At 34.9% G+C, this 72,089-nt stretch overlaps 1 protein-coding gene and 1 non-coding gene across 5 annotated transcripts; both read left to right on the top strand.

Annotated features, from left to right (window-relative positions):
- Positions 1-26,018: 26,018 nt before the first annotated feature.
- LOC121217511 (small nucleolar RNA R71) lies at positions 26,019-26,125 on the top strand. The gene has a single exon (XR_005913600.1). It is a non-coding gene; the product is annotated as a small nucleolar RNA R71 (small nucleolar RNA).
- A 19,573-nt stretch (positions 26,126-45,698) lies between these two features.
- Positions 45,699-48,954, top strand: LOC107951632 (guanylate kinase 2). 4 transcript variants are annotated; one of them, XM_041087260.1, is made up of 11 exons: positions 45,699-45,999; positions 46,471-46,505; positions 46,677-46,784; positions 46,910-46,986; positions 47,069-47,198; positions 47,332-47,694; positions 47,866-47,987; positions 48,068-48,203; positions 48,307-48,352; positions 48,462-48,531; positions 48,621-48,954. In XM_041087260.1, the coding sequence occupies exons 2-11, from the start codon at positions 46,503-46,505 to the stop codon at positions 48,658-48,660; spliced, it is 1,095 nt and encodes a 364-aa protein (XP_040943194.1). In that variant the 5' UTR covers positions 45,699-45,999; positions 46,471-46,502; the 3' UTR covers positions 48,661-48,954. The 4 variants fall into 4 exon arrangements, with proteins under 4 accessions (XP_040943194.1, XP_040943188.1, XP_016742235.1 ...); XM_041087254.1 differs by having other exon boundaries at positions 45,700-45,999; positions 48,634-48,954; XM_016886746.2 differs by having other exon boundaries at positions 45,700-45,999; positions 48,426-48,531.
- The last annotated feature ends 23,135 nt before the right edge of the window (positions 48,955-72,089 follow it).

The raw sequence follows: 72,089 nt of genomic DNA, 5'->3' as shown, positions 1-72,089 counted from the left end.
TCAGGCTTAATCTCAATCTCAGACAGACTAATCACATGTGAGGGATTAGATCAATATCTGTAAAGCATCGAAACATAGAATACATTGTGGATCTTTTCTAACTCAGGTGGCAATTACAATCTATAAGCAACTGGTCCGATACGCCCTATAATATCATACAGCCCAATAAATCTAGGACTCAATTTGCCATTTTGACTGAATCTAAGTATTTTCTTCCACGGTGAGACTTTCAAAAAGACTTTTTCTCTGATCTGAAACTCTATATCTTTTCGTTTCAAATCCGCATATGACTTATGATGATCTGATGCTGCTTTCAGACTTTCATGGATCACTTTCACTTTCTGTTCAGTTTCTCTGATCAAATCGACCCCGTGTATCTTGTTTTCACTGAGCTTAGTCCAATACAATGGTGTATGACATTTACGACCATACAAAGCCTCATAAGATGCCATTTTGATACTCGATTGGAAGCTATTATTGTACACAAATTCAATCAAAGGTAGGTATCGTTCCAACGTACCTTCGAACTCGAGAATGCAACATCTTAACATATCTTCAAGTATTTGAATGATTTTTTCTGACTGACCATCTGTTTGTAGATGAAAAGCTGTGCTGAAATGTAATTTCGTACCTAGTGCATCTTGCAGTTTCTTCAAAAACCGCAATGTAAACCTCAGATCTCTATCCGAAACAATAGAAATAGGCACATTGTGTAATCTCACAATCTGAGAAACATATAAATCAGCAAGCTTATCAAGTGAATAATCTGTACGAATCGAAATAAAATGAGCTGATTTAGTCAATCTATCCACAATAACCTAGATTGTATCTTTTTTGCTTAGTGTCCTTAGTAAACCGGATACAAAATCCATTGTGATTCTATCCTATTTTCACTCAGGTATCATAATAGGCTGAAGCAATCCAGAAGGTACCTGATGCTCGGCTTTTACTTGCTGACAGACTAAGCATTTCGAAACAAAGTCAGAAATGTCTCGTTTCATACCATGCCACCAATAAAGTTGTTTCAGATCATTATACATCTTTGTATTACCTAGGTGAACAAATAACCGACTATTGTGAGCTTTATTCAAAATCATCTGAATCAACTCTGAATTTCTCGGGACACATATTCTGTTTCTCAATCTCAGACAATCCTCAACATCCACTCTGAATTCTGAATCAACATTTGAATCACATTAAGCTCGTTTTTCTATGAAATCATCATCAACTTTCTGAGCATCACAAATTTCTTGAATAAATAATGATCTTGCTTTCAATTCAGCTATTTTCGAACCATCATCGACATAGCCATATGCGCATTTATTGCACGCAAAGCTGTAACAGCCCGATTTTGGGGCTAGTCAGAATAGTGGTCTCGGGACCACAAATTTGAAGTTAGAGAAATTATTTTATTTTCAAAATAGAGTCATAGCATGGTTATTATAGTGCATGAAAATTTTGGTGGATTAATTTTGGCGTTTATGAGCCCAATTGTGAAAAATGACTAAATCGCATAAAGTGCAAAAGTCTTAAATTGATAGCTAAAGGTGTTAAATAGTTAGAGAACCAAAATTTGGGGTCTTTAAAAGGCATATAAACCCTTGGAAGAAGGCATAGTCGGACATAGAGTCAATGAGGAGGTAAAATTATCAATATTAGGTGAGTTGGTGACCAATTTTGACTAGATTAAAAATAAAATAAAGGGAAAAGATATCATCTTTTTCTCATCTTCTTCTCCACCAAATTTTCAGAAAAAATTAGGGGTTTGAGAGCTTAAAATTTTCAAAAACTTGAAGAATTCACAAGGGATTTCCACACCCTTTGTTGATGATTTTTGTATTTTTGAGACCCTTATAGCATGAGCTTTCAAATGAGGGGTATATCTTGCAAAATGGTTGAAGGTCTAGGGTTTTTCCATGAGAGCATTTAGGGTGTTTTCTAAAATTTTATGGAAGAATTTGAGTCTTAGTTGTGTAATAGACAACTTTTGTGAAAGGTGTTACCATGAAAACACCTAAAGGGACTATTTTGCACAGGTTGTAACATGAATGATAAATGTGTGAAATAGAGAGAATTTGGGGTTGCCATAAGAGTAAAAAGAGTTCAGCTAGGCTTAAGATGCAAACAAATTCGATAAAAATCAATTTTCAAGCATAGCGGCAAAATGGTCATTATGCCAAAGTCTAGGGGCAAAATGGTCATTTTACCAAAGATGTGAATTTTTAATTGCTTAAATTTATTTCGTGATTAAATGAGTGTGTTTTGCTATTATAGATAAAGAAATACTGAATTCAAGCCTAGATCAGGGAAAGCCAAGCAAATCGACTAAGGCTCTGTTTGTTTGCCAATAAAATGTTTTCCGGAAAATGATTTCTGAAAAATGATTTACTTTTCTGGTGTTTGGATAAAACTGTGTAAAATATTTTCTGCTGTTTGGCAGATTTCTTGAAAATATTTTCCGGAAAAGCTGTTTTTATATATATTAATAATTTTTATAATTTCTAGACATGTTGTTCGCTTTCATCTTTCACTGGTTCATCTACCTGCTTCATTCTTTAGGTTGAACTTCTTCCTCTCAAGCCTTTGTTTGTTTCAATTAAACTGAAATTCGACTTGTTTCTTTAAGTTGGACTTTTTTGAATATGGAGATCCTTAAAAAAAAGTTGATCAAAGATAAGATTGAGACAATTAATAGATAGGATTGAAGATCAAAGCTGAAAGGGATCTTGTTTATTGAATCTATATCTTTAATTCCACTCATGGAAGATTATTTTCATTTAATAAAATATGATTAATAGCTTTTTTCACTTAAAATTTAATCATTTTATTATTAAAATGATATTTTAATTAAGATTATTTTTATTTAATAAATGATAACTAACAGACTTACTTATATGAAATAGCTATAATTTTACTTAAAAAATTAGACTATATGTTGTTACAAAGAACTAATTTAATAAAGAACGTACCCTGTAACTATGGATGTTGTTATAATTGAAAAGTTGTCATAGCCAAATGATGTTATAGCGGGTGGCTGTTATAGAGACGGCGGATTCTATATACATATATATCTCAATTATATCCATATAAATATATATATTTATGTAAATGTAAAAATTATAAGAATTTAATTTAACAACTATTAATCTTAAATTTAATTATAGAAAATTTAAAATGTTTAAGATAAAAAATTTAAAAGTTAGTTTAAACCAGTACAGGTTGGTACATATCGGTATTGATTTAAACAAATCAAAACATACCAAAATGACCGAAAAGGACCAAAATTTTTACCGAAGCAGAACATAAACTATTTGGTACCAATTTAGGACCGTACTGGCCAGTACGATACTGACTACCAACTCCATATAGCTACTCCCCATACCATAGACAACGCATCAACACACTGGTTTCATTAAAAGCACGCTTTATTATTGTTTGTTGGAATTCCCTGAATATCGAAGAAAACAAATGGTTACTTAGAGACTTGTTCTCAATATTCTCAGTAAGACAAATAACATTAGTAGCATTATGTTGAATTTCCATATTAACAATATCAAGAGATCTTGCAAAATTGAGGGCATCCTTTAGGGCCCATAGCTCCATATGTCTCACTGAGCCCCTAACCCAATGTCCCTCATGGCTTCGTATTGAACTCTTAGCTCCATCCTTGTCCAAGTCCCCCACCGAAGAATATCTGGTATTAAGCTTGTGCCAACCAAGAAACCTGCACAATGGTGGAGATTGGCTTTCGTTTGATTATGTGGAGAAAGCATAGAACTCTCGTCTCCTGCTTTAGCCAAAATTGTATCAACTACATTAGCAAAATGAGAATCAGCAAAAAAAAACAACAAAATTGCTAGTTGACCAAACCTTTCTCATAAAGAAACAAAAAAATTTCCATGGAACTTTAAGGACTTGCATCCACTTTTTAGAAGTAATATTAATAGAAATCCAATCCTTTCGGTCCAAATTCCCCAAATTATTATGAGGGATTGGTGGGTTAATTTCCATGGAATTTTAACAATTAATCGAATCAATATTGCTCAATTATCCTTTAACCAGATCATAAGCACTAGAGAGGCTAAATCGGCCATTTGGGGAAGGACCTCAGGTGAGTGTATCCACCTCATTAGAGTAGACGGATGCTAGACTATTAAGCAGAGTTATTAACAACGGCTGAGACTAGTAAGGGACCATTGTCCCAGCCTCGCCCAACTTGTTCGAAAGTTAAAAGCTCTTCACCTCGATTCAACAAGTTCTCTAATTGTCCCATACCATACTAATTCTCATGCCAAAAACCAATGGATGGTACCAGGAAGTAAGTTGCATTACATAAAATAGTTGCGGATAACAACCATGGATGGTAGCTTGTATAACCCTGAACCTTCAATTATTTATATTCAAAGCCGATTTCATATTCAAATTAAAAATATAAGCTTATTTTTATATATACACATATACATCATAGCAAATATTTAGAATTTCTAGACCATTTTCATAAGATTCTTGAAACTTTAGTCTGCCAAATTACTTACTAACAACTCTAACTCAACTCACTGAATCTACATTCGCTATGGCACATATCTAAACCATTCCATTGAAACTCAACTCAACTCAATTAAACACACTACTGAGGACGAAGCTTCCGTAACAGCCACTTCTTCCTCAGTTTAACATCCAGTGCCATAAAAAGTTTTTGCTTTTATTTCATCTTCCAGCAAGTCACATGCATCCAATATAAGGTCTTCGTCCATGTCAGGTAGCACCTGTACTGTTGTAATTACATTCTCTATTGGAATAGAGTTGGTGTTCTCGTCATCCTTCTTCTCTGATAAAGATGAAACAGCGCTTGCCATCTCTTAGAGAGCGCTGGCCATGCCATCACCTTCTCCCCGTGATTTCTTTGTATGTGTAGAATTTAACCTATTTTCTAGTTAACATTTGCACTTCAGGTTAGATCTAGTTGTGTTTGAATCCAGATGTGCTGGCTCCAGCACGGCACCAATTTCATCTTCACTTGAAACAGATGTTACAGGAGACTGAGAACACTTTGTTGCCTGCCTCGGCTTCACTTCTTGAACCCCATTTTCTGGTTCCGTACATTGAAGGGAAAAGCAATCACTTTCAGTAGGATATGAGTTGCATATCAAACACAGGTATTTATAGTATGGCACCGGTCAAGTCATGAATTGTCGTGTATCCTTATATCCCTGTATGTTAGTACATAAAAACTTTTTCAAATCCCATGAAACCATTATTATAATGATATGCATCAAAAGTCTCTCTATTACTTCTCAAAGGGCTTTTAATAGTATACCAAACAAATCGATGAACAAAATGAAATGAAGGCAGTATCATCTTCCTTGTAATATCGTTACCCTTAAACTGCATCACTCAAACTCTTCATTTTAATTGAGGAACCCATGTCCAACACATATTCCAATACAAGCATGGAAAATGACCCTTCAAATACATGAAAAACTTAGAAAAAGTTTAGCAAACTCGTGTCACATACATACCGAAAAATAATAATAAATGAAAAACACTTGTCTTGGCCCAACCAGACCTAATTAAGCTTTTGGTTTCAAACTGATGCATGGAGTGATTAGATAAGTAGACAGCACAACTCTATGTCATCATCTTCTTTGAGTTGTAAGGCTTCTGCCTTTATCACCCATTCCATGCTTCCTTTATTTTTTTTAAAAAGGTTGATTCATTATGAAATAGAATATGGTGACTGACAACTTTCTTTATTTATGTAATTAACCAAGATGAATGGTCATAAGGAATAAAATGGTAGCCAAAAGGCATTACTATCAATCTCTTTACATATTATGATAAATAAAAATACTCTACAATGACTCTGTAAATAAAAATACTCTACAATGACAGCAATGGGTATTATGAGAAATACTAATTAGCCAAAACAAGAGACAGATAGGCAGGCAATTGGGAAACACTTTGTTGAAAATAGGCAAGGAACTATATCCATGTCAAAGAGTGATTGTATTAGAGGTAAAAAAATTAACAGCAGAGTTTTTAGTATTTTAGGGCTCATGAAATGCATACCTTTAAGGCCAGGGAAGCCTTGCTTCTTGACACCAACGATATTAGTCGACTGATATCAATTCCTGCACCAAAATCACAACCCCACATCACAAAACCCATCACCAAAACAAAATGAAAAAGTAGAATTAAAGAAGAGATTTGAAGAATGGAAGAAGAAGAAGATTACTTGGATGAAGAAGGAGATGGAAAAAGTTAAAGAATGGAAGAAGAAGAAAGCTTAAAGTTGAAGAACGGAAGAAAAAAAAGGCTTATCTGGATGAAGAGAAAATGGAAAATGTCTTGCAGAAATGAAATCAGTAAGACATTTTCCCCAAATTGAAGCCATTTTACCCATGTCTGGTAAAATATTTTCTCTTTGGAAAATGTTTTCCAGCTTTCAAACACCGTAAAACTAGGAAAACATTTTTTGAAAAATGTTTTCCTAGCTTCCAAACGGACCCTAAATTGACTAGTTGCCACATTTTGTAATTCGAGTTAATTTGTATGTAAATAATACAACTACATTGTTAATGTATGTATTGAATTGTATTGAGTTAATATAGCATGAATTGTTGGTTGTGAAATTGAGAATGTATAATGATAATTCAAATAGTGGAAATTCTGTTGTATCATTAAGAAGTAAATCGGATATTCATGCCATGACGTTTGGGTCATTTGTTTGTGGGCTAGTGTAAGACATGTCTGGGACATGCATCGGCCACATTATGAGAGCCAGTGTAAGACCATGTCTGGGACACGGCATCAGCAATGAGACAAGAGCTAGTGTAAGACATGTCTGGGACATGCATCGGCCTCGAGACGTAAGCCAGTGTAAGACATGTCTGGGACATGCATCGGCTACGAGATGATAGTCAGTGTAAGACCATATCTGAGACATGGCATCAAGCCAGTGTAAGACCATGTCTGGGACATGGCATCGGCACCTTACCCACGTTTGAGGCTTAATAAATATCCGGTGGTGTTCTAAATGGTTCAATGGTGAACGTTATGTTCTTAAGCTAATGAGGAAAGTATAACCGTGTGGTGAATGGTATAGGTACCTAATTGGTACGTATGAGATATGAGATCAGTATATATAATAGGTGACTTGTATGGATGGTATTGAGTAAGTTACACTTATGCCTAATTTGGTATTATGAGCATGTTGAATATGGATAAATTGTTGTTGTATACTTATTTATATACAACTTACTACGCTTTATGCTTACTCCGTTTCCTTTCCATTTCCTTACAGTGCTGCCTAACTAGCTCAAAGATTCCAGAAGTCAGAGATATCACTCACACTATCAACCGAAGCATTTGGTATAGTTAGATTTATATTTTTGAATATGGCATGTATAGGACTTAAACTTTATTACTTTGTGTCTTTGAGAATTGGCCAAATGTGTTGGCTTGGGTTGGAAACCCTCTAACTTGTAATAAGCTTTAAATGATAGTTAATATTCATTTTGAATTTATAAAAGATGCATTACCATGGTTAAATGAATGCCTATTGTGGTTGAATTGGTTATATGAATTGTGCTTGTGTTGGTATTGGTTGGTATGTGTATGAAACTAGGTATGTAAGAGGGGTAATGAGGCTTGGTAAATAGCCCTATGGGTGTGTGGTCTGGTCGTGTGTCCCCTGTATGTAAAAATTTTAAGTCAATATGCATGGTAATAAACACACAGGCAAACACACGGTCGTGTGTCTCAGACATATGGAGGGCACAGCCTAGCACATGGGCATGTGCTTGGGCCGTGTGACATTATAAGCATGCTGACATCAGAAACAGGATGTCCATGTTTTTGCACACGAGCTAGGACACAGGCGTGTCGTGGCCGTGTGAAGGACACGGGCCAATGACACAGGCGTGTGTCTGGCCTTGTGAAAACCCTTATAGGTGTGAATTAGAAATTAATTTTACACGGGTGTGGGACACGGGCGTGTCCCAGAGTGCTTCGGCCATGTGAGTCACACGGGCCATCAGCACGACCATGTCAAAATGGCCACACGGGCGTGTTACCCTCCCACACAATCGTGTGTCCCTATGTTAAGTGACATTTTTCTATAGTTGGAAAAAAGGCCCGAAATGGTCTCGAATGATTTATGATGTGTGTTTTGGGCCTCGTAAGCCCATATTCAGGTTATATTGATAAGTTTTAAAATTGAATAGAGTTTCGATAGCTCGGAATGAATGGAAGCTTGAGTTTAACGTTGGGTAACACCTCGTATTTTGTCACGGTATGGGATACGGGTATGGGGTGTTACACTTAGTGGTATCAGAGCTATGGTTTGTCAGTTCTAAGACTAACCTGGCGAGTGTACAAGTCTAGCTATAATGTCATAACTATTTATTGATAGAGTGACGATTTCTGACGATTATAAATTATGTTTTTTATATAGTAAATGGATCCTAATAGAACCACGGTGTATGATGTGGAAAGTAATACGCCAGCTCCAGCTAAAGGGACCGCGTTAGTAAAGAGTGAGCTCATAACTATGGGTCAAGGCAAAGGGGCTAGAGAAGCCTACCTCTGGATGATGGACGCTTGGTATACGGAGTTTATTTGTGCGAACCCGAACACTCCACCTCCCCCACCTCCTCCAATTCCTCGATATGCCCCAGTAGCTCCGCAAGGCGCGAGCATGTTTAGAAGAGAGAAACCTTCGGTAGATAAGATCTGGAAATAAGGGGCCGAGGAATTTCGGGCTAGCATAGATGATGACCTAGAGAGGGTAGAGTTTTGGCCAGAAAAAATCATTAGGGTATTTGATGAACTATTATGCACACCTGAAGAGTGCGTGAAATGGGCAATGTCGCTTCTATAGGATTCGGCTTATCAGTGGTGGAACACTCTCGTATCCGTCGCACTGAGAGAGAGGATCACGTGGGAATTCTTCTAGGAGGAATTCCAGAAAAAGTATATTAGCCAAAGATTCATAGACCAAAAGAGGAAGGAATTTCTAAAGTTAAAGCAAGGTCGAATGTCAGTGACGAAATATGGACGTGAGTTTGTGAGGCTTAGAAAGTATGCGCGAGAGTGTGTATCGGTAAGAGGTTTGAGAACAGCCTCAATGAAGATATTTGAGTGTTTGTTGGCATCTTAGAGCTGCGGGAATTTGTAGCACTTGTTGAAAGAGCCTGTAAGGCCGAAGAGTTGATTAAAGAAAGGAGGAAAGCGACTTTAGAGTCACGGGATTCAAAGAAGAGACAGATAGGGAAATCACATCATACCTCATATAAAAGATCAAGAGAGTTCACTACTAGATCGAATGCTTCAGTGGGGTATTCGAATAGGAACAAGAATCGGTAGAACACAACTTCTAAAGCCCAGACCACTTTGGTAGCGAGTGTTGGTAACAATCGGCCAAATAGACCAGAATGCCCACAATGTGGTAGGCGTCATTTTGGCGAGTGCCGAGGGAATGAAAGGGGTTGTTTCAAGTGTGGATCATTTGAACACTTCATCCATGATTGTCCTGAATTGGATGAGAGAGAGAGAGAGAAAACAAGATGTGAAAGTGAGTAGTGCTCCTTTGAGGGATAGGCCACAGAAGAACCCTAAAAGTGGGGCTAGCAGTAAAAGCATTCCAAGAGATGCTGTGGTGAGGTCCGAGGGTAGAACGCCTGCAAAGACTTATACTATACAACCTCGGGAAGAGGCAGAGTCTCCCGACATGATCACGGGTACCTTTTCTATCCATGAAATATCTGTTGTTGCTTTAATTGACCCGGGATCTACCCATTCTTATATTTGTATGGAATTGATACCTCGTATGAGTATGCTAGTGGACCCACTGAGTTTGTAATAAAAGTGTCCAATCCTTTAGGCAGACATTTACTAGTGGATCAAGTATGTAGGAATTGCCCTTTGACAATTAGAGGTCATTGTTTTCCGGCTAACTTGATGTTATTGCCATTTAATGAGTTTGATGCAATCCTTGGGATGGACTGGTTGACTTCTCATAGTGTTGTAGTGGATTGTGGGAGAAAATTTATTAAGCTGAAATGTGAAGATGGTAATATTCTTCGAGTTGACCAGATAAGTCAGATAATCTACCTGTAGTAATATCGTCTTTGACTATCGAAAAATATGTGAGGAAAGGATACAAGGCTTATCTAACTTATGTGTTGATACTCAAGTGTCTGAATTGAAGATTGAATCGGTACCAGTGGTTTGTGAGTTTACAGACGTATTTTCGGAAAAATTACCCGGATTGCCTCCGGTGAGGGAAATAGAATTCAGAATTGAGTTAGTCCCCGGTACGACACCCATTTCTATTGCTCCATATAAAATGGCCCCGATAGAGTTGAAAGAGTTGAAAGTACAGCTACAAGAGTTAACAGATAAAGGTTTTGCGAGACCTAGTTATTCACAGTGGGGTGCACCAGTGTTGTTTGTGAAAAAGAAAGACGGGTCGATGAGGCTATGTATCGACTGTAGACAACTCAATAAGGTAACTATGAAGAATAAGTATCCTTTCCCAAGGATAGATGATTTATTCGATCAATTGAAGAGAGCCACGGTGTTCTCCAAGATAGACTTGAGGTCTGGTTATTATCAGTTGAAAGTCAAAGAGCAAAATGAATCGAAAACTGCTTTTCGGACAACATACGGGCATTATGAGTTCCTCGTCATGCCTTTTGGTTTGACTAATGCCCCGGCGGTGTCTATGGATTTTTTGGCCATATTTGGACAAGTTCGTGGTGGTTTTTATTGATGACATACTGATTTACTCGCGAGATAAGAATGAACATGCGGAGCATTTGAGAACTGTGTTACAGACTTTGAGAGATAAGTAGCTTTACGCCATGTTCAGTAAGAGTAAATTTTGGCTTAAAGAGGTCAAATTTTTAAGGCACATTGTTTCGGGTGACGTGATTAGAGTTGACCCAAGCAAGATCTCGGCTATTTTTGAGTGGAAATCACCGAGGAATGTAACTGAGGTTCGAAGCTTTTTGGGTTTAGCCGGATATTATAGACAGTTTGTAAACAGATTTTCCATGATAGCTACGCCGATGATAAGGCTGCTGGAAAAGGATGTCAAGTTTGAATGGACATAAAAGTGCCAACAGAGTTTCAAAAAATTAAAGGCTTTATTGACCGAAACCCTAGTGTTAGTGCAACCGGAGTCGGATAAGGAGTTTGTGGTATATAGTGACACCTCCTTAAATGGTTTGGGGTGCGTGCTTATGCAAGAAGGTAAGGTCATAGCTTACGCTTCAAGACAGTTAAAACCACATAAGAGAAATTACCCTACGCATGATTTAGAGTTGGCAGCCATAGTATTCGCGTTGAAAATTTGGAGACACCAACTATATGGTGAGAAGTGTCGGGTGTTCACTGGTCACAAGAGCCTTAAGTGCTTGATGACTCAAAAGGAATTGAACCTAAGGCAACGATAATGGTTAGAGCTAATAAAGGATTACGAGTTAATTATCGACTACCACCTGAGAAAAGCAAACGTGGTTGCTGATGCATTGAGTAGAAAATCATTATTTGCGCTGAGAGCAATGAATGTTAATATGACTTTGTCTGATGATGGTTCGGTTCTAGTAGAGTTGGGAGCCAGATCGACGTTTCTTAAAGAAATCCGAGAAGCTCAGAAGGGTGATGAGAAATTGCAAGCCAAGAAAACTCAGTGTGAGTCGGGAGTTGAATTAGATTTTCGTATTAGTACTGATGGATGTATAATGTTCAAAGGCAAAGTTTGTGTACCCAAAGACAATGAGCTTATTCAGAAGATTTTGAGAGAGGCACATAGTGGTTGTTTATCCGTCCACCCGGGCAATAAAAAAATGTACAACGACCTTAAGAAAATGTATTGGTGGTCGGGTATGAAAGGAGACATTTCAGAGTTTGTGACTAAGTGCCTAGTGTATCAGCAAGTCAAGCCTGAACACTAAGTACCTTCAGGTCTACTTCAGCCTTTCATGGTCTGTAATATCCTGAATTAGGGCCTATCAGAATAGTGGTTTCGGGACCACAAATCTGAGATAGAAATAATTATTTTATAATTATTTTGAGGTCTATGATATGATTGCATGATTGTGTGAAAATTTCGTGAAGAAATTCTATGCATAAAGTGCTTAATTTGAAATTGGGGACTAAATTGAATAAGTTGCAAAACTTGCATTCTAGAAGCTTTTAGTATGAAATTGCTTTGGAATGTTAAATAGGAGGTCTCAAATATCAATTTAACTAATTTCTAAAATTTTGGACAAAAATGGGCTTGTACATGAAAAATTACAAAGAAAGGCATTAAGGGCATTTTTGTCATTTGGTAAATATAGTCATTAAAAAGGGAAAAATAACACAAAAATGGACTCATCTTCTCCATAAGGGCTGCCAAATTTTACTTGTACCATAGCTAAGGTTTCAACATTTTCAAGCCTTGATTATCAAGAGAAACGAGATTTGAGTCGTGATCGAGGGAAAAATAAAGTTTACGAGGAATAGGCTCGATTTCTAACATTTTGTACCGAGGTAAGTTCATGTGTAAATGTAGTAACATAATTGTTATTTTAAGTAATTTAATGTTATTTATATGATATGGTGATTATTATCATGAAATATTATGATTTGTGGATTATTATTTAGTAATATGCAAATTATGTGAGCTACTTGATAATTATGAAATGCTACCAAGTATCGGTTCTGACATTCCGTGGAAGACAGCAAAGATTTTAATTGAGGAAAATCTCGTTTGAACCTTAGGAATAGATTAGGATACAAGTGACAAGTTACTAGGATATTTGAGTTCTGAGCTCGTCGAGTTGAGTCTGAGCTCGTGAGATGTAATTAGGCATCTGAACTCGTTGAGTTGAGTTCGAGTTCACTTATGGATGCGAACACCCGAGCTCGTTGAGTTGAGTTCGAGTTCGCTTATGGGAGGGTTACATGGTAGCTTGCCTACATAATTTTCGTAGGCTATTGAGTTTGTTTAGCTGCAGGTATGGCACTTATGTGCATGCAATCCTTGTGTCCAAATTATATTCCGATATGTTCAACGGGTGAATCTTAAGTGAATAAGGAGAATACTTAAGATGAAGATGACATGTTGGTAAGTGTGGTGAATGAGAAAATTGGATAGGTATGTGCTTAAACCCTCGGGTTGAGAACTTGATATGATGAAATCGTGGTAAGATAGTAAATGCAAATGTAACATGAATGTCTTGGTGATATTTATGCAAATGATGTTTTATGTTAGATTGCATAATTATGTTACTTACTATTTACATGTGAACTTACTAAGCATTTATGTTTACTCCCTCCTTTTCATTATTTGTAGTTTTGACAAGCCAACTCGGAAATTGAGAACGGTCGGAGGCTCGCTTACATTATCCGTGGACCATTTTGGTATAGTGGCTTGTATATTTTGAGTATGGCATGTATAGCATTATAATCATTTTGTGTATATGATCTTATGATATGGCTATTGGGTGGTAAGGAAATGTTTGGTAATGATTACCCATTGGAATGGCTAATCAAGATTATATTTGGTGTTATGTATCTTAATGTGCTATCCAATCCATAGAAATTCATAAAAAGGTGAAATTTGCTATAAAACAGTATCATACAGCAGGAATGATGTGAGTTTGAAAAATCACTAAAAATAGTAGAGATAGAATTAGATGGTGAATAAAATATGAAATTGAATCTTATTGAGTATATTTTCATATGGAAGAAACAAAACAAGTAAATGAGTTGTATTTTATGAGAAATTTGGGTTTTTCTAGAATAGGGTCAGAGCAATTTCTGAATCCCCTATTTTGACTTTATAAATTCACTAAAAATTGTACAAAAATAATTAGGAGTCATAATTTATATGTGTAGATTCCTTACTAAGTCTAATTTTAAGAGAAAAAAATGGCATAGTCATCTAAATTCTTTACAAAGAGAAAAGTAATTCGTAGTGAATAGAGGTCAGAGTAGTCAAACACTAAAATAGGAGAACTTTAACTAATAAACTGTACTAATTGGCCCAACCAAAATTCTGAAAAAGAATTAGTAAATAGATATATGAGTCTAGTTTTAGGGAAAATTTACAGATTTAAATTTTGAGTTTCATAACTCGAGATATGAATTTTTTTAGTGACTGTGACGTAGATGGGCAGTTTATTATGAAAGGTAAAATAAATTTTTTGAAATTGTTTAAGTGATAATTTAAGTCTGTTAATGCTTCGTACTCGACTCCGGTGATTGTCTAGTCATTAAAAAAATTAGTAAATATATATATGAGTCTAGTTTCAGGGAAAATTTACAGATTTGAATTTCGAGTTTCGTAACTCGAGATATGAATTTTTTTAGCGACTGTGACGCATATGGGCAGTTTATTACCAAAGGTAAAATAAATTGTCTGAAATTGTTTAAGTGATAATTTAAGTCTGTTAACGCCTCGTACTCGACTCCGTCGATGGTCTCGGGTAAGGGGGTGTTACATTTAGTGGTATCAGAGCTACGGTTTAGTCGATTCTCGGACTAACGTGGCATATGTACGGATCTTGCTATACATGCCATATATATTGTGATAGTGTGACTACTCCTAACCTTTTAAATGATATTTTTTAGTTAGTAAATGGATCCCGATCCAGCTGTGGCCGATGATGTAAAGAGCAATACGCCAGCTCCTACTGAAGGGGCAGTGCCGACTGAAAATTGACCTCCTACTGTTGGTCAAGGAGGAGGAGAAGGGGCTCGGGAAGCCTTTCTCCAGATGATGAATGCATGGTACACCGAGTTCGTTCGTACAAACCCAAATGCTCAACAAACTCCCCCACCTTCCCCGATTCCTCAACCTGTACCCCCAATGCCTTAAGGTATAGATCTGATGAAATTTCATAGAACCCCAGTTGACAGAATTCGCAAGCAAGGGGCTAAAGAATTCAGGGCAAATGTTGATGATGATGCCGAGAAAGCAGAATTTTGGCTTGAGAATTCTTTTCGGGTATTTGATGAATTGTCTTGTACACCTGAAGAGTGCTTAAAATGTGCTATATCCTTGTTGAGAGATTCAGCCTATTATTGGTGGAAGACATTGATTTCAGTGGTACCGAAAGAGAAGGTGACTTGGGAGTTCTTTCAAGAAGAATTTTGGAAGAAATGCATCAGTGAAAGATTTGTTGAACAGAAGCGCAAAGAGTTTCTCGATTTGAAGCAAGGCAATATGACAGTTACTGAGTATGAAAGGGAGTTCGTTCAGTTGAGTAAGTATGCTAGAGAATGTATTCCTTCAGAGGCTAAAATGTGCAGACGATTTGAAGACGGACTCAATGAAGACATCAAAGTATTTGTGGGAATTCTTGAGTTGAAAGAGTTCGTAGTACTTGTTGATCGGACTTGCAAGGCTGAAGAACTAATTAAAGAGAAGAGAAAGGCAAAGGCTGAGACTAGAAATTTGATGAAAAAACCGATGAGCAGTGCATTCCCACCGCAATCTAAAAAATCCAGAGATATGCATTCTCGTTCTCATGTTTCGGACGAACATTCATATGGGAATCGTAAGAAGCAAAATGTGGGTTTTGAATCTCAGACTACTTCTGTGGCTAGTGTAGGAAATTCAAGATTTGTTAGACCCGAGTGCCAACGATGTGGTAGAAGTCACCTTGGTCCATGTAGAACAAACGAATGTTACCAATGTGGTTCTCTAGATCATTTTATTATAGACTGTCCAAAGAGAATTGAGAAAGAAAAATTTCAGAGTGCAAAATCTAGTGGTGCAGTTTCGAGAGGAAGATCTTCGAGAAAAGCTGGGAATCAGGCAAGCAGCAAGAATATAGTCAGAGATTCAGCTTTTAAATCTAAAGCTAGAGCTTCGTCTAGATCTTATGCCATAAGGGCGCGTGAAGATGCTTCATCTCTCAATGTGATCACTGGTATTTTCTCTCTTTATGATGTTAATGTTATTGCTTTGATTGACCCTGGTTCTACTCATTCATATGTGTGCATGAAATTGGTGTCTAACATGAGTATACCTGTTGAGCCTATGAAATTTATGATTAAAGTGTCAAACTCATTAGGCAAATGTGTTATAGTTGATAAAGTATGCAAGAAATGTCCTTTGATGATTAGAGGTCATTATTTTTCGGTTGACTTGATGTTGTTGCCGTTTGACGAATTTGATGTTATTTTGGGTATGGATTGGTTGACATTGCATGATGCTATAGTAAATTGTAAATAAAAGGTTATTGAATTAAAATGTGAAAATGGTAAAATTTTGCGGGTTGAATCAGATGAATCAGAGGCATTGCCTAGTGTGATTTCTTCGATGTCGGCTCAAAGATATTTGAGAAAAGGGTTATGAAGCTTATTTGGTGTATGTGTTGAATACAAAGGAATTTGAGAAGAAAATTGAATCAGTGTCGATTGTATGTGAATTCGCGGATGTATTTCCAGAAGAGTTGTCGGGTTTACCCCCTGTTAGAGAAGTAGAATTTGGTATTGAGTTGATACCGAGAATAACTCCAATCTCGATTTTTCCATAGAGAATGACACCAACAGAGTTGAAAGAATTAAAGTCGCAGTTGCAAGAGTTGACTAACAAAGGTTTTGTAAGACCGAGTTTTTCACCTTGGGGTGCTCCCGTATTATTTGTGAAAAAAAAGGATGGTTCTATGAGATTGAGTGTAGACTATTGACAGTTAAATAAGGTGAAAATCAAGAACAAGTATCCATTGCCGAGAATTGATGATTTGTTTGATCAGCTGAAAGGAGCGACATGGTTTTCAAAGGTTAACTTGAGGTTTAGATACTACCAGCAGCGAGTAAAAGAGTCAGATGTGCCTAAAACTGCTTTTAGAACAAGGTACAGCCATTATGAATTTTTAATTATGCCATTCGATTTGACAAATGCTCCTGTTGTGTTTATGGATTTAATGAATTGCATATTTCGGCCATACTTGGACAAGTTTGTTGTGGTATTTATTGATGATATCTTAATTTATTCAGAAGATGAGACAGAGCATGCGGAGCACTTGAGGATAGTTTTGCAAACTTTGAGAGATAAGCAGTTGTATGGCAAGTTTAGTAAGAGTGAGTTTTGGCTTCAAGAAGTAAGATATTTGGGTTATATTGTTTCAGGTGATGGTATACGGGTTGATCCTAGTAAAATTTCGGCTATTGTTGATTGGAAACCGCTAAGAATGTAACTAAGGTTAGAAGTTTCTTGGATCTAGCTGGTTATTATCTACGGCTTGTAAATGGATTTTCTATAATTGCTACTCTTATAACCAGACTACTCCAAAAGGATGTTAAATTTGAGTGGACGAAAGAATGTCAACAGAGCTTTGAGAAATTGAAAAAGCTACTAACTGAAGCACCAGTGTTGGTACAACCCGAGTTAGGTAAAGAATTTGTGGTGTATAGTGATGCTTCTCTAAATGGCTTGGGATGTGTACTTATGCAAGAAGGAAAGGTTGTGGCTTATGCTTCGAGGCAGTTGAAACCTCATGAAAAGAATTATCCGACTCATGATTTAAAACTGGCTGCTATAGTGTTTGCTTTGAAGATTTGGCGACATTATCTGTATGGTGAAAAGGGTCGAGTAATACCGACCACAAAAGTCTCAAGTACTTGATGTCACAAAAAAACTTGAATTTCAGACAGCGGAGATGGTTAGAATTATTGAAAGATTACGAGCTTATAATTGACTACCATCCGGGGAAAGCGAATGCTGATGCCTTGAGTAGAAAGTTGTTGTTTACTTTGAGAGCTATGAATACTCAGTTCACAGTGTCTGACGATGGTTCGATTCTAGCAGAGTTGAGAGCAAGACCGATATTCTTACAAGAGATTTGTGAAGCTTAGAAAAGTGACAAAGATTTGCAAGCTAAAAGGAAGCAATGTGAGGCTGATACAGGATCAGATTTCAAAATCGGTTTTGATGGTTGTTTGATGTTTAAAAATCAGGTTTGTGTACCGAAAAATGATGAGTTGATTCAAAAGATCATGTACGAAGCACATAGTGGTTTTTTGTCAATTCACCCAGGCAGTACAAAAATGTATAATGACTTGAAGAAAATGTATTGGTGGAACGGAATGAAAAGAGATATCTCTGAGTTTGTATCAAAATACTTAACTTGTCAACAAGTGAAAGCTGAACACCAAGTGCCTTCGGGACTACTTCAGCCTATCATGGTTCCTGAGTGGAAGTGGGATCGAATTACTATGGATTTTGTATCAGGGTTGCCGTTAACTCTGAGGAAGAAAGATGCCGTCTTGCTATAGTCGACAGACTGACTAAATTAGCTCATTTTATTACGGTATGTACTGATTATTCTCTTAATAAGTTGGCTGAATTGTATATCAGTAAGATTGTTAGACTTCACGGAGTACCTTTGTCGATCATTTCGGATAGAGATCCGAGATTTACATCGTGGTTTTGGCAAAAGTTGCAAGAGGCATTAGGTACGAAGATAAATTTCAGTACTACCTTACATCCACAAACTAATGGACAATCAGAGAGAATAATTTAGATTCTTGAAGACATGCTCAGATGTTGTGTATTAGAATTTCAAGGTAGTTGGGAAAGATTCTTACCGTTGGTAGAATTTGCCTACAATAATAGTTATCAGAAGAGTTTGAAGATGGCACCTTATGAAGCATTGTACGGTCGTAAGTGTTAGACGCCATTGTATTGGACTGAACTCAAAGAAAATCAGATTTACGGAGTTGATCTAATTAAAGAAACTGAAGAAAAAGTGAAAGTGATTCGAGATTGTTTAACAGTTGCTTCAAATAGACAGAAATCTTACGCGGATGATCGCGTTATTTCATGATAGGTTTTCAATATTTATAATTACTCGTTCTTGAACTAACTATTATCACGATGTAGGCAAGTATACCTATCGAACAGTAGTATAGTTTTAGCAAGACCGGATTATCGAACCCAAAGGAACTAAAAGTACTAGTAATGACTGTCTTTTTATTACCTAGCCTAAGAATAAAGAGGTTTTTGTTTTAACTAACTAATTATCTAAACTAAGAACGCACAGAGAAAAGAATTAAGGAATTGCTTTTGGGAAGAATCGATTGACTTAAGACAATACCTAAGGAAAAATCCACCTAGACTTTACTTGTTATTCTGGCTTCGAATCAGACGATTTATTCATTCAACTTGTTCCGTAGAGATCCCTAAGTTATGTTATTATCCCTATTCAAGACTAATAACGTATAATCCCTAGATTGAATAATCGAGACTTTTCTCTAATTAACACTCTAGGGTTGCATTAACTCGATCTATGGATCCCCTTATTAGGTTTCACCCTAATCCGGCAAAATCTTGTCACCCTATTTCTAGGCACGCAATCAACTTCGCTTAATTATGACAAAAGTACTCTTAGACAGGGTCTATTCCTACTCTGAATAAGAGCATGTCTTGAATCAGTATCCTTGGATATCAAAACAAGAATTAAGAACACATAATTAAGAACAAGTTAAATATTTATCATACGATTCATAAAATAATAACAAGATTCGTCTTAGGTTTCATTCCCCTTAGGTATTTAGGGGTTTTAGTTCATAACTAAATATGAAAACATCTCAGAAGAATAAAGAATACAAAACATAAAGAAAACCCAAAACTCCTGAAGGGAAATTGAGGAGAGATCTTCAGTCTTGATGATGAATCTGGCTTCCGAGATGGATCAATCGACTTTCTTGGAGTAATTCCTTACTCCCCCTTCTCTGTCTCCCTTTTTTTCCTCCTCTAGGGTGTATTTATAGGCTTTGGAATGCCTATGAGACCTCAAAAGTGGCATTTTCCAAATTGGACTCAACTTGGGCTCGGCAGGGACATGCCCGTGTGACACGCCCGTGTGCGATTACTTTAGGCCGTGTTTAAGCCTATTATAATGGCATGGGCAAGTGCTATACCCGTGTGAGTCGGGCTTCGATTCTGCCAGATTGACACGAACGAATGGTCTGCCCATATGAGGAGGTCTAGGCCGTGTTGATTTCGTATTTTAGCCCATTTTCTCCATTTTTGACCCATTTCTCGTTCCTTTTGCTCTCTTATGCTCTCCTAATTATAAAACATGAAATTAAAGCATTAGGAGCATTGAATTCACTAATTCTAATGGAAAATCATCCATAAAATGCGTTAAACATGGGGTAAAAATATGTATAAATTGTGGTTATCAAATACCCCCACACTTAAGTATTTGCTTTTTCTCAAGCAAAATTCTCAACTCATAATCAAAATAAATTCTTTTCAACTTATATTTCTATCGATAGTATCTCACATTAATCCATAATTAATCATACATTGAGAATTCAACTAAAAGAACATAAAAGTTTCAAACATTCCAAGTTGAGTATTTAGTCATGCAAACATAGGTGCCTCCCTTCGTCTAAGTAATTACCTTTGAGTCAGAATATCATAGAGTTTCACATCCTCACTAAAGATTCACTCAAATCACTCGAGGTGTTTAAGGACAATTGAAGCACTCAATAGTCAATAATGAAAAGTTATTGCCATAGGCTTGCATGAAAATCAAATCTCCACCACTATAATTTAAGATGATACATCAATCAAAAGGTCTTTAGAGGGATGTAATCAGGTTTGGTTAGGGGGTGTGGTCACAAGCTGAAAGAAAGGGTTAGAATCAAGATTGAATTGAAAAATTACCTAATTAGAAAAAGTGTTAATCATTACTTGCATACAACAGAACTTCTTCTCAGAATATGAAATTATAGATATGTACACATAGTTTTTTTTTTAAGAACAAGTTAAATAATATAGACTAACTAATAAGAACAAAACATAGCTAAGCAATCCATTCAACTCAATTCTCAAAAAAACTAGGGATTAATTTAGGGGATTTCAACAATAATAGGTTAAAGGTTAATATTCAGGGTAATACAAGAAATGGCTTGTTAAGCTCAAGGGGGTTTACTGGGGGTTAATCGTGAAGGTAGGCTTTTCATGGCATGAGTGGGTTAATCCTAAATGCCTTAATCATTTTGGCATATCAAATCAAATGGTGTGGTCTCGACATGCATAATCAAGAAAGTTCTAGAATAACAACTCAATACTGACGCACTCAAAGCAATAATAAAAGTGAGCATGAAAAAATTACAAGATGCTCAAAAGGCTAAAAAATCTCACAAAAATTATGGCTTTTTGATGTTAAAAACTTATGAATTCCAATTCAAAGTAATACCTAAACTTTGGGGAAACAGCCTAAGATTTTAAATTCTTAAAAATCAACTTATCATGCTTGATTCTCTAATGTTTTAAAGTTTAAACAATCAATGCATAAATCCCTATGTTTTAATTCAAGATATATCAATCAAAATCATAAATCAATTAAAATTTATACTAAATATGATATGAGAGCTTTTTAAGAGAACAAGACAGTCATTCAGGGATTTTTCTGATAATAAAATGAATGCCTCCCCCCACACTTAAGATGTACATTGCCCTCAATGTACAAAGATAGGTATTATAAAATAAAAATAAGATACAGAGAGAAGTGAAACTTCCTGTATGATGAATTCCTCAAACTAGAGTTTTGGAGAGTAATCGGTTCGAGAGTGGAGGAGGATACTCCGACGGTAGTAGAGGTTCATTAGTCCATAAGTCCTGCGCGAAAACAATATTATATCTAGTGGTAGCGGCTATGGTCGTGGTCGAGCAGGACATGGCAGTTATGGAGAACCTTTCCCGATGGAGTTTTAGTTCCTATGTGATGATAAGCTTAAGAGTTTTATATAACTATGATAAAATCAGGAACTTTTTTAGGGGATATCAGGAAGAATAATTACTCAAAAAGAAATAACTGAAATTAATAATTAAAAATAAAATTTTAACATCTAACAAAAATAAAAATTAGTTTCAATAAAAATTAAAAACATAAAATAATAAATAAATATTTCTAAACATCTTCTTCGCTGGATGGTTCGCGAGGTGGGACTGGCGATGAGATGCGGACGTCTTGACAAATCTGCTATAGAGTAATATCAATGTTGTCAAATTGTTGAAAACACTGATGCTCGAATCGGGTGAGGCGCTAAGAGATGTTAGCATATGAAGCCGCCACATGAACTGGATGAGAGGGTGGTGGTGGCTGAGTTGGTCGGTCCTCGTGCTGTTGGGGGACATCATCAGGAATGTCCTCGTAGGCCTCCTCCTCGGTAGATTGGGCAAGACGATACTGGGGAGGGTAGGTTCCTTGGCGCCTCTCGATCATCCTCATGCTAAGCATGCTCGAGATGCCTTGTGGAGACATCTGGTCGATGAGGGTGAGGGATGATTCTTGGGCCGCGGTGTTGAGGAGCCTGAAGTGTCGCGCCAGCCTAGTCACGTAAGGGCCAATGAAGATGACCCCCTTCCGATGCTACTCCGTCTGGTGCTGAATCCCAAGGGCGATGAAATAGGCAAGGTCGATGACGTGCCCTTGCGACATGCACCATAAGAAATAGACGTCGTGGGTGTTGACGACGCTAGTTCTCTCTCGCCTCCCTGTAATCGTGTGAGCGAAAATAGTGTGTAAGTACCTCAGAGATGGTGGGAGAACTGATGCCTTGGAGCGGCTAGGATAGTACGAGGCCGTACTAGGGGCCAGAGTGTGCCAGTACTTCGAGGGAGAGAAATGCATGTGGCGACTGAGAGCATGTAATTCATTCTCCTCCATGAACTTCTCCGTATATAAGCCTAGTGCAGCACCAAACTCTAGGACGCTTAGCTGGCGGATTAATCTGCCTAGGTGAAATTGAACCGTGCTGGGATCATCATGCCTTGTCATTACAGTCTAAAGTTGGAATGTTGAGCATAGTTCCACCGTGAGCTCGAGGTATGTCGGCTCGATAATCCCGAAGAACAGCTCCCAAAGGTCAGTAGTTAGGAGAGCCCGAATCGCGTTAGCCATTTGAACTTGTTCTATGGCAGCCCAGTTGATGCAGCAGGCCCTGCTAAAGGTCGGGCCCGTAGTATTTGAAACAGTTCTTCTTGGGGACCATTGGGGAATTGGAGGAAAGGGTAACGAATTTTCGCGGTAAGACCCGAGGAAGATGACGCTTCCTTCCTTTTCTTTGAAGCGGGGACAGCGGATTTCTTTCCTCGTGAAGATGACTTCGTATACCTATAATTTTTAAAGAAGAATAATAGTAAATACATCAATTTGGAAAGCCATGAATTTAAACTACTAATTTCAGCCAAAATATGAACCAAACTCAACTAACAAAATTCTTTTTGATAGCATAATTTCGTGACATTGTAAGGGCATGAGGATGGGCATAATAATGGCATGTGAATGACAAAGGAATGAAGCTTTCCTAACAACCTACATTAACATAAAATGCATGATAAATAATCTAATAATGCAGGAAATAATGAACAAAATGAACATAGTATGATAAAAATAACAATTATTTTAAGAATAAGTATTAAAAATAAGTAGAATAGAGGAGAAAAGAGTGAACAAACGCTAAGGGAGAGAGATTGGGCGTCAAAAATGGAGTGAGAAGCGGCGCACGGGCATGGCAAGGAGGCCGTGTGGACTTGCAACGGCTAGGGTTAGGGTTTTTGAGTAGGGAAGACAATGAATAGTGCATCTTATTTATAGATTTTGGTACACACGGCCATGGGAAACGCCCGTGTGCCCTAATTTCAGCCCCTGTGTTTCGCGTTTTTCCTATTTTGGCGCTTCTGAAATTCGACACACGCCCGTGTGCCTCGGGCGTGCTGGTGAACAAAGTCATGTCTCATAGCTGTGTCTAGCTTCGTTCGCTTCTCCCACGCCCATGTATGCAAGCTCCATGCCGTGTTAATTTGACAGTTTAGACCACGGGTGTTAAACACGAGCGTGTCACACACCCGTGCTGTTTTAACAGGTTTATCTACAGTTCCTCCACACGGGCGTGTTGCAAGCCCGAGTTATTTTGGCAGGCTCGACCACGGCCATGTCGTACGGTCGTGGCATTTTATCGTAGCCCGTATTGGGGAAATCTTTTACCCTATTTTCAAACGGCCTTAAGCACGCCCGTGTGCTTGGCCGTGTCTCTGTGGAAACACCTGTATTCAAGATTTCTATTAGTAGGTTAGGAGTTAAATACCAAAATTTAAAGAAATTAATAATGTTAGTGCTCGAGTTGCCTCCCGAGAAGTGCTTATTTATAGTCTAAGCTCGACTTACCTCTCCGTTGAATAATCATGGTGGTTTGAGGAGTTTATTCTCCTCATTCCTGCTATCAATCTCATCAAAATAAGGTTTTAATCGGGTGTTGTTTACCTTAAAGGTGTCAAACTTGGGATGACTCACCTCCATCGTACTTAATGGAAAAATACTGAGTACCGTAAGAGGGATTTCCTCATTCGATGTGGTAGTGACAATGTGGGCATCTGCAGCATCTAATAAGACCTTATCACCAACCTTAAGTTGATTTTGAGAGGTATCAGGCTCGTTTTGGCGTAGTTTCTGTTTGTCGGGTGTTCTTGGTTTGTGCGTCTGCCATTCATCGAGTTCCTTGATTTGTAATCTCCGATCTTCATGAACAGGTTCTCTACTATTGCTTGAGAATGACTCGTGTGCTTCTTTCAGACTCATTTTCTGCAAAGTAGGTGGCATCATATTGTTAGTTTTAGTAGAATGGTTTAGATGACCACCTTCAATTCCTAATGTGTTGCCAGAATTGCGAGCTTGAAGGGTGATTGTTTCGTCTCCCACCCGGAGTGTGAGTTCACCTATGCCAACATCAATGATGGTTTTAGCAGTTGCTAAAAAGGGCCTTCCTAAAATTAAGGGAGTGTTGTTATCCTCTTCTATGTCTAGAACAATAAAGTCAATGGGAAATATAAATTTATTGACTTTCACTAGTACATCTTCAATAATACCCCTAGGAAATCTTATAGTTTTATCTGCCAATTGAATGCTCATCCTAGTTTGTTTAGGTTTCCCAAGCCTAGTTGCTTAAACATTTTGTAAGGAATGACGTTAATACTAGCCCCTAAATCAGCTAATGCATGATTTATATCTAAACTACCAATTAAGCAAGGAATTGTAAAACTCCCTAGATCTTTCAATTTGTGGGGTAGCTTATTCTGTAGAATAGCTGAGCAGACTGCGTTTAGTTCCACATGCGACGCTCCGTCCAACTTCCGCTTATTTACTAAAAGCTCTTTTAAAAATTTCATTGCATTTGGCATTTGCGATAGAGCTTCAATAAACGGTAAGTTAATATGTAATTTTTTCAAAAGTTTAAAGAATTTACCGAATTGTTCGTCTGAGCAGTCTTTCTTTGTCACGTTAGGGTAAGGTTTAGTATTACTTGGTAAGCTACCTTGTGGTCGTTCGAAGATTAGTTTGGATAGCTAGCCTATCTAGGTTTCGAGTCCTTGGACCGATGCTTGTTGATTTTTAAGTGCTGTATCAGTATTTTAGAAACGGGTTTCTGACACCGAGATGAATTTAGAGAACATCTCCTCAAGGTTCGATTTCTTCTCTTGTTGATAAGGTGGCTGTTGAAAACCCTGAAGATTTTGTGGCTTTTGATTCCCTTGACCACCCCAGGGGAAATTTGGGTGGTTCCTCCAACCTGCATTGTAAGTATTACTGTATGGGTCATTTTGAGATCTAAAGTTATTGTTACCCATATAGTTGACTTGTTCCTCTTCGGTTGTAGGATTGAAGGATTGATATTCTGTATGCACACATCCTCCACTTGAGTCACACCTCATTACTAGATGTACCTGCGTAGAACCAAGTAAACCATCAATCTTTTTATTGAGAAGTTCTACCTGATTTTACAGCATAGTAATTGAGTCGACGTTATAAACGCCTGCTGTTTTTGTTGTCTTAGACCTCATGACTTGCCACTAATAGTTATTCAGTGACATTTCTTCAATAAATTCATAAGCCTCTTCAGGTGTTTTGTTGTTGATGGTTCCTCCAGCAGCTATGTCAATCATCTGTCTTGTCGAGGGATTCACACCATTGTAGAACGTTTGAACTTGCAGCCATAGAGGTAACCCATGGTGAGGGCACCTTCGTAATAAATCCTTTTATCTCTCCCATACATCATAAAGTGTTTCTAAGTCCATCTGCACAAAAGAAGAGATATCATTACATAACTTAGCCGTTTTAGCCGGCGGAAAATATTTTAGTAAAAATTTTTCGGTCATTTGTTCCCAAGTAGTGATAGACCCTCGTGGTAACGAGTTCAACCACTGTTTAGCTTTGTTTCTCAGTGAAAAAGGGAATAACCAAAGGTGAATGGCATCATCAGAAACGCCATTAATTTTGAAAGTGTTGCAAAACTCCAGAAAACTCACCAAGTGAGTGTTGGGATCCTCATCCTGCAAACTAAACAAACTGCTGTATCATCTGAATTGTGTTAGGTTTCAGTTCAAACTTATTCACAGCAATAGTAGGTCTAACTATACTTGACTCAGTTCCTGTTAAAGAAGGTTTAGCATAGTCATACATAGTGCGTGGAGCAGGATTTTGATTAACCACAATTGTAGGAGGTAGCTAATTGCCTTGGTTTTCAGCCATCTCTTCGGTTGGGGGTTGAGTATGGTTTTCTTGCTCGTTCTTCGTGTATCTTAAGCTGTGCCTTATTTCTCCTTGGTTTCTACGAACTGTACGATCGATTTCTTCATCAAAAAGTAATAGTCCCGACAGGTTTCTTCTAGTCATAAACTATAAAATAAATGGCTAAAGTAATAAAAATTTAGCATTCCTAATATTTCAGTTCCCCGGCAACGGCACCAAAAACTTGATCGTGTTATTTCGTGATAGGTTTTAAATATTTATAATTACTTGTTCTTGAACTAACTATTATCGTGATGTAGGCAAGTGTACCTATTGAACAGTAGTATAGTTTTAGCAAGACCGAATTGTCGAACCCAAAGGAACTAAAAGTACTAGTAATGACTGTCTTTTTATTATCTAGCCTAAGAATCAAAAGGTTTTTGTTTTGACTAACTAATTATTTAAACTAAGAACACCCAATGAAAAGAATTGGGGAATTGCTTTTGGGAAGAATCGATTGACTTAAGACAATACCTAAGGAAAAATCCACCTAGACTTTACTTGTTATTCTGGCTACGAATCGAACGATTTATTCATTCAACTTGTTCCATAGAGATCCCTAAGTTATGTTATTATCCCTATTCAAGACTAATAACGTCTAATCCCTGGATTGAATAACCAAGACTTTTCTCTAATTAACACTCTAGGGTTGCATTAACTCGATCTATGGATCCCTTATTAGGTTTCACCCTAATCCAGCAAAATCTTGTCACCCTATTTCTAGGCGCGCAATCAAATCCGCTTAATTATGACAAAAGTACTCTTAGACAGGGTCTATTCCTCCTCTGAATAAGAGCATGTCTTGAATCAGTATCCTTGGATATCAAAACAAGAATTAAGAACACATAATTAAGAACAAGTTAAATATTTATCATACGATTCAGAAAATAATAATTCGTCTTAGGTTTCATTCCCCTTAGATATTTAAGGGTTTTAGTTCATAACTAAACACGAAAACATCTCAGAATAATAAAGAATACAAAACATAAAGAAAACCCAAAACTCCTGAAGGGAAATTGAGGAGAGATCTTCAGTCTTGATGATGAATTCGACTTCCGAGATGGATCAATCGGCTTCCTTGGAGTAATTCCTTACTCCCCCTTCTCCATCTCCCTTTTCTTCCTCCTCTAGGGTGTATGTATAGGCTTTGGAATGCCTATGAGCCCTTAAAAGTGGCCTTTTCCGAATTGGACTCAACTTGGGCTCGACAGGGACACGCTCGGGTGACATGCCCGTGTGCGATTACTTTAGGCCGTGTTCGAGCCTGTTAGAATGGCACGGGTGTGTGCTATACCCCTGTGAGTCGGGCTTGGATTCTGCCAAATTGGCACGGCCGTGTGGTTTGCCCATGTGAGGAGGTCCAGGCCATGTTGATTTCGTACTTTGGCCCATTTTCTCCGTTTTTAGCCGTTTCTCGTTCCTTTCGCTCTCCTATGCTCTCCTAAGTATAAAACATGAAATTAAAGCATTAGGAGCATCGAATTCACCAATTCTTATGGAAAATCATCCATAAAATGCGTTAAACATGGGGTAAAAATATGTATAAATTACGATTTATCAGCGAATTTGAAACGAAAAGAAATCAAGTTTCTAGTCGACAATAAGGTATTTTTAAAAGTGTCTCCATGGAAGAAAGTTATTAGATTTGGTCGGAAAGACAAGTTGAGTCCGCGTTTTATCGGACCGTATGAGATAATTGAAAGAGTTGGATTGGTAGCATATCGGTTAGCATTACCACCTGAATTAGAGAAGATTCATGAAGTGTTCCACGTATCTATGTTACGTTAGTAACGTTTGGATCCTTCACATGTAATTTCACCGACGGAAATTGAGCTACAACTGGATATGACTTACAATGAAGAACCGATTAATATTTTAGCTCGGGAGGTCAAGCAACTAAAAAATAAAAGTATCACTCTCGTGAAAGTATTATGGCAAAAGCACGGAGTAGAAGAGGCTACATGGGGGCCCGAGGAAACTATGAGGAATCAATACCCACACCTGTTTATCGGTAAGATTTCCGAGGATGAAAATCCCTAAAGGGGGGAGAGTTGTAATATCCCAAATTAGGGCCAAATCAAAATAGTGGTTTCGAGACCACAAATTCTAGATAGAAATAATTATTTTATAATTATTTTGAGGTCTATGCTATGATTCCATGATTGTGTTAAAATTTCGTGAAGAAATTCTATGCATAAAGTGCTTAATTTGAAATTAGGGACTAAATTTAATAAGTTGCAAAACTTGCATTCTAGAAGCTTTTAGTATGAAATTGCTTTGGAATATTAATTAGGAGGTCTTAAATAGCAATTTAACCAATTTCAAAAAATTTGGATAAAAAGGGGCTTATACATGAAAAATTACAAAGAAAGGCATTAAGGGCATTTTTGTCATTTAGTAAATATAGTCATTAAAAAGGGAAAATAACACAAAAATGGACTCATCTTCTCCATAAGCACTGCTGAATTTTGCTTGTCACCATAGCTAGGGTTTCAACAGTTTCAAGCCTTAATTATCAAGAGAAACGAGATTCGAGTCGTGATCGAGGGGAAAATAAAGTTTACGAGGAATAGGCTCGATTTCTAACATTTTGTACTGAGGTAAGTTCATCTGTAAATGTAGTAACATAATTTTCATTTTAAGTAATTTAATGTTATTTATATGATATGATAATTATTATCATGAAATATTATGCTTTGTGGATTATTATTTAGTAATATGCAAATTATGTGAGCTACTTGATAAATATGAAATGCTACCAAGTATCGGTTCTGACATTCCGTGGAAGACGGAAAAGATGTGTAATTGAGGAAAATCCTGTTTGAACCTTGGAAAAAGATTAGGATACAAGTAACATGTCACTAGGATATTTGAGTTCCGAGCTCGTCGAGTTGAGTCCGAGTTCGTGAGATGTAACTAGGCATCCGAACTCGTTGAGTTGAGTCCAAGTTCACTTATGGATGCGAAAACCCAAGCTCATTGAGTTGAGTCCGAGTTCACTTATGGTAGGATTACATGGTAGCTTGGCTAGATAATTCCCGCAGGCTATTGAGTTTGTTTACCTGCGCGTATGGCACTTATGTGCATGCAATCCGTGTGTCCAAATTATATTCCGATGTGTTTAACGGATGAATCTTAAGTGAATAAGGAGAATACTTAAGACGAAGGTGACATGTTGGTAAATGTCGTGAATGAGAAAATTGGACAGGTATGCGCTTAAACCCTCGGGTTGAGAACTTGATATGATGAAATCGTGGTAAGATAGTAAATGCAAATGTAACATGAATGTCTTGGTGATATTTATGTAAATGATGTTTTATGTTGGATTGCATGATTATGTTACTTGCTATTTACATGTGAACTTACTAAGCATTTATGCTTGCTCCCTCCTTTTCATTCTTTGTAGTTTTGACAAGCCAGCTCGGAAATTGGGAACGGTCGGAGGCTTGCTCGCACTATCCGTGGACCATTTTGGTATAGTGGCTTGTATATTTTGAGTATGGCATGTATAGCATTATAATCATTTTGTGTATATGATCTTATGATATGGCTATTGGGTGGTAAGGAAATGTTTGGTAATGATTACCCATTGGAATGGCTAATCAAGATTATATTTGGTGTTATGTATCTTAATGTGCTATCCAATCTATGGAAATTCATAAAAAGGTGAAATTTGCTATAAAACAGTATCATACAGCAGGAATGATGTGAGTTTGAAAAATCACTAAAAATAGTAGAGACAGAATTAGATGGTGAATAAAATATTAAATTGAAGCTTATTGAGTCTATTTTCATATGGAAGAAACAAAACAAGTAAATGAGTTGTATTTTATGAGAAATTTGAGTTTTTCTAGAATAGGGTTAGAGCAATTTCTAAATCCCCAGTTCTGACTTTAGAAATTCACTAAAAATTGTACAAAAATAATTAGGAGTCATCCTTTATATGTATATATTCCACTGAGTCTACATTTAAGAGAAACAAACGGCATAGTCATCTGAATTCTTTATAGAGAGCAAAGTGATTCGTAGTTAACAGAGGTCAAAGTAGTCAAACACTGAAACAGGGGAAACTTTAACTAATAAACTGTACTAATTGGCCAAACCAAAAATTCTGGAAAAGAATTGGTAAATAGATATATGAGTCTAGTTTCAGGGAAAATTTACAGATTTGAATTTCGAGTTTCGTAACTCAAGATATGAATTTTCTTAACGACTGTGACGCAGCTGGGAGGTTTATTACGAAAGGTAAAATAAATTGTTTGAAATTGTTTAAGTGATAATTTCAGTCTGTTAACGCCTCGTACTCGACTCCGGCGACAGTCTCGGGTAAAGGGGTGTTACATGGTCACTGAGTGGAAGTGGAATCGGATCACTATGGATTTTATGACGGGTTTGCCAGTAACCCCGAAGAAAAACAATGCTATTTGGGTTATTGTGGATAGGCTAACAAAGTCAGCACACTTCATACCTATGCGTACCGACTACTCCTTTAAAAGATTAGCAGACTTGTATGTTCCAGAGATTGTGAGACTACACAGGGTGCCCAGAGACCCGAGATTTACCTCAAGGTTTTGGGAAAAGTTACAAGAGGCATTGGGAACAAAGTTGAATTTTAGCACAACTTTCCATCCGCAAACCGACGGTCAGTCAGAGAGAGTAATTTAGATATTAGAGGACATGTTGCGGTGTTGCGTCCTTGAGTTCCAAGGCTGTTGGGAAAAGTATCTACAGTTGGTTGAATTCGCCTATAATAACAGTTATCAGACAAGTCTGAAAATGACATCTTATGAGGCTTTGTATGGGCGAAAGTGTCGAGCGCCCTTATATTGGACTGAGATCAGAGAGAGTCAAGTTCACGGGGTCGATTTAGTCAGAGAGACTAAAGAGAAAGTTAAAGTAATTCATGACTGCTTGAAGGTCACCTCGGATAGATAGAAATCCTACGCGGATTTGAAATGAAAGGAAATTGAATTTCAAGTCAGTGATAAGGTATTTTTGAAAGTGTCCCCGTAGAGGAAAGTCCTCAGGTTTGATAGAAAAGGCAAGTTGAGTCCTCATTTTATAGGGCCTTATGAGGTATTGACAGAGTAGGACCGGTTGCCTACCGATTAGATTTGCCACCGGAATTGGAAAAGATTCACGATGTGTTTCATGTGTCCATTCTATGTCGACATAGATCAAAGCCTTCACATGTGATTTCGCCGTCAGAGGTTGAGATTCATCCGGACATGACTTATGGTAAAGAGCCGGTCAAGATTTTAGTCGAGAAGTCAAACAGTTAAAAAATAAAAGTATAGCACTTGTGAAAGTTTTGTGGCATAGACATGGAGTCAAGGAATCCACATGGGAACCTGAAGAGACTATGAGAGTTCAGTACCCGAACTTGTTCACCGGTAAGATTTTCGAGGACGAAAATCCCTAAGGGGGAGAAATGTAGCAGCTCGATTTTGGGGCTAGTCGGAGTAGTGGTCTCGAGACCACAAATTCAAAGTTAGAGAAATTATTTTATTATCAAAATAGAGTCATAGCATGGCTATTATAGTGCATGAAAATTTTGGTGGATTAATTTTGGCGTTTATGAGCCCAATTGTGAAAAAAGACTAAATCGTATAAAGTGCAAAAGTCTTAAATTGATAGCTAAAGGTGTTAAATAGTTAGAGAACCAAAATTTAGGGTCTTTAAAAGGCAAATAAAACCTTGGAAGAAGGCATAGCCGGCCATAGAGTCAATGAGGAGATAAAATTGTCAAAATTAAGTGAGTTGGTAACCAATTTTGACTAGATTAAAAATAAAATAAAGGGAAAAGATGTCATCTTTTTCCCATCTTCTTCTCCACCGAATTTTTAGAAAAAATTAGGGGTTTTAGAGCTTAAGATTTTCAACAACTTGAAGCACTCACAAGTAAGTGATTTCCATACCCTTTGTTGATGATTTTTGTATTTTTAAGACCCTTGTAGCATGAGCTTTCAAATGAGGGGTATATCTTGCAAAATGGATGAAGGTCTAGGGTTTTGCCATGAGAGCATTTAGGGTGCTTTCTGAAATTTTATGGAAGAATATGAGTCTTAGTTGTGTAATAGACAACTTTTGTGAAAGGTGTTACCATGAAAACACCTAAAGGGACTATTTTACACAAGTTGTAACATGAATGATAAATGTGTGAAATAAAGAGAATTTGGGATTTCCATAAGAGTAAAAAGAGTTCAGCTAGGCTTAAGATACGAAGAAATTCGATAAAAATCGATTTTCAAGCATAGCGGTAAAATGGTCATTATGCTAAAGTCTAGGGGCAAATGGTCATTTTACCAAAAATGTGATTTTTTAATTGCTTAAATTTATTTCATGATTAAATGAGTGTGTTTTGCTATTATAGATAAAGAAATACCGAATTCGAGTCTAGACCAGGGGAAAGCCAAGCAAATCGACTAAATTGACTAGTCGCCACCTTTTGTAATTCGAGGTAAGTTGTATGTAAATAATACAACTATATTGTTAATGTATGTATTGAATTGTATTAAGTTAATATAGCATGAATTGTTGGTTGTGAAATTGAGAATGTATAATGATAACTGAGATAGTGGAAATTCTGTTGTATCCTTAAGAAGTAAATCAGATATTCATGCCATGACCTTTGGGTCATTTGTTTGTGGGCTAGTGTAAGACATGTCTATGACATGCATCGGCCACATTATGAGAGCCAGTGTAAGACCATGTCTGGGACATGGCATCGAGTCAGTGTAAGACCATGTTTGGGACATGGCATCGGTACCTTACCCACGTTTGAGGCTTAATGAATATCCAATAGCGTTCTAAATTGTTCAACGGTGAACATTATGTTCTTAAGCTAATGAGGAAAGTATAACCGTGTGGTGAATGGTACAGGTACCTAATTGGTACGTATGAGATATGAGATCAGTATATATAATAGGTGACTTGTATGGATGGTATTGAGTAAGTTACACTTATGCCTACTTTGGTGTTATGAGCATGTTGATTATGGATAAGTTGTTGTTGTACACTTATTTATATACAACTTACTATGCTTTATACTTACTCTCATTCCTTTCCATTTTCTTATAGTGTCGTCTAATCAGCTCAAAGATTTCAGAAGTTAGAGATATCAATCACACTATCAATCAAAGCATTTGATATAGTTGGATTTATATTTTTGAATATGGCATGTATAGGACTTAGACTTTATTATTTTGTGTCTTTAAGAATTGGTCAAATGTGTTGGCTTGGGTTGGAAACCCTCTAATATGTATTAAGCTTTGAATGATAGTTAATATTCATTTTGAATTTATAAAAGATGCATTACCATGGTTAAATGAATGACTATTATGGTTGAATTGGTTATATGAATTCTGCTTGTGTTGGTATTGGTTAGTATGTGTATGAAACTAGGTATGTAAGGGGGTAATGAGCTTGGTAAATAGCCTTATATTGTCCACACGGGTAGGCACACAACATGTGCCTAGGCCATGTGTGACACAAGGCTTGCCCCATGGGCCTGTGGTCCGGCCGTGTGTCCCCTGCACGTAAAAATTTCAAGTCAATATGCATGGTAACAAACACACAGGCAGAGAGACGATCGTGTGTCTCAGCCGTGTGGAGGGTACGGCCTAGCATACAAGTGTGTACCTTGGCCGTGTGAAATTATAAGCATGCTGACGTCAGAAACAGAATGTTCATGTTTTTGCACACGGGCTAAGACACGAGCATGTCGTGGTCGTGTGAGGGACATGGGCCAATGACACGGGCGTGTGTCTGGCCGTGTGAAAACCCAAATTAATTCTGCACAGGTGTGGGACACAAGCGTGTCCCAGAGTGCTTAGGCCGTGTGAGTCACACGGGCCATCAGCACGACCATGTCAAAATGGTCACACGGGCTTGTTACCCTCCCACATGGGCGTGTGTCCCTATGTTAAGTGACATTTTTCTATAGTTGGAAAAATGGCCCGAAATGGTCCCCGAATGATTTACGATGTGTGTTTTGGGCCTCGTAAGCCCATATTCAGGTTATGTTGATAAGTTTTAAAATTGAACAGAGTTTCAGTAACTTGGAATGAATGAAAGCATGAATTTAAAGTAGGGTAACACCTCGTATTTTGTCACGGTATGGAATACGGATATGGGGTGTTACAAAAACAAACAGTGATTTTCGGCTTAGAGCATCGGTAACAACATTAGCTTTTCCCAGGTGGTAGTCAATCATAAGCTCGTAATCCTTTAGCAACTCCAACCATCGATGTTGTCTCAAATTCAAATCTTTTTAAGTCATCAATTATTTTCGACTTTTGTGATCAGAATAAACATGACATTTCTCACCGAACAGTTAGTGGGGCATATCTTCATTGCAAACACAATAGCTGCCAATTCTAAGTCGTGTGTCAGATAGTTCCTTTCATGTCGCTTTAACTGTCTCGAGGCATAAGTCATAACTTTACCTTCCTGCATCAAAACACAGCCCAAACCATTTAAAGATGCATCACTATAAATAACAAATTCTTTACTCGATTCTGGCTGAACTAATACTGGAGCTTCGGTCAAAAGGGCTTTCAACTGATTAAAACTTTTCTGGCACGTTTCTGATCACTAAAATTTAACATTTTTCTACAATAGCTTCGTCATCAGGCTGGAATCATAGACACTTTCACGAACCGTCTATAATAACCAAAAAGTCCCAGAAAACTTCGGACTTCAGAAACATTTTTCAGAGGTTTCCAGTCAAGTATAACTAAAATTTTACTCGGACCAACCCGAATACTCGATGCTGATACAATATGACCCCAAAAAATGACTTCGCTTAACCAGAACTCACATTTACTGAACTTTGCATACAACTGTTTATCTCGCAAGGTCTGTAACACAAGTCTCAAATGTTCTGCATGTTCGGTCTCATCACGGGAATAGATCAAAATGTCATTTATGAACACAACCACAAACCGATCCAGATACTGTCTGAAGATCTGGTTCATTAAATCCATGAAAACAGCAGGTGCATTAGTAAATTCGAAAGGCATGACTAAAAACTCATAATCTCCATACCTCGTTCGAAAATCAGTCTTTGACACATCGGAGTCTTTAACTCGCAATTGATAGTAGCCTGATCTCAAATCTATCTTCGAAAATATAGTAGCTCCTTTCAGTTGATCAAACAAATCATCAATCCATGGCAATGGGTATTTATTCTTTATAGTCACCTTATTGAGCTGTCTATAATCAATGCACATTCTCATAGTTTCGTCTTTCTTTTTCACAAATAACACTGGCGCACCCCAGGGGGAGAAACTCGGTCATGCGAAACCTCTATCTGTCAACTCTTGCAACTGAGCTTTCAATTCTTTCAATTCTATAGGTTCCATTCTGTTTGGAGCTATCGATATTGGAGTCATCCCAAGCATTAACTCAATACCAAACTCTACCTCCCGAATAGGTGACAAACTAGCAATTCTTCAGGAAACACATCCGGATACTCGAGCACAACAGGTACTGACTCAATATTTCTTTCTTTTACTTTACTGTCAAACACATATGCAAAGTAAGCTTTGTAGCCTTTTCTCACATATTTCTGAGCTAACATCGAAGAAATCACTGCTGGTAAACCATATAGATAATTTGATTCAATCTGAATAATCTCATCATTCTGGCACCGTAAGTCAATAGTCTTTCTCTTGCAGTTTACAACAGCATCATGCAGAGTCAACTAGTCCATATCCAGAATTATGTCAAACTCATTAAATAGCAACAACATCAAATCAGCTGGAAAGCACAGATCTTGAATCATCAAAGGACAATTCTTACACGTTTTATCAACCATAACACACGGCCCAAGGGGTTTGACACTCTAATCACAAACTCAGTAGACTCAACAGGCAGAGTCTTACTAAATACTAAAGTCTCACACACATAAGAATGAGTCGAACCAAGATCAATCAATGCAATTACATTAGTATCGTAAAGAGTGAATGTACCAGTAATAACATCTGGGGATGAAGCCTTCTCGCGTGCATGAATAGCATAGGCTCTGGCAGGTGCACGAGCTTCAGATCTAACTGCTGTATCTTTAGTCCCTCCCTAACTGTTACTCACATTACCCGGGTTTCTGGGTGGTCTACCTCGAGCTGCAGTATTTCTCGATCTCATATTATGTACTGGATTTTCTTCGACTAACACTAGGCATTCACAAATATAATGATTAATCGATCCACATTTAAAATAGGCCCGATCATGTAATCTTCAACTACCGAGATGCCGTTTGCTGCAATGTTTATACTCGGGTTGATTTGATCTAACATTACCCGTACTAGCTACTGAGGTAGCTCTCGAGCTCATAGGTGGTCTATTCTGATCTCGTCTAAATTAACCCGAAGTGGCTTTAGAATAGCTAAAAGCATCTTGGAAATTCTTTGATGCCAGCTGAATGACTTATCTGATGCTCTTTTACATGCATCTTTAGCTTCAAAGTTAGCTTTTCTTTTCTCTTTCCTGAGCTCTTCAGCTTTGCAGGCTCACTCAACCAGTTTTACAAACTCTTTTATCTCAAGTATGGCAACTAACAATTTAATGTCTTCATCCAGCCCATCCTCAAATCTTTTACACATTATAGCTTCGGTCGAAACACACTCTCGGGCATACCGACTGAGTCTCACAAATTTTCACTCATACTCTGTCACTGTTATACGACTCTGTTTTAACTCCAAAAATTCTTTGCGCTTCTGGTCGATAAATTTCTGGTTGATATATTTCTTACAGAACTCAGTCTAAAAGAATTCCCAGGTCACCCGCTCTTTTGGAACCACTAATACTAGGGTATTCCACCAGTGATATGTTGTGTCTCAAAGCAAAGATATATCACATTTCAAACATTCATCCGAAGTACAGGATAGCTCATCAAACACACGGATAGTATTATCAAGCCAGAACTCAGCCCGCTCAGCATCATCATCATCAGTAGCTTTAAACTCTTCAGCCCTATGTTTTCTGATTTTATCAATAGATGGCTTATATAATATCAGCGTATCACTTACTTGAGGTACAATAGGCACCGAAGATGGATTAGTCGGGGGTGAAGGTTGTTGTGCAGCCGGATTAGTCCAGATATATTGAATAAACCAATAGTTCATCATTTTGTAAAAGGCTTGTTTAGCCTCACTCTCTTGATTACTCGAAGTCAGTCAAAAATCAACTGGCGCTGTCTCTTGTGCGAGAGTAGGCACTGCACTTTCGACATCATCAGCTACAGCTCTGTCGGGATCCATTTACTATATGAAAACACATTTTTCAAATGTCAGAAGTCATCACACTATCGTAGTATATAACATGGCATGTATAGCTAGACTCACACACACTACATTAGTCCTAGAACTGACTAAACTGTAGCTCTGATACCAATCAAATATAACACCCCTAGCCCATATCCGTCGCCGGAATGGGGTTACGAAGCATTACTAAACGAAAGCATAGTTCCAAATATTTTTATATTAATTCAAGTCATAATCATATACATTTAACAACCATATTACATATACGAATCATGCGTTCATTGCAATTCAAGATTTAGATCTCATCTATGCTTATAACTTAATCATATCTAATATTAAATTTTTATCATTCACCACGTAGCATAAATAAAATATAATCCAAAATATATATATAAACAATTTATACATATACAGAACATATAACACATCAATAACTTCATTCTTGAATATTAGACCTATTTTTATATAAGTCATGCGCATATTTTATACAAGCAATCAGACATCATTTCCTTTCATACAAATGATACATTCCATAATAACATTTGTTGACTTGTTACTACATTCGTATTTCATGAATATATAATTATATATATACATATATATCACCAACTCAACTAATTAAACTACTCAAATAATTAACCAAAATTTACAAATAATGTACCATTAGGAACCAAAACAAAAACCATATTAATCTTTTATTTATTTGGCTAACCAAAATTTACCTATACATATTTATTGATTTCGATTAGCTACCAAGCCACATAGCCAAACATATTTTTTTACTTTACACAATAAGCATATACCAAATACACCTCAAATAAATGACATGTATTTTAATTTACTAAAGCACTTCATGTTATAACACAATACCCATCCATTATTACTTCATAACTGAAACACATGTTCAAACACCATTATATATATATACCTAAAGGTCATGTACTAGCACATATCATTGCCATCTTATGTACCAAAGCATATTAATATGAGCAAGAACTGAACTACAAGTCAAGTAATTACCTTATCTAAATTTCAGCATATGACCGAACATACTTAACAACCAAGCTTAATTATTTTTATCCAACTTCACATAAGTACCTAAACTTAGACTGAACCACATTCAAATTATCCAAATATACCTAATATATATATATTAAGGCCAATACATTCATACCATATCCAAGGTCATTAATCAACTTCAATGCTCAAAACACATATCATAAATACCTCCCATCCATAGCACATAGCATGATAATAAAAAATGAGCTCAAACCATAATTTAACCAAAACCGAACTCAAGCATAATAATTAAGCCATTTTCACATGGCTCTAATTATACATAGACCAAAATACAACATTCTAAAACATAGTCCAGCCTATACATGCCATTGTTCCAAAAATTCAGCTTATAAATACCGAAGACAGTCGATAGTGTGATAGGCTTAGCTGACGATCCCCAAGCTCGTAAATTGAATTCCAAAAATCTATAAAACAGAGTAAACATGAACACACAGAGTAAGCTATCATAGCTTAGTAAGTCATAAGTAAATAAACAATTCAATAATATAGTCAACTCATATTAACTAAACGAATTACATTAACATTACCATGCTTGACCTCAAACCTACAAGTTCCATAATTAATACATTTTCATAGACAATTACCCACCTTGGCCGAATACTCACATAGTCATTTTAACATATTATTAATCAACTTCCAAACCAAATAGTCATAATAAACCATACATACATTTATTCATATACACAAGCTTAAGAATCATAGTATAACATCACATATATATTACCTATATAGCCAAATATAATTTAAGAAACATTTCAATGATACACAAGCTATTCATTCACAAGCCGAATACACATAACACATACAAATATATTCTTCATTTGCATCGTACATGATTTAAAACAAATATTCAAAGTACTTACTTACCTTATCTCAAGTAGGTACCAAGTTAATTCATACCTGGCCATTTAGCTCGTTTTACACATTCGAACACAACTTATCTTTGCCTGATGAACCATTTGGAATTGGATAGGACACTCGGATAATCACACATATCATACAATGCCAACGTCCTGGACGTGGTCTTACATGTAGTCACATATCGATGCCACTGTCCCAGATAGGGTTTTACTTTCACACATATATCGGAGTCACATATCGATGCCATGGTCTTACTCGCACACATATATCGGAATCCTATGTCATGACATATGTATCCTAACTATTCCTAAGGTTCATACGGGGCTTTCGGACGTCATAACTCGGTTGAAACGAATGCATGAACATAGTTACCATGCTTATACACATTTGTCATTAGCATATATTAATTCATATATTTCATTTCAGCATATATACTTTGCATTTAATTAAAATTAAGTACATCTATTTGGTTATAAACTTACCTCGGACAATGTAAAACGGAACGAGACAGCTAGTCGACAACTTTCGTTTCCCCTTGATCCAAATCTGATTTCTTTGGTTCTTGATCTAAACATATTCAAATTAAGCTCATTAAAACATATTTTCATTCAATTTAGTCCAAAAACACATAAATGGGAAAATTACCATTTTACCCCTAACATTTACACTTTTTACAATTTAGTCCCTATTGCACAAAACACAAAACATGCAAAATTTCAACACACCTATGTTAGGCCAAATCATACCCATATTCATACAAGTCCATATATTTCATTTATTTCACATTTTAGTCTCTCAAATTATTATTTTTACAATTTAGTCATAATTACTCAAAATCATCAAAAACTCCAATACAAAACATGTTAATCTAAAACATATCTTTCATATTTCATCATCAAACAACAAAAATAACAAGATTTCAACAATGGCATAACTCAAAATATTCACCAAAATCAAAATTTCAAGCATGGGTTTACTAGTACTCGAAGCAACGATATCAAAAATGTAAAAATTATCAAAATCTAAGCTAAACACGTACCGGATTGAGCTTAGAAATGGCTGAACCCTAGTTTCTTTTCTTTTTCTTTCTTTTTTAAGTTTCAATGGATAAAGATGATAATATAAACCGTATTATAAATTTTATGTTTTATGATATATATGTTTTAAGCATTTTTACAATTTTAACCTTTTAAATTAAATTAATGAACCATATTTATCATGCCCATTACCGTCCACCTATAAAACCAATCGTATAATTGCATTATAAATGCCTCCACTAATAAAGACAACAACAATTAATCACTTTCACATTTAACCACCAAATTTTCATTTTACGTGATTAAGTCTTTTTATTTAATCGGACACTCAAACAATAAAATTAAAGTACAAAAATTTTCACACATAATAAACACAGAAAATAATTTTTTAATATTTTCTGACTCAGATTCATGGTCTCGAAGCCACTGTTCCGACAAGGGTCTAAATTGGGCTGTTACACCTCCCTTGGTTACGATCCTCAGACTACTTCCATAGTGTTTCTTTGAAAAACAAAACTATATTACAATTTGACATGTACACGCACAAACACCACACTATAATTCCATATTCAATTGCACTTTCCAAAGCCTCGACACACGTACATTGAGGCACGGTCAAATTGCACCGTAGTGTCACGAATGTCACGAGTAACATGAACATCACAAATTTATTTAATTAATTACGAGACCTTAATTCTTATCAAGATTGCACTTTGTATTTTATTATATTCACAAAATAAATATGTTACATGATTCTATCACTTATTCTTGATTATTTAATTCTCCCCACGATTACACTATACTCCTAAATATTCAGTTATCACATGTTAATTTTACTTCATACATTATTATAACAAAATTAATTCATGATTTCTTTACATGAATAATTTTTCATTAATTCACATTTAACCATTAATATACACTTGTCATGCATTTGAATAACCATTCCTTGATTCAGCACTAGATTATGCTTTAACATCATTTAATATTACACAATTTATTAATTTCTTCAATCAATAGTTGTTACACTTAACTCTATTCACAATAATACCTATTTTCCATAATTCAATGTACTTTTATATTTAAATTTTCACATCGATTATCACTTCACTATTTTATTCACTTAAGTGTCAATTTTCACAATTTCTACACTTTACAGAACGAGATTACAAGTTTGTCCAAGTCGCGGATTTGACTTAGGGCTCTAAACGAAGAGAGGAAGACTTAGAGTTTAGCTCAACCTAAAATGCAAACAATCCAAGTTAAAATTGAAAGAGCATTAACAAAATCAAGTATTAAAAGTACAAGAAGTCTGAATTAAGAATAAAGGTTCTTGAAGGAATCCAAGTTGGTTAAGGAAACCCATATTCTTGATGAATTTCAAACAAAATCTGGCTGCCAATTATGTGAAAACAAATGGTTAAAACATATTTGAAGAATAGAAATAAAATCGAAAGAAATCACAATAAAGATTAAAGAGAAGGCTTGATCAACCAAGAACAATGAATAATCAAGTGTTTTGAGTCGTTCTTGATGAATGATAAGCTACCAAATTAAGCTCTAAACAAAAGAAACAAAAACAGATTAGAGATTGAATGAATACAAATGAAAAGAAACCCAATAGCAAAGAAAAGGAGGGACAACCAAAAATGAGTCCAATAATGAGTAAAATAAGGTTTCTTGGAAGAGAAAAAATTGTTCTTGGACTCTAAAGAAGCCTCCAATCAAATCTTAAACAAAATAACAAAAAAATTTAGTAGAATGAAGAATTAAGCCAAAAGCAAACTGTTTTATAACAAAAGAATTCAAACAACAAGAAAAGTAAAGAACTCCTATTTTGGGATGTTTCTTGATTAAAGAAGATAAGAGAAATACCATTTTGATTGAAATAAGACCTGGAATTAAATAAATTCAAAGGTTAGATTCAAAATAGAAAAAAGAAAAAAAGAAAAAAAAAAGATAAAAAGATGAAAATGGTGTGTAGAAAGTCTTAAGGAGCCTTGGAAATAAGATGAATCCACAACCCCCTTTAAATGGCTTTAATTTTTCCTCTAAGAAAGATTCATTGCAAGATTTGAAGATGATTCCCACAATCTAAAAAGATTGTTAAAACTCTTCTAAAAGAAAACTTAAGAGAAAATCTTCAAAAGAAAACTCAAAGAGAATTTTATTAACTCAAAAGTGAATACTGAATGAATGAATAAGGGGGACACCCTATTTATATCCTCCCAACACCTAATTAATCTATTAAATTTAAGGAATGTGATAAGTATATCAACTAAGCATGACAAACTAACTAACATGGAAAAATGTTTAAGTGTGAAAATATGATAAGGAATTTGTCCAATAGCTCTTTGGGATGGATTTTTACATGTTAACCCACTTATTAAATAAAATAAGATAGAAATTAAAATGTTTACAAATTGAACTACTTTGACAATTTGGCTTGATATTCAACTCAGTCATTCTCTGAACTTCATGATGGGCTTGTGGACATCCCAATGGGCTAATTTTCAACAACTTGGACTTATGATTCTTATTTCTCCCGTAATTGGCTTTTTTAAGCTCGTACATGTAATCCATCATGCATCGGCTTTAAGATTCGGTTTCTTGGATTACGAATTCTAAGATTTGAAATGTTGGTTTTCTTGATTCTTGAAATCTCCCAAAACCGCATAATTGGACCAAGATTTGGTTTTTTGATTTTTATTTTTCCCTCATATGTGTGTCTAAGACCTTTTTAATAAAGTCTTGTATGATACCGTTCAATCTTAATTTGATTTATTTGGCCTTTGACTCATTATTAGGCCTTGAGGTAGTGTAAACCCAACATGTCCATAGGCCTAAATTTGAGCCTTGATCCTCACATCATGAAATTTACTCATATTCACTTCCATTTGTAATATTCACTTATTCATACTTTAATGTCACTTCACTAGTTTAATTACTTATTATTTAATGTACTTATCACACATTAAATATTCACTCAAGATCACTTGTTTTCCAATTACACTACACATTTGAGTATTATTCAATTTAACCCATGTTTCTATTTCTTTATGTACACTTCAAGTTTATTTTCCACTATCACTTTTCATGTCTCATAATATTTGATTTTTCTCTCTTTGATTCTTATAATTTCTAAATATTACTTTTCATTAATACTTTAATACTAACATTGTTTTCAACTAAATTTTTATTCACTACACTTAATTTATACATATTTCAAATTAATCCTTTGGAAAATAAATAAAGCTCATATGAGTACTTACCTTTCTTTTGCTAGATTTCACTTTCTCTTCTCATTCTTTCACACTTTTGTCACGTCTTTTCCTTTGTCTATAATATTTCCATCACTTTCTTTTCTTTCTCACTTGTCTTTTTAATCTTTTCACTTTCTTCTCAACTTTATCCACTTCCAACTCCAATTTCTTACTTCCAATATGACAATCAAACTCTCTAGGATCTCTAATTCACTTTTTCTTTTTGGTGGCTATGGAAATTCTAACTAATTTTGGGTGAAAACAATAAACCTTACAAAAAAAGGACTAAATTGTAGAAAAAAAAGTTTTTTTCTTCTCCATTTCTCATACAAGTTGGAAGCAAATGGAAAGTATGAAAAACTTTCTTCATCTTTCTTCCTTTTAAATTCACTTTAAATTATAAAATATTAATAAAATATTATTAACATAATAATTAAATACTATAAAACCGCACCAACATCATCATTTTGATCTAAGGGCCCATATTTCCTACTTCATAATTAATTAAGCAAATCCAATGGCTAAAATTTCATCTACACTTTTAAGGGAATTTTAGTAATTTTTCCAAAATGATCTTTCTTACAAAATGACTATTTTGCCCCAAGTAAAATTTTATATTTTCATTTGGCTCATTTTCGCCTTTAGGGTATTTTCACTTTTGGTCCATCTTTTTCTATTTATATTTTAACCCTACAAATTTTAAATATTTATACTTTAGCCCCAACATTTTTCACTCTTTGTGATTTAGTCCTTTTTTTAAATTAATATATCACGTCATCTTTCTTGATTTAACTTCTTTTGACACGCATCAACCTTCTCTTTTATTGATTATATACCTCATCTCACTATACAAAGAAATTCATTATGCAGGATCTCAAATTAGTGTCACTTTTATAACATAGTGATTTTAATGTCATTACACCATTAATGAATCATTGTAGGATAGAAATGGTCGAGGAACTATTTGAGGACTTGGATTTTGGTCATGCTTGACCTTTTTGCTACTACGCTTTAGTTCGTCTTCCTCTTCACTCAAGAGAATTGAAGTTGCCATAACCTAGAGGCGAAACTAGAAATTAGTTTTAGAGGAGCCGGAATATAAATATGCATTTTTTTAGAGCTAAATGCAATTTCATCATTGTATTAACTTATATTTTTATAATTTTTAATAAATTAAATTAAAAATTTATCACTTTTTAGACCAAAATTGAATTTGATCATATACTCTTTTTAAGAATTTTATAAAAAATAAATATGCAAATGTAATATTTTTCCAATTAAGGGAGCCTTGGCCGCTCCGAACCCCCTTTGATGCTGCCCCTGCCATTTATTTGGTAAAATGGTTATCTTAACCTATGACCGCTTTACGACTAAGCCAAAGCCTTCTAATTCTTTTGTTCTTTTCCCTTTTTTTATATAATAAATAAATAAATTTCCCCTAGAAAAGAGCCATTAAAAGAACAGAACGAATTAAATAATAATAAGAAAAAAAGAAAGAAAGAAAACTTACTATTCCTAGTATTAAACAAATTGTTTTTTTATTTTTGGAAAAAAAAAAAGTGAAGCTTCCCAACAGCCTCGTATGAAAATGAGAGCCGGGCCAACGGGGTCTTCTTGTTTTCGTTAATTGAATGCAACCGAAAAAGAGAAAAGCCTACCTCTCTCTCTCTCTTTCTCTTCACCAAAATAAAAAGAGTGATTGGATTTCAGGTTTCCTTGCAATTCTTCTCCTTTCCGAATCCCATGTTTTGATCTGATTTAACTCCCAATACTCGGCCAAACGAATATCGCAAAGCTGAAACATACCCATTTTTCTTCCTATTCTTTTTTCTAATAATACTATCCCTTTTGGGAAATATCCTCCGCCTAGCCAATATAAACTTGTTTTTTTTTTCTTCTCTTATCAAAGGTATGAATTTGGTGTTTAACCAATCTGTTTCGTTCTTTTCGAGCCTTTTTTCGCCTATATTTATTTTTTAGCCATGTTATTGCATCTGGTGTTCTTTTTTTTTTTTTGAAGTTTATTCTCTCTATCTCTCGTTTTTGAGACCTGGGTTGTTTGAAATTTGACGTAAAACCCAACTGAAATTTTATTATTTTAGCTTGTATCTGATTTCTGGTTGTTTTTTCCTGTCTGTTCATACTTTTATGTTTTGGATTGTAATGCTAGATTGGAATCTGGGTTTTGGTTTCAGAAATCTAATTAGTTGTTATACCTGTAAAAAATGGTTCCCTTTTACCTTCGATTATGGTTTCTTGTTTGACATGTAATTTGTATTGATTCAATGCCATCCGTGATTCCTTCTTTTATTGTTTGGTAGATCCCAAAAATATGAGTTCCTTTTATTTGATCTCTTATCTCTCCATGTGTATTGATCAGGGGGAATCTTGTTTTGGAGGCATTGGTTCCCCATGGTGAGCCTATCATCTTTTTATATATAGATATATTCGGGTGAAAATTGGTTTTCATTTTTATTTTCTCAGGAAAAGAAAGGGATACTAGCAGGCTATTGAGTTTTATGGTTTAGCAAAGGTGGAAAAAGTGGCTTAATTGTGATTTGATTTATTTTGGTTATTGGTCATCAGGGAGAAGCCCCAGCATTCTTTGTTGATAATCTACAAAATGGATTTTCAACCGGATTTGGCTTAAAATCCAAAGGCTTTGAGACCTTCACCGACGTTGGTGACAAAACAGTATGATACTTTAATGCCTAATTTGGTGTTCTTTTGTCATAAAGTGCTTCTCTTTGTTGTCTATTACGTGAGTTGTTCAATCACCTTTATCTGATTGAAGATTTGTGTGGATTTTCTATTGGCAGTTTGTAATTGGTGGGGCAAACTGTGATTCCGCATCATCTGTTGGAATTCAGATTTATGACAAATCTACTGGGAAATGGTTAGTTTGTGGCTAACACAATTTCTTCCTCTTTGGTTTCAGTTTAGAGTTACAAATTAATTGTTTATGGTAACATTTTCAGGGTGATTCCTACAGTCCTGGGAACAAAACCGAAGACATGTAAGGGCCATTCTGCCATTCTTTTAAATGAAGATCGTATAATGATTAGCATTCGGGGTTCCACCCTGGATGATTGCATTTGGTTTCTTGAGGTTGGTATTTTTGAAAACTTAAGATCCTTTGATGATATTTTCTGTTCGTTATAAATTTCTCTGCTTGTGGTTGCATAAAAACTATCTGAACATTTTGATGGTAATAATTGTTTTATTTTTTCTATATCGGTAGGTGGACACTGAATATGTTAAGGAACAAAAGAAAGATTTTGGGACTGAAGTTGTTGCCTGGAGTAAAGGTGTGACTGGCGAGGCAGAAAAGCCGGTTGTTATTAGCGGTCCATCTGGTGTTGGTAAGGGGACATTAATAAACATGCTTATGAAGGAATTCCCGTCCATGTTTGGGTTTTCTGTCAGCCATACAACTCGTGCACCAAGGGGCTTGGAGAAGAATGGAGTTCATTACCATTTTACCGAGCGAAATGTAATGGAGAATGATATAAAACATGGGAAATTCCTCGAGTTTGCTTCTGTTCATGGGAATTTATATGGAACCAGTATTGAAGCAATCGAGGCAGTAGCAGACTCTGGAAAGGTAAAACAGTCTTGCTTTTTACAATTCTATTGATACTGGATGGTGCCTAGTATTGATTTTGGATTTGAAGTTATATATGTTTATTGATGGAACTTTGTTGTAGGTGTAGCATTCTTTACATCAAAATTATCCATCTGCATTTTGAGGTGCTTTTTATTTTTTATTTTATAGAGGTGCATTCTTGACATTGATGTTCAAGGAGCAAGGTCCGTGAGGGCAAATTATCTTGATGCCGTTTTTATTTTTATCTGTCCGCCATCGATGAGGGAGCTTGAAGAACGGCTCCGTGCAAGGTGAATCTGAATTGTCCATTTGATATTTATAATTACACTATTTTCCCATAGTATTTTAATAATTAGAATGTTGAAAATAGGGGGACTGAGACAGAGGAGCAAATCCTAAAGCGCCTCCGGAATGCTGAGGCAGAAATTGAGCAAGGGAAATCCTCGGGCATCTTTGATTATATATTATATAATGATAATCTTGAGGAGTGTTATGAGAATCTTATGGTGATTTCTCTTTTCCCTTGAACAATATCATATGCATGTTAAGTTCTTTTGAGAGAATCCATTGCTTTCCGTATCCTGATCCGATGAATTTAATTTGTTATAGGAACTCCTGGGGCTAGGTGGAAGTGCACCAATTAATCAGAAACCATGTAAGAAGGTTACCATTTCCTCTATTTCCTTTTTAGTGTAAATGGGAAGGAATTAATTTAAAATGTCATCCAGCATCGAAAGTGATTGATCCGCCTTCGAACCATTCAGTGTCAAAAATCAACAATAAGATGGTCATTAATTGTGAGACGAAAGAAGTGGGAAACGAGGCGAAGAACTTGTAAGTTTTATGGTTCTTTTTCCTTTCATTCATTCGTTTTCTAAATACCAGGTAATGATTTTGCTGGGTTGTGTTTGATTAAGAAGTAGTGGTTTTATGCAGGATCATACTGGATGTGTCGTCGCTTAGAGGTGGGGCGCCTGGGCGGACAAGAGGACTAAATATCCACGCCATTGATTTATTTTCAGATGGCTTAAACGGGATCCATGAACTGAGCTAACGATTACAACCCACGCAATGGGTACTGACATGGTTTTAAGCTTTTCTATTTAATTTTAAAAAGGTGAGGTATGATAAAGCTGTATTTTGTGTTGTAAGATTGGATTTTCGTTTTTCAATCAATTCTTTGCTTGCTTAAGAACCAACATGTAGTATTACTGTTCCCGCATGAGCAATTAGAGAATTCATCATTTGCTTGATCTACTATTAAGGGTACTCAACTATGGTCTCTTTTCTTGAAAAAGGAAAGTAGGGGGTGACGGTTGACCTAACAAGGTTCCGCATACCATAACCAAACTGTTAGTTTTAGATTCAAAGTGAAATAGGTTTGAATCGAAAAATGAATAAATTTATGTAATTAATTGAACTGAAATAAATTAATAATGATGATTATAAAAATCTGATATATTAATCCACGCATAAGACTTGAATAAGTCATAATATTATGAGCTTCGGTTATTATTTATTTATTGAAATTTAATTATAAAATATAAAAACAAATTACTTAATAATTTTGAACGACATAAATATTTTAATTTTTTTTAGAAAAATATGGTAGTTTTGAGATTATTTTGAAAAATATACTAGTTTTCCTCTAAAAAGAAGATCCAAAAGATAAAAACTCACCATATTTTTCAAATAATTTACTATAATTTTTTAAATGACATTTAAATAAGAAAAAGTAAAAAAACGAATAGCGCCGCACGGACTGAACAGCTCGAGCTCTAGAAAATAGGAATAGCCAATGGGGTTTGTAATCTTTTGTTTCGAGGGGAAAAAACACATGTTAAAATGTCATTTTTATACATTTAAAATTTAATTTTTATATTTTAAAATTTATTAATATGACATTTTAAAATAAAAAACACATATCCAGTAATTATGTAATTAAATGACGTTATAATTAAATTAATTTTAACAAAATAAAGTTATAGTATTAACATTTTAATTTGAATTTCAAAATATTAAAAATAAAAGTAAATTATGTAAGAAAAGTGTGGTCTGTCAATGCCATCTGCTGTGGGGTCAGTATAGGAGGGCTGGCCCATGAAATAAAAAGCATGGTGTGGTGATATTGTGTTGGGCAGGCAAGACAGCTGTGTATGCAAGGAAGATCCACATGTGTTGGAAAGCGTGTTTGAAGATTTAGGTTTTAATGGGTCTTACGGTGAAATACAAGCCTCGCGTCGCATGTGACCCTTCATCCCTTCATTTACATTAGTCACACAAAACACTTTTGGTTGCTTAATTGCGGGTCAACCCAAAAATCTTACCCCATTTGTTCAACATTTCTATTACAAATAAAATAATACTATAATAGAATATATGTCAATATTTATTTAAAAATAACAACAATAAGGTGTTTTAATTGAGTGATAAGTTTAAAATTTCATTAATTTAATTAGTATGAGATTAAATATCGTCATATGTATATTTTTTTGTTATTGGTAGTTGTTAAAATAAAAATATAAACCAACAAATAGTTGGATACAATAGTACGGTACACTACACTTTCAAGGAGAAAGCATAAATTTGAATTTTGAAGATAACATTATTGATAGGGATAGTCACGAATCCTAAATATGGACTATAAATAGACATGCATAATATAAAAAAATAAAAAAATAAAAATATTAAAGTACTATTAAATAATATAACTAAAATTAATTATAGAAGGAAACTTATATTTGTTTTTAATTAAGTTGGTGCTCGATTGACTCGTAACATTAATTCAATTAGGTGCTTAAATAATAATATAGATAATATAATGAGTTTTAAGAAATGGGTAGTCGTATTTGATCATTTATGTTCGGATAATATATCTTTTAGGGTATTGCAGTTAACCATTTGGGTGAAAAATTGTAAGATACTTAAATTATTTCACCCAGCTTTGATTATTACTAAATTAAATCATTTATGCGAATTCTATTACTTAGCATGTGTAATTTGGCATTTCAAGAAAATTTAGCAATGAAGCTTATTTCTCAAAAGAAAACAAATGGTTTTGTTTGGTAAGTTTGTTTTTAGGTTACAATTACTTGGCTGAATTAATATAAGTAGACGTGTTTATAATCAGATCAGATCAGATTTGAGCATAATATTAACATATATTATATTTGTCCAAACTCAATTCAATCTAAAATATGTGTTTAAAATTATCTAAATCCGCTTATATTTGTAAATGGTTAATCCAAGTCTATTTTAGGCTTGTCCATATTATTTTTTAAATATATATTATTTTTAATTTAATATTAAATAATTTAATGTTTTTATTTATAAAAACTATATATATTGATCTTAACATATAAAATGCTATAATTTTTATTTTTTATGTATTATAATACATAAAAATAATATAATATAAAATATTATAAACTTAAAAAAATGAGTTGGGCTTAGGCCTTGAATGTTCAAGTTTGAGCTCAACTTTTAATTTTCGAGCTTAATATTTTTCCCCAAATTCTCAAATTTCGAGCGGACATTTAAATTTGGGTAAATAACCTAACCCATGAACAACTCTATATATAAGTAATCTAACATATTAATAATAAATGTTTATTAATACAACAATTTGATAAAGCAAAAAAATTGTCGTTTAAATGAAAATTGATGTTAAGTTTAATGATCCAAAATGTAAATTATTTCTCACATATTTTTATTTTCAATTAAATTATTGTTTAGAGTATGAATTTGACAACTTAAATTTTTTTTTTCAAGTTAATTCTTGAATTTGATAATTATTTTCACATTGGAGTATGGACTTTTTTGTCCAAATTAATCTTCAAAGTTGGCAATTGTTCTCATATCGGTGCTTAAACTTGGTAATTATTCTCACATTAAAGCTTAAACTTTAATAATTTTTTTTAAAAATAGGGACTAATTTAAAAAAAAATTAAGTCTCAATGTAATAACAATTGTTTAAAGATTAATATAGACAAAAAAAATAGTTTAAGCCCAAAAAAGTGATTTAGTCTATTATTTTTTATACAAATTTTACTTCGTAATTAAAGGTAATTATATCTATGTCTTTTTTATTGTTACAATAAAAATAGTGTAAATTAAGCATGTTATAATTATTATATATTTATAAAAGTTTTAATAGGTTCACAGTTTTGTATCGTGTATATATAAAACTTCTTTTATGTTATAGTTAGCTGTGTAGTGTTGTAAACTATGCGACCCTTTTATCGGGAAACTTGGCCTATCGTGTCGGCAAAAATCTTTACTAAACTATTGCAGGAGTGGGGCCGGTGAGTTTGAGGTGTCCATCAGTCGGTTGAGTTTCCATTGGCTTAACGGTTAAGATTCGGTGTGGTCTAAACATCAGTTATATGATATTAAGTCAACTTGACTTTTAATTACGAAAAAAATAAAAATTATTTACTTCCAATTTCATTTAAATACACCGGCTTTTGTTTTTTTTGTTTTTTGTCTTGAAGATTCGAGTTTCGAAGTTGGCACCTCCAAGTGCTGACTTCTGTATAATTCTTTTAAAGCTCAATTAAAAAATGGTCAAATATCATAAATAGTCCCCATCTCCTATCAAAATTTCAAGAGTTACTTTCAATTTTTTTTCTATTTCAGTACAATATTTATAGGTTTCAAACCAATAATTTGGTGGAAAGTACAAGTAAATACGGTATTAATTTTATTCATTTCTTTTTTTTAAATTTATCTTAAAATTTTGATAATTTTATGAGGGACAATTTGTGATAATTTTTTTCTTTTTTGGTCCAAAGCGTAGGAACAAGCTTTGGAGCTCAACTAAAAAATGGAATAATATCACAAATGGTCCCTCATAATTCTATCAAAACTTACTCATGGTTCCCACCAAAGTCTTGACTTGAAATCTATTAATATTGTATTGAAACTAGAATTTTTTTTGAAATTAACTAAAATTTGTTATCATGAAAGTTTGATAAAACTATGAGGGACCATTTGTGATATTATTCTATTTTTAGTTGGACTCCAATAAAGGTGTTGTTTCTATGTTTTAGACTGAAATTGGAAAAATATCACAATGGTCCCTTTAAATTTTATCAAAATTTCAAGATAAATTAAAAAAAAGAAATTAATAAAATCAATGTCATATTTACTTGTAGTTCCCACCAAATTATTGGCTTGAAACCTATTAATATTGTTTGAAACTAAAAGAAAAAGAAAAAAGAAACAAAGAAAGAAACTATCATGAAAATTTGATAAGAGATAGGGACTATTTATAACGAGTCGGTTTCCAATGTTGTCGAAAAACGTAGGTTTGGAATCTTATTTTCGTAAACCGTGTCCGTAAATATTAAATAGGAATATTTATGGAGTTATTTTATAGATGAATTGAAATTTGGTTAAGTAATTTAGTTGAAATTGTGATTTATTAAGGCTTAGAGACTAAATTGTAAAAGTTCAATCACTATATATTTTTAATTAGTAAAAGACTTAGGTACTTAAATAACAATTATTCAAAGGACTAAAATAGCTAATAAACCAATTTTAATCATATGGTAATGGATTTTGAGGGTGTTTTCCATTAAATAATAAATAAATATTAAATTAAGTTTAATTTAACCTTAAAACATGAGTAGTTAAGCTAATTAAATATTAATCTACCAATATAAGTTAGTGTTAGTGGGAAGAAAGATGAATTCATCAATTTCTTCCACCTTTCGTCCATGCAAAAAAAACTCCATTTTTGGAGCTTAAAACATTGGACCCTTAATTTCAAGTAAATCTCTAACCATTTTTTTTAAAGTTTTATGGAAATTGAATCACAAGAGTTTGATTTGGTTAGCCCATGTACCAATTTGTAGAACTATTAAAGGCTTTGAAAGTTGTCATTGTTTAGAATTGAATGATTTAAGTGTGAAATTGTTAGGAATTAAAATTAGATTAAGAAAAAGACTAAGGCTGAGTTTGGATGGGCAGTGCGTTTACCTGCGGTTAGTGTAAAAACAACGGTGGCGGTGAGATTAGATACTGTAGCGATACTGTAACGTGAGACAAAAAGTAAGCTAAATGCACCGCACCGCACCGCACCGCCGCCCCAAACCCACCCTAAATTGCAAATCTTAATTGTTAGTTTCTATAATCCCCTACCCAATCGTCGGGTCTGGATATCAAATGTCACAATTAAATCATATTACTTATAGCATTCCTGACCTGATTTATTTACAAACTTAAACAACGCCATATTTAATTCATGCTTATCATATATATTTAAACTAATATCTTAAATATCAACATGTTTCAAAATTTAAACTTCTCATAAACTTCCTATTATACAAGTATTAAGGTTCTTAAATTAAAGTTCTTACAACCATTTTTCTTTATTGGGCATGTATATATATTTACTATGACTTGGAACCTAAATTCAAAATAATTACACTTATTCAAACCTTGAGGCATAGACTTTCAGGGTACCTCCTCTTTGTGCATGTTATTCCTTAAGCATCATTCGCATGGGCTTGGTGATGTCTGGCTTGGTCCCACCACACAACCCTTGAGTCATTCCTTGATTCTGCAATCAAGGCAAAACACTCATAAGTTTGAATGAACTTAGCGAGAATCTGTACAACAGTGTTCATAAATGACTCTTGAAGTCTCGAATAATAAATAATTATTGCACACAATTAAACTCCCTGGGTAACATACAAGATTCCGCGATTTGATTGGCGCAGATCATGCCTTTATGTTATTATTGAACAAAACGCTGGCGGATATATCAGTGGCAGATTTAGAAACAATCATACACTTTCTAACGACCCTTTTTGGAGACTAAATTTCGTCAAGCCTCGTTTTAGCATCTGATTCAACCTTACTGGTTCATCTTGTAATAACCTGATTTTGGGCCTAGTCAGAACAGTGGTTTCGAGACCACAAACCCGACGTAGAAATATTTATTTTTATTATGTTTTTATGGTCTATAGTTTTATGGAATGATTCTGTGAAAATTTCATTCGAAAATTTTGACGTTTGAGCACTCAATTTAGTAAAAAGGACTAAATTACAAAAAGTGTAAAACTTGAGTTCTAGAAGCTAGAGGTGTCTAATTGCTATGAATTTTTAAATTGAAGGTCCTTAGATGGTAATTAGACTATTTTTTAAGTTAGTGGAAAAAATGGACATGAAGTAAGAGAAATTTTAGTGTTTTAAGGAAAGGGCATTTTGGTCATTTTGGTCATTTGGTAATTAAATGAATTAATAAGAAAAATAAAGCCAAAATCTTGTCCATCTTCTGCTCCCATGGCTGAAATTCTCAAGAGAGGATGTAGCTAGAGTTCATCTTCCAAGCTCGATTGTAAGTCCGTTCTAGCCTCGTTTTTAATGATTTTCATGTTTTTTGAGATCCTTGCAACCTAATCTAGCTTATTCAAGGACAAATTTGAAAGAAAGATGAAGTTTAAAATTTTACCCATGTTAGATATTTGTGTGTTTTGATGTATAATAGTAGAAAATGCATGTTTAGTGTAAGATAAATAACTTTTGCTAGGTGATTTTGATGAAAATGTCAAAAAAGACCTATTTGTAAAAATTACAAAAATGAGTAGTAAAAGTGTGATTAAATGAAAAATGTGGCCTGATTGAGTATGAAAATGGTTCAGCTAGGCTTGAGTTTTAAAGAAATGGAATACATTTCATTTTACGAGCCTAGGGACTAAATTGTAAAGTATGAAACATTAGGGGCAAAAATGTAATTTTTCCATAATATGATTTTTGGACTGAATTGAACAATGTGAGTATTAAATAATCTAAATTTGTTATTATAGATCAACTGAAATGAGGTTCGGACCTAGATCGGGGGAAAAACAAATTATTTGACGAATAGGTCCCATTTCTACTATTTTTGTACCGAGGTAAGTTCGTATGTAAATAATGCATTGTTATATTTATGATTTAAATGCTTTAATATTGTATGAATTGTTATTGAATCTTTGGACATACTCGACAAAGTTTCGACGAGTGAGAAATCTCAGTTGAACCTTAGGAATAAAATAGGAAAGAGTGACATGTCACTAGGAACCCATGTGTTTATATGATCCCGGTGCAGGTCTTGTACATCCTACCAGTGGCTCGGTAGTCAGCATGAGTTATGGATACCTGATAGCTTGTGTGAGCAGCACTATGTAGCTTTGCCCTGACTGACAACTTGTGTGAGCAGGCTCGTGAATACCTCGAAAAGGAGCCTATATGTATTATGAGATGTGAGGTAGCTTTGGCTACATATATGGCTCTTATGTGCAAGACTTTCGAGTATCCATTAATATTTCGAGCGTTCAACTGGAACGTTAAAGTTGTGAAAGTCTATGACTATGTTGCGAGTTGGTACATGTATTTATGTAAAACTCATACGTAATGAGATTGATATGTGGTGAAACCTTGGTAAGGTTGTGATTGAATAAGTTATGACTTTAAGATTTGAATAACATTCATGCAAATTTTCATTATATTAATTGTATGTTAAATGTGAGGTTATGATGCTTATTATTTGCATAGGAACTTACTAATCTTTATAGCTTACTCCCTTTCCTTTCCCTTGTCTTATAGTGTCACCAAGCTAGCTCAAGGGTTCAGAGACCGTCGAAGATCCACTCACACTATCAATAATTATTTTGGTATCAATGATTTCAACATTTTGAGTTATGGCATGTATAGGGGGCTTGGTCATTTTGTTATGTGTCATAATTAATTTGGCCAAATGTATTGGCTTATATTGGTTGAAAGTTCATTTTGTATAAGGCCATTTGAAATTGGCTACTCTCAGTATAAGTAATTCATATAATGATGCCTTTCATGGATATGGGAATTTACATGAATTGAGTTGATACTATGTGATGTTTGTGAATGATACATTGTAGCATGTGAATGATGTGTTGTTGTCTTGATTGTGGCTGAGTTGGCTGTATGTAAATGCTTGAATTGGTGCTATGTTGTGTTGTGTAGGTGTGTGCATCAAAGGTGACAAAATGGCTTAGTAAATAGCCTTATTTTTATCCACACGGGTAGGCTATGGACGTGTGTCTAGGCTGTGTGCGACACACAGCTTGTCCCATGGGCATGTGTTTAGGTTGTGTGTCCCTTGCACCTTAATTTTTAGAAATAGAATGCTCAGAATTGAGCACACGAGTAGAGACACGGGCGTGTGTCTCAGCCATGTGGATGACACGGCCTTAGACATGGGCGTCTGTCCTGAACGTGTGAAGTCTGCACCTATTTTATGAAAAATCATAAATTTTAATTCGACCACACGGCCTAGCACACGGGCGTGTGACTTGGCCGTGTGTCTTTAATTTGTTCTTGGGTGACAAACAGAGAGTTACATGGGGTTAGGGCACGGGTGTGTGTGACCACACGGCTTGCCCACACAGACGTGCCCCATATCCACACGGGCATGTGACCACTGTTTAGTGAAAAATTTTCTAAGTGTTGTAAAATTTTCTAAAGTTCTCGGTTTTGTCTTGAACCGCCTCTAAAGCCTGGTTTAGGCCCCGTACGCTCGTAATAGGGACATTGTGATTGAATGTGAATGGGTTTAATTTGGACGAAAATTTATGGCTTGAAAATGTATGTTTCCTCGTGTTTAAGTTTGGTAATGCCTTGTACCCTGTTTCGACGTTGAATACGGGTAAGGGTTGTTACACATCTTGTTAAAGATAGTCATGCAAATAGATGCACAAATTTTTGACTAAATTTGGTGGACTTTGTAATAGCCCGATTTAGACCCTAATCGGAACGGTGATTTCAGGACCACGAATCCGAGTAAAAAAATATTTAAAAATTATTTTCTGTGTTTGTTATGTGTGAATTTGTGTGTGTGAAATTTTCGTGATTTAATTTAGTCGTTTAGGTGCCCGATTAAATAAAAGGACTTAATCGCATAAAATGAAAACTTGATAATTTAATGTGTGAGGACCGAATTGTTAATGTCTTTTTAATATGAAGTCTTTATGTTGAAATTGGGCCACTATTAATAAAGGTGGACGGAAAAGGACATATAGATGTGATAGTATAATATTTTTAACTAAGGTTAATATGGTAAATTAATAGAATAAGTTAATATAATATAAACATATCATAAAATAAGCCATGTTCATTTTATTTTCTCTAGACCGAAACCAAAATAAGAAAGAAAAAGAAAAGAAGCTAGGGTTCGACCATTTCTCAACTTGATTCAAGGTAAGTTCTAGATCGGTTTTTGATAATTTTTACGTTTTTGAGATCGTTGCTAAGTTATCTTCAAGACCCATGCTTAAATTTTTGATTTTGATGAATATTTTGAGTTATGCCATTGATGAGAGCTTGAGATTTTTGTTTTTTGATAATGAAATATGAAAGATATGTTTTGGGTTAACATTTTTGTATTGGAGTTTTTGATTATTTTGAATAATTAGGACTAAATTGACAAAATAATAGTTTAAGGGACTAAAATGTGAAATAAATGAAATATATGGACTTGTATGAATATGGGTAAAATTTGGACTAGCATGGGTATAGTGAAATTTTGTATATTTTGTGTTTTGTGCAATAGGGACTAAATTGTAAAAAGTGTAAATATCAGGGGTAAAATGGTAATTTTCCCATTTATGTGTTTTTGGACTAAATTGAATGAAAATATGTTTGAATGAGCTTAATTTGATTATGTTTAGATCAAGAACCAAAGAAATCAGATTTGGATCAGGGGAAAACGAAAGTTGTCGACTAGCTGTCCCGTTCCGTTTTATATCGTCCCAGGTAAGTTTATAAGCAAATAGACGTACTTAATTTTAATTAAATGCAAATTATATATGCTAAAATGAAATGTGAGAATATATACTTGCAAATGCTGAATGTGTATAAGTTTGGTAACCATGTTCACGTGTTCGTTTCAACCGAGTTACAACGTCCGAATGCCCCGTATGAACCTTAGGAATAGTTAGGATACATATGTCATGACATAGGATTCTAATTTTTGATGTGCAAGTAAGACCATGGCATCGATATGTGATTCCGATATATGTGCACGAGTAAGACCCTGTCTGGGACAGTGACATCAATATGTGATTACATATAAGACCACGTCTGGGACATTGGCATTGTACGATACATGTGTGATTATCCGAGTGTCCTATCCAATTCCGAATGGTTCATCGGGCATCGATAAGTTGTGATCGAAAGTGTAAAATGAGTTGGAATGACCAGGTATGAATTAGCTTGTTACCTACCTAAAATAAGGTAAGAAAGTAACTTGATTATTTGTTACAAATCATGTGTAATGCAAATGAAGAATATATGTGATTATGGTATGTGTATTCGGTCTTATAAATGAATGATATGAATATTATGGAATTGGTTTTCGAATATGTGTATACAAGACCGTGTATATTCCGCCATATAGATGGTACATGTACACGATGTTATATTATGATTTTTGAGCTTGTCAATATAAGTGTATGTACATTTGGTTATATATATATTGACATTTTGGCTTTGAAGGTTGGATGATAATTAATTATCTTGATCATGTGAGTATTCGGCCAAGGTAGTGTTTGAATATGAAAATGTATTATTTATGAACCTTGGTAGTTTGAGACTAAATGTGATAAAGATGATATATTATGGTTTAGTTTAATTGAGCTGATAATATCATTTGGTTGTTTATTTGCTTATGACTTACTAAGCTAAGATAGTTTACTGTGTGTATATTTGCTTTTATTTTTATAGATTTTTATTCAATTTACGAGCTCAGGGATCGTCAGCAAAGTCTATCACATTATCTACTATTTTCGGTACCTTTATAATTGAACTATCAAACCTATGGCATGTATAGGCTAGATTATCTTTTGAAATGTTGGATTTTAGTTTTGTATAATTTGAGCCATGCGACAATGGCTAAATTTCCATGTTTGATTTCGGTTATGTTTGCTTATGGTTTGAGTTTATTTTGGCTATGGTTTTTTGTGCTATGGATGAATAATATTTGTGATATGTGCTTTGTTGTGCATTGAAGTTGATTGGTGATTCGGATGTGGTATGAATGAATTGGTTATAATATATACATAAGCATGTTTGTTCAATTTGGATGCGGTTTATACTAAGAAAAGTTATATATGTAAATTTTAGTTTTTATGTTAGGTTAAGGTGTTATAAATGATTTGGTAATAAAGGATGTATTGTAATGTCTGAACATGATTGCAGATATTTTGTATGGTTTTCCATATGGTTTGTGAAATTTGTGTCTTGGATATACATATTTATTTATAATCGGTGAATGATTTACCTTTGAAAAGTACATTTTATATCTTGATTTGGTACTAAGAAGTATTTGGCTATATTCTAATGTGACTAGGATTTATTTTGGTATATGAATTATATGATATGCTTTGTATTTGAGAATGGTATACTAATTTCATTTAGCACTGAAATGAAATGATTATGAAATGCATATAATTGTGAATAAGTATTAGTTGTTTTAATTCGGTTATAAAAGCATTGTGTGAGTACACATATATGTATATGCATATGTCATGATTATTAATGTAGTGAATTGGCTAAGTGGAGACAAGTTGGGTATGTTAACTCGACTTATTCATGCATAACCTATGTGGTTCGACAAGTATGATAAAAATAGGTCATTATATATTTGCTTATATGCTCATGTTATATTGTGGGATAAAATAATTGTGGTTAAGTAATGTATGTTATGGTGGGAGGTAATATTTGATAAATGAAATGGAAATTGAGATATATGTTATTTATATGAAGCATGATGATGTGTGACTTTATTAATTTAAGTTGGTGAATATAAAGTTTGCATATTTCATTTGGATATGAAATGAATTGTATTGGGTTATAAGTTAAGCATTAGATTTCTATGTTTATTTGTTTGGATTGAATTAACAGATTCAAATAATTAGGTAAATAGTGTATCGAAATGGGTAGTTTGTTTTTTTGAAAAAAAAGAAAGATTAGATGATTTACCTTGTAATGAAAGCTTGTTCTAAATTGTAATTTGAATGGTAATGCCTTGTAACCCCATTTCGGCGACGGATACGGGTGTGGAGTGTTACATTTTATTGGTATCAGAGCTACAATTTCATCGATTCTAGGACTAACGTAGCGCGTGTAAGTCTAGCTGTACATGCCATATTATATACTGCGATAGTGTGATGACTTCTGACATTTGAAAATGTGTTTTCATATAGTAAATGGATACCAAAAATGCTGTAACTGGTGATGTCGAGAGCATAACGCCTGCTCCTACGCAAGGGACAACGCTGGTTGATTCTCGATCGATTTTGAGTAATCAATAGGGAGAGGCTAGACAAGCCTTTTACCAAATAATGAATAACTGGTTTACTCAATATATCCAGACTAATCCGATTGCACAACAACCTCCACCCACGACTAATCCATCTTTGATGCCTGTTATACCTCAAGTAAGTGATCCGTTGAGATTATATAAGCCACCTATTGGTAAAATCAGAAAACATGGGGCTGAAGAGTTTAAAACTACTGATGATGATGCTGAGCGGGCTAAGTTCTGGCTTGATAATACTATCCGTGTGTTTGATGAGCTGTCCTGTACCCCAGATGAATGTTTAAAATGTGCCATATCTTTTTGAGACACCGTATATAACTAGTGGAATACACTAGTATCGGTGGTTCCAAAAGAGCGGGTGACCTGTGAGTTCTTTCATAATGAGTTTCGTAAGAAATATATCAACCAAAGATTTATCGACCAGAAGCGTAAAGAATTTCTGGAGTTGAAACAGGGTCGAATGACAGTGACAGAGTATGAGTGGAAATTCGTGAGACTCAGTCGGTATGCCTGGGTCGGTATGCCCGGGAGTGTGTTTTGATCGAAGCTATAATGTTTCAAAGATTTGAAGATGGGCTGAATGAAGACATTAAATTTCTAGTTGGCATACTTGAGACAAAAGAGTTTGTGGTACTGGTTGAGCGAGCCTGCAAAGCTGAAGAGCTCGGAAAAGAGAAGAGAAAAGCTGATTTTGAAGCTAGAGATTCATGTAAGAGATAATTCAGTAAGTCATTTTAGTCGGCACCAAAGAAGTTCCAAGATGATTTTAGCCGTTCTAAGGCTACTTCGGGCTATTCTCTACGGGATCAGAATAGACCACCTGTAAGCTCGAGAGCTACTTCAGTAGCTAGTGTGGGTAATGTCAGATCAAATCAACCTGAGTGTAAACATTGCGGTAAACGTTATCTCGGAAGTTGCAGATTGCATGATCGGGCCTGTTTTAAATGTGGATCGATGGATCATTATATTCGTGAATGCCCTGGGTTAGCTAAAGAAAATCTAGTGCAGAATACAAGATCGGGTAATACTGCAGCTCGAGGTAAACCATCCAGAAACACGGGTAATGTGAGTAGCAGTCAGAGAGGGACTAAAGATAAAGAAATTAGATCTGAGGTTCGTACACCTGCCAGAGCCTATGCTATTCGCGAACGTGAGGAGGCTTCATCCCTAGATGTTATTACTAGTACATTCACTGTAACAGCCTGTTTTTAGGGTTAATTGGAATAGTGGTTTCGGGACCACAATCCGACATCAAAAAATTTATTTTTATTATTATTTTCATATTTACAGTATGATATTACAGTTGTGTGAAATTTTCGTAAAGAAATTTTATCGTTTAAATGGTTAATTCGGTAAAAAGGACTAAATCGCGTAAAATGCAAAAGTTGCATGCTATTAGAAAAAGGTGTTATTTGGCCTTGGCTTTTAAAGTGAGGGTCTTCAAATGGTAATTAAACCATTTGAATTGTGAGTGGACATGTTTGGTCATGCATGAAATATTTTAGTGGTTTTACATTAAGGGTAAAATTGTAAATTGGTTATTAAAGGTTAATTAAATAAACAAAACATGAAAATGCATGCAAGGTTCATCTCTTTCAGCCGAATATGAAAGAATAGGAAGCCATTGTTGTTCTTTTAAGGTTCGACCATTCATCATCATGCATGTAAGTCCATTTCGTCTCAGTTTTTGATAATTTTTACGTTTTTGAGATCGTTGCTTCGTAATCTAGCTAGCCCGTACCTCCGAGTTCAAAATTGTTAAAATATTTGGATGATTCCATTGTTGAATGTTTGAGTATCTTGACGTTTAATGATAGAAAATAAATCTTTGATGTCAGATTAATAAGTTTTGTTAAGTGAATTTTAGTAAAAATGTCAATTTTGGACTAAATTGTGAAATATAATTAATTATGTGGTAAAAGTGTGAATAAATGAAAAATATGGGCTGTTATGTGCATATATGAAATTCGTCTAGCTTGGGCTATGATGAAATTGATTAAATTTGCATTTTACAAGCTTAAAGACTAATTTGTAAAAAGGTCAAAAGTGTAGGGGTAAAATAGTAATTTTACCAAAATATGAAATTGGATTAAAATGAATAGAATATGAATTTAAATAGCTGAATTTGATTGATTAGATCAAGTTAAGCCTCGTACGAGTCTATTCGAGGGAAAATCAGAGTTCGGACTGGTCGATCCATTTCAACATTTTGACGATCGAGGTAAGTTCGTATGTAATAAGCATTGTTAAATTTATGCTTTTAATGCTTTGAAATCGTATAAATTGTATTTACATGACTCTTGTTATGTTTAACGACATATCAGCTAAGAATGGCACTTAGTGTGTGGTTTGAAATAGCTTCGGCTAAATGTGGCACTTGGTGTGCAATTTGAGATAGCTTCGGCTATATATATATGTGGCACTTAGTGTGCGAAATATTGAGAATGACACTTGGTGTACGAGATATTGAGTATGAAACTTAGTGTGCGAGACATCGAAGATGCAACGACATTACGTGTATGCATGAAATGGTAAGGATCGGTACAAGTATGTATGCAAAACTCATAATAAATGATTTCAGTTTATGATGCATCTTTGTAACGAAGTAAATAAGTAAGTCATGCATATGAGAATGATTTTGTGATGAACTTGTGATTATGGGTCCATGCTTAGATTGTATAAATATGTATTTATACCATGATGGTTGAAATGATTTGTAAAGTTGTTATTAACTTAGTTATCATTATTTACACTAAAATAGTCTTGGACAGCAGCAGCAGTCCGACTTTGAAAATTCACCAAAACTAGTGAAAATATAATTAGTGGTTGAACAGGATATGCAATTAAATATTATTGAGTCTATTTTCTTATAAAGGAAATGGTGTAAGCAAAAGAATTTTATATTATGAGGTATTTGAATTTTTGTGAGATAGAGTCAGAATGATTTCGGAATCCCCTGTTCTGATTTTGGAAAATCATTAAAAATTGTAAAAAAATATTTGTGGGGAATATAATTTATATTTTTAAAATACTTAATGAGTCTATTTTCAAAAGAAACAAACAAAAACATCATCTGAATCCCGTATGAATAGATAATAAATTTTTAGTAAAGAAAGGTCGAAGCTGTCAAATAGCAGAATAGGGATAACTTTGAAGAATTAACTGTACTTATTGGCTAATCCATAAATTCTAAAAATTTTATGGTAGAAATATATATGAGTCTAGTTTCAATGAAAATTAACAGATCATAATTTAGAAATATTTAGCTCACATTATAAATAATTTAATGACTATTACTCGAGTAGACAGCTTGACTGAATTATGTGCAATTATGATTGTGCTACCTCGAAAACATGTTGTTAGAATTTGGCAAAGGCATATTAATAAGTTGCTTTTTTTTCATAAGCACTTACTAAGCTATATAGCTCACTCCCCTTCTTTTCCCATCTCTTATAGGTTTATTCAGCTAGCTCGGGTTGGAGATCACTGGAGATTAAATCACACTATCAAGCTACCATTTGGGGTATAAGTAATCAAGCACTTGAGTTTATGGCATGTATAGGGGCTTAGTCAATTGTGTATGTTTCATTTGATTTGGCCAAATGTATTGGCTTATGATGATATATTGATTCATTTTGTATATATAGCCATGGGATGTGGCTTATATTGACTATTTGGGTTGTAATGCCTAATTATATGTACTTGCATGTGCCAAAGGTCATGTGGTGTGATAATGTTGTTTAATGTGGATGGATGTGTGGATATGGTTTAGGTGCTTGATAATTGGTTGATGACATAATTGGCATAAGTATTAAAAAAGAGAATGGGTTAATAATAGTCATGTCATGAAAGTTCGATAGGTTTAAACTAGGCAAAGTATGGTACCTTATGCATGAATAAATTGATATGAAATTGCCATGATCATGACTTGTTTGATGATGTTAAAATGCTTAATTATGCCATGGAAAGTGCCATTAAAGTTATGTTTAAGTATGTGCAAATGAGGGTGCCAAATGGCTTGGTAAATAGCGGCTTTCTTGGCCACACGGGCAGAGACACGACCGTGTGTCTTAGCCGTGTGAAGGGCACGGCCTAGCACTTGTGACTCTATTTTATTACTGACATCATAAACAGAAAGTTACACGAGCTGAGGACACAAGCGAGTCCCGAGCCATATGGGCATGTGACCCTATTTCATGATGAAATTTTCTAAGTTTTCCTAAAAGTTTTCAAAGTTTTCGGTTTAGTCCCGAATCATCTTTTAGGGCATCGTAAGCCTGTTTAAGGGACGTTATACATATGTATGAATGTTTTTTATTTGAATGAAATTTTATGGCCCGATTTTATGAGATTGTGTATGTTTAAGTCCAGTAATGCCTCGTATCTTGTCTCGGCCTTGGACACGGGTAAGGGGTGTTACATTCACTATTTATGATACTAATGTAATTGCATTGATTGATCCTGGTTCAGCTTATTCTTATGTGTGTGAGACTTTAGTATTCAGTAAGACTTTGCCTGTTGAGTCTACTGAGTTTGTGATTAGAGTGCCAAACCCCTTGGGCCGGTGTGTTATGGTGGATAAAGTGTGTAAGAATTGCCCCTTAATGATTCGAGATTCGTGCTTTTCGACTGATTTGATGTTGTTGCCATTTGATGAGTTCGACATAATTCTTGGTATGGACTAGTTGACTTTGCATGATGCTGTTGTAAACTGCAAAAGAAAGACTATTGATTTAAGGTGCCAAAATGATGAGATTATTCAGATTGAATCTAATGATCTGGATGGTTTACTAGCAGTGATTTCTTCGATGGTAGCTCAGAAATATGTGAGAAAAGGCTGCAAAGCTTTCTTTGCATATGTGCTTGATTGTAAAGTAATAGAAAGAAATATTGAATTAGTATCTGTTGTGTGCGAGTATCCGGCTGTGTTTCCTGAAGAATTGTCGGGTTTGCCACCTGTTTGGGAGGTAGAGTTTGGTATTGAGTTAGTGCCGGGGATGACTTCGATATCGATAGCTTTGTATAGAATGACACATACTGAATTAAAAGAATTGAAAGCTCAGTTGCAAGAGTTGACAGATAAAAGTTTCATGCAACTGAGTTTCTCCCTCTGGGGTGCACTTGTGTTATTTGTGAAAAAGAAAGACGGAACTATGAGAATGTGCATCGACTATAGACAGCTCAACAAGGTGACTATAAAGAATAAGTATCCGTTGCCACAGATCGACGATCTGTTTAATCAACTGAAAGGGGCTACAGTGTTTTCAAAGATAGATTTGAGATCGGGCTACTATCAATTGCGAGTTAAAGACTCCGATATGCCAAAGACTACTTTTCGAACAAGGTACGGACACTATGAGTTTTTGGTTATGCCCTTTGAACTTACTAATGCACTTTTTATTTTCATGGATTTGATGAATCGGATCTTCAAACAATATCTAGATAGATTCGTGGTTGTGTTCATAGATGACATTTTGATCTACTCCCGTGGTGAAACAGAACATGCCGAACATTTGAGACTTGTGTTACAGACTTTGCGAGATAAGCAGTTGTATGCAAAGTTCAGTAAATATGAGTTCTGGTTGAGTGAAGTCAGTTTTCTGGGCCATGTTGTATCAGCATCGGGTATTCGAGTTGATTCGAGTAAAAATTTAGCTATACTTGATTGGAAACCTCTGAGAAATGTTTTTGAAGTTTGAAGTTTTCTAGGACTTGCTAGTTATTATAGATGGTTCGTGAAAGGTTTCTCTATGATTGCAACCTCGATGGCGAAGCTATTATAGAAAGATGTTAAATTCGAGTGGTCAGAAAAGTGCCAGAAAAGTTTTGATCAGTTGAAAACCCTTTTGACTGAAGATCCAGTGCTAGCTTAGCCAGAATTGGGTAAAGAATTTGTTATTTATAGTGATGCATCTTTAAATGGTTTGGGCTGTATTTTGATGCAAGAAGGCAAAGTTATAACTTATGCTTCGAGACTGTTAAAGCCACATAAAAGGAACTATCTGACACACGACTTAGAATTGGCAGCTATTGTGTTTGCATTGAAGATATGGTGCCACTATCTGTTCAGTGGGAAATGTCATATTTATTCTAATCACAAAAGCTTGAATTACTTAATGACTCAGAAAGATTTGAATTTGAGACATCGCCAATGGTTAGAATTGCTAAAAGACTACGAGCTTGTAATTGACTACCACCCAGGAAAGGCTAATGTTGTTACTGATGCTCTAAGTCGAAAATAACTATTTGCTTTGTGTGCAATGAATACACATATGGCTATGTAAGATGATGGTTTGATAATAGCTGAATTAAAAGTAAGACCGTTACTTGTTCAGGAAATTTGTGATGCCCAGAAGGTTGATGATGATTTGTTAGTAAAACGAGCTCAATGTGATTCAAATGTTGATTTAGAGTTCAAGTGGATGCTGATGGTTGTTTGAAGTTCAGAAACTGAATATGTGTCCCGAGAAATTCAGAGTTAATTTAGATGATTTTGAATGAAGCTCACAGTAGTCGGTTATCTGTTCACTCGGGAAGTACAAAGATGTCTAATGATCTGAAACAACTTTACTGGTGGCATGGTATGAAACGAGACATTTCTGACTTTGTTTCGAAATACTTAATCTGTCAGCAAGTAAAAGCCGAGCATCAGGTACCTTCTAGATTGCTTCAGTCGATCATTTTACCTGAGCGGAAATGGGACAGAGTTACTATGGATTTTGTATCTGGTTTACCGTTGACATCAAGTAAGAAAGATGCAATCTGGGTTATTGTGGATAGATTGACTAAATTGGATCATTTTCTTCCGATACGTACAGACTATTCGCTTGTTAAGCTAGCTGAATTGTATGTTTCTCAGATTGTGAGATTACATGGTGTGCCTATTTCTATTGTTTCGGATAGAGATCCGAGGTTTACACCACAGTTTTGGAAGAAACTGAAGATGTATTAGGTATGAAATTACATTTCAGCACTTCTTTCCATCCGCAAACAGATGGCCAGTCTAATCGAATCATTCAGATACTTAAAGATATGTTGAAATGTTACATTCTCGAGTTTAAACGTATGTAGGAATGACACTTACCTCTGATTGAATTTGCGTACAATAATAGCTTTCAATCAAGTATCAAAATGGCACCTAATGAGGCTTTGTACGGTCGTAAATGTCGTACACCATTGTACTGGACTGAGCTTAGTGAAAACAAGATACACGGGGTCGACTTGATCAGAAAGACCGAGCAGAAAGTAAAAGTAATCCGTGAAAGTCTGAAAACAACGTCAGATCATCAGAAATCGTATACGGACTTGAAACAAAAGGATATAGAGTTTCAGATTGGAGATAAAGTCTTTTTGAAAGTCTCACCATGGAAGAAAATACTCAGATTCGGTCGTAAAGGCAAATTGAGTCCGAGATTTATTGGGTCGTATGAGATTATAGAGCATATCGGGCCGGTTGCTTATAATCTGTTATTGCCACTTGAGTTAGAAAGGATCCACAATGTATTCCATGTTTCGATGCTTCGTAGATATCGATCGGATCCCTCAAATGTGATTAGTCTGTCTGAGATTGAGACTAAGTCCGATATGACATATGAGGAAGAACAGATTCGTATTTTGGCTCGTGAGGTTAAAGAATTGCGAAATAAGAAATTCTATTAGTAAAGGTACTGTGGCATAAACATGGAGTTGAGGAAGCAACGTGGGAGCCAGAGGATGCAATGAGAGAGTGTTATCTGAACCTATTCACCGGTAAGATTTTGAAAATCCCTAAGGGGGGAGAGTTGTAATAGCCCGATTTAGACCCTAATCGGAACAGTGGTTTCAGGACCATGAATCTAAGTCAGAAAAATATTTAAATTATTTTCTGTGTTTTTTATGTGTGAATTTGTGTGTGTGAATTTCGTGATTTAATTTATTCGTTTAGGTGCCCGATTAAATAAAAGGACTTAATCGCGTAAAATGAAAACTTGATAGTTTAATGTGTGAGGACCGAATTGTTAATTTATTTTTAATATGAAGTCTTTATGTTGAAATTGGGCCACTATTAATATAGGTGGACGGCAAAAGACATATATATGTGATAATATAATATTTTTAACTAAGGTTAATATGGTAAATTAATAGAATAAGTTAATATAATATAAACATATTATAAAATAAGCCATGTTCATTTTATTTTCTCTTGACTGAAACCAAAATAAGAAAGAAAAAGAAAAGAAGCTAGGGTTCGGCCATTTCTCAAGTTGATTCAAGGTAAGTTCTAGCTCGGTTTTTGATAATTTTTACGTTTTTGAGATCGTTGCTAAGTTATCTTCAAGACCCATGCTTAAATTTTTGATTTTGATGAATATTTTGAGTTATGCCATTGATGAGAGCTTGAGATTTTTGTTTTTTGATAATGAAATATGAAAGATATGTTTTGGGTTAACATGTTTTGTATTGGAGTTTTTGATGATTTTGAGTAATTAGGACTAAATTGAAAAAATAATAGTTTAAGGGACTAAATTGTGAAATAAATGAAATATATGGACTTTTATGAACATGGGTAAAATTCGGCCTCACATGGGTATAGTGAAATTTTGTATATTTTGTGTTTTGTGCAATCGGGACTAAATTGTAAAAAGTGTAAATGTCAGGGGTAAAATTTGAATGAGCTTAATTTGAATATGTTTAGATCAAGAACCAAAGAAATCGGATTTGGATCGGGGAAAACAAAAGTTGTCGACTAGCTGTCCCGTTTCGTTTTATATCGTCTGAGGTAAGTTTATAAGCAAATAGACGTACATAATTTTAATTAAATGTAAATTATATATGCTGAAATGAAATGTGAGAATATATGCTTGCAAATGCCGAATGTGTATAAGTTTGGTAACCATGTTCACGTGTTCGTTTCGACCGAGTTACGATGTCTGAATGCCCTGTATGAACCTTAGGAATAGTTAGGATACATATGTCATGACATAGGATTTTGATTTGTGATGTGCGAGTAAGACCATGGCATTGATATGTGATTCCGATATTTGTGTGCGAATAAGACCCTATCTGGGACAGTGGCATCGATATGTGATTACATGTAAGACCAGATCTGGGACGTTGGCATTGTACGATACATGTGTGATTATCCGAGTGTCCTATCCAATTCTGAATGGTTCATCGGGCATCAATAAGTTGTGATCGAAAGTGTAAAATGAGTTGGAATGACTAGGTATGAATTAGCTTGTTACCTACCTAAAATAAGGTAAGAAAGTAACTTGATTATTTGTTACAAATCATGTTTAATGCAAATGAAGAATATATGTGATTATGGTATGTATATTCGGTCTTATAAATGAATGATATGACTATTATGGAATTGGTTTTTGAATATGTTAATACAAGACCATGTATATTCGGCCATATAGATAGTACATGTACACGATGTGATACGGGGTTACGCGCGGACCAAGATCGAGTTGCCAAGTCACGAGAAACTCCTACGAAAACCCTAAACAATTAGATCTGAAACGAAACAGAAAATTAAAAGATTAGATTTTTGAATTTTCAGATCTGAAATAAAATCCCCAAAACAGTAAAGAATCAAATAGAGAATAGAAATAAGTGTTAATAAGGAATCTTGAAACCCTAGAAGAGATTGCGATTTTGCCCAATTGAACACCCAGATAGTTTTCCCCAAATTTCAACAATCTAATTTCACCCAAAAAGAGTATGGAAAAACCCTAGAAATTGGGGATTTTTGGGCTGATTCCTTAAGATAGAAAAGACTGAAAACACAATAAGAACAGAAAATAGATTAGATAATGATTCAGCACAAGTAAAAATAAAGAAAGAATTGACAGTAAGAAATTAAAAGATAAGTCCTAAGAAGCCTTGAAATCTCGAAAGATCTCACAACTCCCTTGAAACGGCTCTAATCTCCCCTCCAAAGAATATCAATGGCAAGAAGAAGGTTGAAGATGGCTCCCACAATCACAAGATTGTTAAAACAACTTCTAAAGAAAACTCAAGAGAGAAATCTTGGAGAAAACTCAAAGAAAATTCTGCTCTCAACAAATCTAAAATTTTAATAATAATGATAAGTGTTTAACAAGGTGGACAGCCATGCCTTTAAATAGGCCTTATAACTAGTCCTAATCTAATTAGAAAACTAAAATAAAAAAACTCCTAATTATTTTAATATGGAAATTTGGTCAAAGGTCATTTTATTTGGGACTCTTGGACTGAATATTGACATAAAAATTTAAACTAAGTAAATAAATAAATAAAAATAAAAATAAAACTTTACAACTTGGGCCACTTTGACAATTTGGCCTGATTTTCAACTAAGTATGGATGGATTTCTTGATTGGGCTGGGAATTTGCTTATTGGGCCTCGCCTTCAAGAATTTGGGCTTTTGTGACTCGTATCACGATGTTATATTATGATTTTTGAGCTTGTGAATATAAGTGTATGTACATTTGTTTATATATATATTGACATTTTGGTTTTGAAGGTTGGATGATAATTAATTATCTTGATCATATGAGTATTCGGCCAAGGTAGTGTTTGAATATGAAAATGTATTATTTATGAACCTTGGTAGAGTAACATCCCGAAATACTCATAAATCTGATGTTAAAATATTTAGATTTTGATCATTATGATATTTAGAATATAAGATTATGCATGTGGTAAAGTTTCATGAGGAAATTTTAAGAATAAAGTGTCCAATTACAAAATAAGGACTAAATTGAATATGATGCAAAACTTGGGTTTTAGGTGCAATTTGTGAGAAAATGTTTTGAAATATGAGTTAGAAGGTCCTAAGGAGTAATTTGCCCAATTTCTAAATTTTTGGACAAATATGGACATCTATGGAAATTTTTGTAAGTTTAGTAAGTAAGGGCATTTTGGTCATTTGGATATTAAATGAATTAAAAAGGGAAAAAGAGCTAAAAATCAGCTCATCTTTCTCATGTTGCTGCCAAAAATTCAAAGGTACCATAGCTAGGGTTTCTTCAACTTCTAAGCTTGATAGTAAGTCAATCCTAGCCCCGTTTTTAATGTTCTTTG

This window comes from Gossypium hirsutum, chromosome A02, assembly GCF_007990345.1.
Source record: "Gossypium hirsutum isolate 1008001.06 chromosome A02, Gossypium_hirsutum_v2.1, whole genome shotgun sequence".
Classification (NCBI taxonomy): Eukaryota; Viridiplantae; Streptophyta; class Magnoliopsida; order Malvales; family Malvaceae; genus Gossypium; species Gossypium hirsutum.
This window is presented reverse-complemented; position numbering and strand designations above follow the sequence as displayed.

Bases quoted from the DNA above. Each gene is read 5' to 3' on its own strand.
- LOC107951632 (XM_016886745.2), top strand. The intron at 47,988-48,067 runs GTGAATCTGAAT...TGTTGAAAATAG, and splicing joins GAAGAACGGCTCCGTGCAAG to GGGGACTGAGACAGAGGAGC. The intron at 48,204-48,306 runs GTGATTTCTCTT...AATTTGTTATAG, and splicing joins AGTGTTATGAGAATCTTATG to GAACTCCTGGGGCTAGGTGG.